Genomic DNA, 72,089 nt, shown 5'->3' with positions numbered 1-72,089 from the left:
CTATGTGACTTCAAGAGTGGTATTCACCTCTAGAGGGTGGACATTTTAAGTCATAGCTTTTGTCTAGGTTTCTAAGTGTCATTATAGTCAGCGGAGATTTATTTAGTATAACAGATACATTCTAAAGACTTGAATGAGTCCCCTCAACACAGGCATTTAGTGCTATTTCAGATGACCTGTGGTATCCTATCCAGTGTCCAGCTGATGCTCAGGGACTTAAGTCTTCTATATGTGCTGTGTCAACTCTGACAGCTATTATGACATGTCCTGTCTGTGACAGCCTAGGGTAGTCGAATAGCAGTAGTCAACCAACACTAGACAATTCAATTGATCTGTAGGTGTCTATTGAACTGAATCTCACTCTAAGACTTCAGGTTTCAAGAAAAGTACTAAACATCAGGACAATACTGACAAATAGTATAGCAACATGCACATGTGTAGTATATATAGGTCTCATAATATAGATATGCCACCCCTCTGAGCTGTGGGGGGGACATGCACCCTTTAAGTGTGCTACATACGATAAATATGTGAAAAAATGCTGCTTAAAAAAAGTCCATCTATTTCATTTTCACTCATCTACCATTCTGAAAATATTTGTAGCAGATCTACAAATTTCATACAGATGTGCAAATACAAAACTATAGCCCTATACACACAGACGTATTTTATTTATTCTCCTGTGCTTCCTCACCTCATCCCCACATTCACAATAGAATAACAGTTTATTAATAAAACCAAAGACTAATAGAAACCTAGCAGCTAAATTCCCATTTCTCAGTATTTTTGCAATCAGTAATATGTTTAACTTATGCTTTAGTACCTGTGGGGAAGGCAATCCAATGGTTGGAATTCTTATTTTTTCCTCAGCTGGAAAATTACAACATATGCTGCATAATCCCTTTGCAAAACAGGATTCCAGTTAATATCCAGAAAAAATGTAACAATAAATAAATTATTAAATTGTCCACCACTAGGTGTGCTCAACTAATGATGCCAGAGAAGATGTCATAGTAAATTGCCAGTGGGTGGTAAATACTACAAGACATCTGTCTCCCAGTGAGTCCTGGGAAGAAAATCATACTTGGACTGATGAATGATACAGGGAGAAATGTGTGAAAAAGTTTCTAAAGGGCAAGGTAAACTAACATTCTGTTATTTGAATAGTTTTTATGCCACATTTGCAACCAACTAGAGAGGTAAAATTTCACATTATTAGGAACTGGGGAAGTCTTTGAAATAGTCTATAAGAGAAAGATAAATTCCATCTAAAGCAAGTAAAACTGAAACTTAGAAAAGTTTATGGGGAAGTTTTAAACTGAAGACTGAGGAAAATCCAACAGGTATACAAGGGTGAAGTAATAAAATCTCTGCAGTATTACAAAAGCTGACAGCACAGACGTCAATAACATTCAGGAAGGTAATATATAGGAGAAATCTCTACAAATAAGATTCTATTGAAGCAGAGCACATTAAAAACTGACAGCCATAACAGGGCCAAATATATAAGTGTTTCCATACAAATTACAGAAATGTAAAGAATTAACTGGCCAAGATGAAAGTCCTGATTTTGAATAAGAGTATTGTCATACTAGGGATTGAAGAAATATGGTGGAAGGCTGATAACCAGTGCAGCACCGTAGTTTGGATGCTAGTATACAATTTACATTAGGAATGACAGAATAAGTTGTATGTGTGGCAGAGTGGCACTGTATGTTAAAAGAAAGATTAGATTGAAGTATGGAAATACACAGAGCAAATTAACTACTGACAAGGCAGATAAAATTTTCTTGTATTGAAATCCTGTGCCCAAATAGAATAGTGTAAGAGCAGGGCTGTACGATCAACACATTGGAACACTTAGATATGAAATACTGGGGAAAAACATTTTTGCAGGTGTAATGACTGTTAAATCTATTAAATTTTATTGATGGAGTCAAATAACATCTGGTTTTGTGTTATCAGGTTATTTGCTGTATATGGAATTTCAGAGAGCTTTCTGGAAAGATTCTTGAAAGAGTCACTACTGTGTTTCATAGTAACAAAAGGACGTTGTACAGATGGATTAATAACTGAATAAAAGAGACAACAAAGGACTAGCATATATCATCTGCTGAATCCAAGTGTAGGAGAATTAACAATGAAATTTGAGAGTCATTTCTGCTAAGACTTGTGCTGGTCAATATATTCAGAAGATGAATAGTTAGGTGCTAAAGCTTACTGATGATGTGATATTACTGAGAGCTATAAAAAAATGTCTCTCTACAAAGAGTTGCAGAAGAATCTTACACTGCTAAGTGTCTGCAAAATAAAAATGGAAGACAAAATTCTTTGTCGACAGATGAAAAAAAGTACACATGAGGAAGAACAACAGAAACTGCCTGTACACAATTATTTGCTCTAAATTAGCCATTACCAGTTATGAAAGAGATCTTGCAGTCTTTGCAAATCATTTTATTAACAAAAAAATCAACCCAGAACATAACAGCTTGAAGCTGAGCAGTGGCCAAAAATACAATTAGAATGTTATGAATCATTAAGAAAGGAACAAACCAGAAATCATAGTTACTTCACTGCATAAATCTAAGGTGGATTCACATTTTGTCTACCAATTATAATAAAGATTTTCGTGCCTCAAAGAAGGAAATGGTAGAACAAAAATAGTGCAGGGAGAAAACACAAGATGTCCATAATTATAGAAGAGCTTACATGTGAAGAGAAATTGAGTAAACTAGGATTTTCCAATATGGAAAAAAAAAAAAAAAAAAAAGACAGATGGGATTATTATACGTATCTGTTAAAAAATGAAAGCCCTAGAGAACCAAAGAGGTATTGTTTAAAAAAAATATAAAAATCTTTGAAATTTTGGAGAAAGAATAATCAACCACAGAATGAGAAAGAAGTTTTGTTTTGGGTTTTTTGTTTTGTTTTGAAAAGGGGAAATTTGTATTCACTTTTCATCCCTTGAGGACACAAACAGACTGCAACCTCTTCCCCCCTCCTAGGGTTTTGGCTCCCTGTGCTCCAGCCCAACTCTGATGTGGTGCCGCTGTAACCTTAGGTCAGACTGCTGGGAAAAGAGCTGTGTGAAAAGGAGCTGTGAGAAGCATTAATTGCATCCCCTTATCCTTTGCTTCAGAACTGCATTTAAGCTTACAGCTTTGCCCTTGCCTGATCTACATTGCAAGTGTACATGTGCCTGGTCACGTGCCTTGCTAATGTTGACCCACTGGCTTGATTTTGGCGCTGCTTTAACCAGGTTTGGGTTTGCTTGCCAGTCATGGCTGAAACTTGTCATTGCCACCTTCTCTGCTCAGCCTGTTTAGATACAGTGTGACGTCCCCCTTCATGAGGCCACTGCCTCTGCTTGACTTGCTGTCTTCCTCAGCTCTTGGCTCACACACAGGAAAATATCACAGGGGTTCCATGGAGGGCAGAAAAAGATCATGCCTAAGCATAGTGTTGTGTCAATATGAACATTTCCTCTGCTTCTGACAGAGGATTAATTTTAATACTACTTTGTATAAGCATTGGACTATCTGTAGAGGACTAGGACCAAACCATTTTCCTAGCTGAGGTCTACTAATCCTTGCCTAATTGGTAAATACTGTCTATTTATATTTTCTGTTGATATATTTGGTTTTGGTAAAACGTGATTATTATCTGGACATTAGGAAAAAAATTTTCACAGGAAGAGTGGTCAGACAGTGGAATAAGCTGCCCAGGGAGGTGGTGGAGGTGGTGGAGTCACCATGGAGCCACCATCACCATGTGGATGTGTTTAAGGGTCGTTTAGATGAGATGCTGGGGGATATGGTGTAGGGGAGAACTTTGTAGAGTAGGGCTGATGGTTGGACTCGATGATCCCAAGGGTCTTTTCCAACCTGAATGATTCTGTGATTCTGTGATTCTATGATCTATCTATCTGTCTACCTACCTATGTACCTATCTACATATATATGTATATATATATATACATACATAAATATTATTCTCCATTGCGGTGCAGTATTTCTTGATGCCATTGAGTGAAGTTTTACAATTTTAATGTATTTTTCATATGGTTTCACAGAGACTCCAAAAGCTTCCTCTAGTTATTCTGCAGTTGTCCGTTGACAACTCTTCTATGTTCAAATGCAGTTTCATAAAACGCAGTCTTGTTCTGATCAGGAAGATAAATATAACAACCTGTCATGTGTACTTTTTTTTTTTTTTTTTTTAATAGTTCTTCAGTAACAAAGAAATAGTGAAAAACAGAAGAAAGAAAGTACTATGGATGATCATTTTGTTGGGGAAAAGAAAAGGTTAGGGAAAAACATGCACACACACTTTGCTAACTGTAACTACAATTTTGTTAACAGAAAATTCACATACTGTGGCACTCAATGCCTTATAGGGATTTGAACCCAGTTCTTTTGGATCTTATCTGAAATCTTTAAATTCTACATTATAGGAGATTCTGGAAAATAAGTGTGTCTTTCAGCAAGTGGAGGCTTACACCTGAAAAACTTTTTTTATTAAATTGTTGCAATGCAAAAATATTTTTAAATGTTACATTTTTCTTAATTCAGTCTTTTCCAAAACAAGAAGACAAGCACTACTTGATTGAATTATTTTTGGCTAGTTATAGTTATTTTTTATATTTATTTTTATATATTTTATTTTTATATAAATACACTTTGCATAAATTAGAGATCAAGCAATAAACATTATAATCATATACAGAAGTCACACAGCACTGCACTTGCCATTAAGAATATTTTCCAACATATGACTGTTAATGACAGTAATTGTTAAAGAGCATCTTTTTTAAAGTTAGATTTTTGAAAAATACAAGTGACATCAAATCTTATATCACTATCAAGCAGTAGGCCTTGCATATTAAAAGATGCCTATTCACTTGTTTCTAAAAAAACACCTGTTCAGAAGAACAGGTTAACAGTAGTAGGATAACGATATCTTTGTGGACAGTATAGCTTAGTGAGCCTTAGCAAAATATTAAAGCTTCTCATATAAAGTGTTTCTGAGAGACAGAATTGTTTAGTTGTTTAAAAAAGTCTACTTGTTCTAAGTTAGAACGACTGATTCACATTACTGTTGATAGACTAACACAGAGGTTAATATCGAGAACTGCCTGTATACATGGCCTTAATTAACACCATATAATTATACCGAAATTTCTTGAGCTTGACTTGTCAGATAAGATCTTATCTAGATGAATGGTTTTTCTTGCTTTGAATGCTTGAATGAATCTGAGAGTCATTTGGCACTTGGCAGCCTACATTATGACATGTTATCAGCCAAGTAGTGCAAAGAAAAAATTAATTATTTCAAAGAAGAAATACATGATAGAAATATTTTAAAATGTAACAATAGCTGTGTTGGCTCTAAGGAGAGAAAAAAAAATTACAAAGCGGAGACAAGTCCAGTGAAGAAGAACATCTTTCTTCAGAAACTTACAACAAGGTTACCTATCAGTGAACACAGCTGTCAACCATCAATCCCCTACTGAAACACTACTTGGAGAAAGAAAGTTAAAGTAATTCATGAAATGTTTCATTGTCCTCCTCCCCATAAATTAATGCAACCACTTTTGCTGTTATTGTCATTGTCTTGAGGCTATTTCTTGACATACTTCCTCTCAAGGGAAGTCAGGAGACAAATTGCATGTTGAGATAAAATGCTGGAATGCCTTATTTTTTCCCTATTCCACCTTAATTTCACCCTCATTCTGTGGCTATCTCATTCACCAGGTTACCTGGTGTTGAGCAGCCTCAGCATAGTACAGAAATGCAGTTGTTTTCTAAGAATGTTCAAAGACTTACAGGAGTTTGACCAGAACTCAAACCTGTGCTTCAGTTCTATGCAGCCTTGTAACCCTGCTCTTCTGGAATATGCTCTTTATTTACTCTCTTCTGGGCAGTCCCAGTGATCACTTTTAGGGTCCTGAATAGGGATCCTTCTCCTGAACTTATTATGCTGGTAACAGTGCTTTGTTTGCCTACCCTACAAACCTTGCCTCCTAACTGCTGGGATCCTGTTTGTGGTCATGATCCCTAATTTTGGAACCTCTGGGCTAAACAAAATCAGAGGAAGCTCTTCTCAAAAGAAAACAAAAACTATATTCATTTGCACAATAAATTGACAGGGAGCGATTCTATAATGCCAGAAACTGTTTCTTTAGATACCAGGATCACAGTAAGCTAAAATAAATATTTCTACCATCTGATACTGGTGCTTGCTGTAACTCTTTAGAGACAGTTAAAGCAGCAAAACTTAAGTATAGACAATCCTAATTTTCCCATTTCTTCAATGTAAAAAGAATGTAATAATATACCTTTCTCCATATCGTCTCTCAGTCTTCACTGAATGTCAGTTTTTTAGGACAGGGACTAAGTCATACCCTGTCTTACTCAGGAGTCTAGCTCAACAGGGGAAACAAGCATCCACTGAGAATTCAAAGTACTACAACAGTATATAATATAGAAATATTTTAAGGCATTAAAACCACAAATAGTGGACAGATATATTTTTCAATGCTAGCATGCTGCAGTGTGTGTCCAATAAGGACCTGCCCACATACAACAATCTTAACTCTAAACTTATAACTACAGTTAAAATAATTACAAATGCAATTTTATAATTTGTCATCATGTGTTTACTTCAAAATTGAAAATAACTCATATGCTTCTTACTATTATTATTTAGCCTTTAGGTTAATTCTTTATGAACGATAGACTGTTCCACTAGAACCTATCCTCTTGAGAGGGTACTAATACCCTTTTGTCCTTTAATTTAATGCAGTGTTTCTTTTGGTTTTCAAGAAACAAATACCACAACAAAAAATAATCTATTAATTTGTGTGTACCTTAAAATTTTGTTAATTCCACAACTCTGTGGAAAGTCTAACTAATCATCAAAAAGAAAAAATGAAGATGCTGGTTGAATCTTTCCTCTATCTTGAATTTTCCTTATCCATAAAAAGAAATTATCATCCACTGTAATGATTTTTCTGTCTCTCTTTGCATTTCCTCAGACCTTCCAACCTAGACGAAATGATTAGATTCTTGGTTTTGCCTTATTTTGGGGCATTTTTCAAAGTGACTTTAAAATACTATTGAAAAAGAATTCAGACTTTATAAAGTGTGCTCAGACTACAGCAAATGATCTAGATCATAACCCAAACTATTGAAGGAGATAAAAGCTATTTTGAGTCCTAAATCGCATTTTATAGCAGTCCTGTGTGAGACTTGAAACAGAAACTGTGGACCTGTAGCAAAACTACTGCAAGCAATTAAGATTTTCCATATGCACCTGATAAATACTGTTAGCATACTGTTAAAAATGTTTCCAAGTCATTGATGTCTCTTGTTTTAACTGATTGTTGTACTCGCAGACTGGTGACTGACAGTGAATGACTTCAGTCAGCATTGGTAACTAGCAAACATCTTTATAGTGGGGTAATATTCAATGTGGGGAAAAACTAGAATAAAATGACTGAAACAGGACCTTGCACCAGCAAGTAGATTCTTTCCAACTCTAATCCATTTGGGGGATTTAATCAGATTTATTTCTATATTTATAGCTAGATTACCTAAATCTGGATAGATAGACTTTTGAAGATTTTGCCAACTTCCTGGAGTTAAATACAAATGTCCTTAATTTCTCAAGATGATAAAAAGTCTATTCTGTTTGAGAATCTACTCTCCAAACACACTCTTTGATGCATGGTTAGGACAGTTTTGTGTTTCAGTAACACTAAACCAGGCAAATTAATAGGACCTTAACAGATTTGTTAATTAAACTTACAAATTGTGGATAGTTGATAGTCCTTAGCAATACTTGACATTTAGAGTGTATAGCACTTTATAAACATTGAATAATTACTGTCTCAACATCTTTAGGTGCTAGGAAAATCATTTTATCATTAATGTGCAGACAAGGAAACTGAGGCGAAGACAGCTGTGCACTTTTGGAATATCCTACTCATTGGAAAGAGATAATCTCACTGTGCATGGCGCACTGACCTGGACATTTACAAAAATAGTAAGGAGACATTGGCAAGGTGATATTATTCCACTATATTGCAGAGTATGTAATGTAATGCTGCAATGTCTTTTAATGAAACTTCTATATATTAGTTGTAAGAATGAAATGCTCACTAGCAATTACTGCTACTAGTGAAGAGATGCAGACTCAAAGGTAAATCCCATTCATCTCCTTTGGGTGGGAAAGTTAAAGAGAGATTTTTGAGTATACATTGTAAAACTAGAAAGTAAGAATTAAAAGAAAGAAAGAAAGAAAAAAGCAACAAGAACTGTAGACATTGTTATAAATGGTAAAGAACTAATAGCTGTGGTAGTCAATATCATTGCCAGGGAAAATTTTGTTGGTTTTTTTGTTGGTTTTCTTTAGGAGTTTTTTGAAAAGGGAAAGTAATGCGTACACATTATTGGCTACAGCCAACATTTAGAGAACTGTTACAGTAAAGGTCTGTGAACATAAGAATAGTTTCACTGATATCAAATAGATCACTCACATAAGTAATGATTGTTTAAATATGTAAACTTTCAGATTAGCATGTGGGTTTATGCCAACATGAAGTTTATAGGAAAAATATTTTGTCGAGTACATCAGGCTCTGTTTTCAGTTTATTTTTCTTTAATATTTGTTTCCTTAGTGTTCCATTATTTTGTTTTGGATGTAAATTATTGAACTGGAAAGAAATTGCCAGGAAATAGTTATGAAATGACAACAAATAAGATTTTACAATAATTAATTTTTGCACTGACATAAGCCTAAACTACTCTCTCTGATTGAGCTGATAAGACGAAATAATAAAATTGAAGTAATGTGAAGTCAGCTAAAGAAACATTAATGACATTATAAATATGAGCTTCAGCTATAATTCAGAATCAAATATGACACTTGCTTTATATTGAACTGTATCTATTTTAATAGTTACTGAATATAAGTTCTGATTTTATGTTGTCATTTTTAATATATTCTGAGGGGTTTTTATATATTTTTTACTTCTTGAAAAAACTAAATGCATTCAAAAAGAGAGACAAAGATATACTACCTGAGATCTGAAAAAAATATTTCTTTAGGATAATTCATACTCCCCTTTCTTTTTCCAGTTTCACAAGATTTTTCCTATAACTAAGCAGGATTTAATCTCTCAAGGTCAAATTGAATCCTTCAAAAACCAAGACAGATAAGACTAATGAATTTTCCTGGTGGAGAAGACTTTGAGATTTCAATTTTTTGTCGAATTTAGCTAAAAAATGTCACCATCGTCAACTCTTAATAGTAGTGAAAATTTTATTTAGATTATTCTTATATACTTTGGCTAATTTGAGTAAACTATTCATAGTAAATAATTTACTGAGAGAATTTCAGTTTGTTTTTTTCACTCATTTAGCGAGTATTTTAATTTTTTTCCTTATTTTGGAATTACTTGACTATCTACCTTTTATTACACTGCTGCATAGCATTCAAAAACAGTTAGGGAAACAGTATATTCTTTCCAGTCATAACCAGAACTATGAAAATTATTTTAAAATGTCACTTAATTTACTGGAAAAATGGGCACTTGGCAAATGAAAATAAAGTAGTATTTTTACATGAAGAAACAGTCAGTGTGTTTCATCATATACTTTTGAGGAAGAGTCCAGGGTAATAGAAATGGCATTCTGTTCATAATTTTGGGTGAACACAATGGCGTATACAGATTCATAGAGAAAAACATCAGAAGATCTAATTTGACCATATAGTACAAACTCTTGAACTGAGTTCAAGGCTGCAATATTTGCTTTTGTTTTCTTCTTTGCTTTTACATACATGATTTTCAGAGATTTTTACTATTTTATACACAGTTTTATATTAGGAGAATTTCCTCATGGTAGAAAATGAACTGAAAGTAAAACATATAAATTCATCCAAATTGCACTTTTTTGGGTTCAGCTTTTCCTGCTCTTTTTTTCCATTCATGACTGTGTCCACTCTTTCTTGATTCACCAAGTGTAACAGCATATTTTGCATTCTAATTCTTCTAGATAACATGATATGCTACTTGTAAGAACCATTATTTAAAAAAAAAAAAACACGTTTTGCTTTCTTGCACTATCCAGTGGAAAGCCAATTTCTAGATCTAGGGATGAATACCTAAAGATCAGTTTCTTCATTCAATACTTGATTTATTTTTCTCTGCTGAAAATTTCAGGTGACAGTTTATTATAATACCTGTAATAATAAATTGTTGTATAACATAATAGTGTTTTATCTGATTGTTTAACAGCTAATTGGATGCTGTCCTACACTTAAAGAATAGCGTCCCCACATATTTCCATAGTGCACTGGAGATACACTCCACATCTCCCAAATCTGGTCATAATTCAAAACCAGAATTACTACCTACATCAAGAAACTTTAAAAATGCATATTTCTTAAATCAGTGAGAAAACATGGTTTAGTTTTGACTACAGCTAACTCTAAAATGTCATTCATTTCAAAATATCCCTGCTTCTTGTTAAGTTTAACATGTACTTTATGACTGTTTCTAGCTTCTACAAGGCTGACTGACTGATACATGGAGAGTGACTATGATCTTTCATATTTATAAAGTGTTTCAAACAGGAGAGAGATATTGAACAATTAACATGGTTATAAGTCCAATTATTACCATTCAAACCAACAGTTCAAACTAAAACCACAATTATTAATGAATTATTAATTAATATCTATATAATATGCAGGCTAACAATAAATTTAAAATAACATCGAAACCTAAGCTATTATTGTAAATGTCTTGAAATCCCATATCCCTCATGCAGAAGTCAGAAGAACCAAATTCTCAGTTAGTAAAGGCTTAACAACAGATGGAAAGCTGACATTAAAGTTAAAAATGTCATGAGTTATCAACCATTGCCCTGCTCTACTTCTTGAAAAACAAAAATTAAACCAAATAAAAACCCCACACCACCACAACAACAAAAGCCACCCCAAAACCCAAAAGAAAAATCAATTAATCTGGAAATCAAGTTAATAAAAAATGCCATTTGAAGGTAGAAAATCCACTGCAGATAGTTTAGTCAAGTCAGTGGTAGTAACAGGGAAGGGGGCAACTGGACACATTTAGATTATAGGCAGGGTCAATGTCTTGATCCTGGTCAGAAAAGACTGAGGCATACTAGAACTACAGGCAAGCCTATAACTTCTATTGGTTGGGCTACTACACCTGACTTAAATACTACTTTATATTCCATTTAAACATTAAAAAAAATATTCTTTATGCTGAGGATGATCAAGCATAGGAAAAGGTTTCTTATAAAAGTTGTGGGATTTCCATCCTTGGAGGTATTCAAATGACAACTTGACACAGCCCTGAGCAACCAACTAGTATCATGACTAAAAGAGTCCCGTATCTACTGTGCCCTTTATAGGACAGATTACTTTGAAAGATCTCTAAACAGACCAAAACTCTTATTTAAAGAATATCCATTCTTAGAATGTCTTTAAATGTGTCTCCAGTATACTCTATGGACCACAATAAAATGAATGTGTCACTATTATGTGAAATATGACATAATATTGAAAGACACTTTTCTTGGTATTCTTCATGACAAAAAGTAGATATAAAAAAAATAAAATATATAAAATCAGTACTTTTACTTGTGAATAACAAATGTCACTTAGAAGACACCTTCTCATCTAGCTGTAGTAGTCCGCTCTGTAATAAGTCAGTCAGCTCTATAACAAGTGATCCAAAGAACATCCCCTGTTTGGAAATCAGAGATGTTGAAATGCAGGATAAGATATAAAGAAAAAAAAAAAATTTAAAATAATTTTTTAACAAGTCTTCCTCTATAAATCTGTATTAAAATATAAAATATAAACACAAATATAAATTATAAATCATAAATTGTAAAATATATATCCAGAAACACTTTTAAGTATTTTTCAATTCATTAAGTTATAACTAGATAGCACACTGATTTCTAGACAAAAATCCCATTGTTATGTAACAGTTAAATGATGAAAACTATAGATAACAGTTAAACTGTATGTCTGTGCATAGCCGACATATAATATTTGGCCACACTATTAATATGGAAGAAATATACTACTACTACTCTGTTCTTTTTCTAACAACATAAAAATAACCTAAATTGCATAAAACAACAAACATTATAAAATGAAACAGGCAATGTCTTTTTAACATTTGCAGGAAATAAATTATTCTGCTCTAATACTGATATTTACATGGAGAATAATTAATACCTTCAGTGAACTAACAAGGAGTCTTATGGAAACTTAATTCATAACTGTATTAAAGTATTTAATTGGGTGCTTCATTGTTAAAATGAATAGATATTAATTAGACAGGAAAGATCTGAAACTAGACAAGAGACTTGTTTGGATTCCCAGAATAGCTAATGAGATTTTTGGTGTCAGAAAAGGGAAAGAGTTTACAAAGGGTTATGCAGAAAATTAAGAATTACTAAGTGGTTTTGCACAAAAAATGCTGCAATTTCTCAGCAGCATCGGCAAGAAGACAACAGGACACATATAATTTAGGCCTTGGCAAAACAAACTTTATTTAAAAAATTTTAGTTAAAAATTTATTAGATTATATACCTGTGTCAATTAAACTCTAAAGTTTGTTTAATTGTTGTTATAACTATTAAAGGATGGAAATCATAAGAGGCTTGGGTTTTACAGACAGGGCACTGAGACATTAGGTTGAAATAGCTGTGGAATTTGTAACTTGAATTTATGGGATCAGTACACTGTGAAAAAGGTAAGAAAGACTGGAACTAAGGTAGTCAACAGAAAATGCTAAGAAGGTGCAAATGATTAAATCCTACTCTAGAGGAAATTTCTCTCTTCTCTTTCATGAGCACTCACCTAACCTGAGCATGTAAAGCAGACCATTTCATTCATGTAGGACTAGCTGGAGGGCTTACTTCTAATATCCAGTAGCCAAGCGATTAAAGCACTCAGTGGTGATGTGGAGTGTGTACATGCAAATTAAGTATTTAATGGGCTAAACAGACACATCGTAATGGCCTTCACTGGCTGATCATCAGCACACTCTCATGCAGTATGTGACAGGTTTCTGTCAAAGCCTTTTCTAAAGAAAACTGAACATCTTTCAAAGGATAAGCACAGATAAATCTATATTAAATCACAAACTATCTGGTGACCTAAATGACCCCTAAGAAAGAGCAGATGTGGAGAGAGATCACAGCTTGCTAAGAGAAATGAAAGGGACTGGAAGTGGAAAGTCTTCTTCACAAATAAGTAGGTATTTGTAGAAATCCTTTAAAACTAGCTCTGAAGATGCAAACGTTGTAAAATGAAAACTGGTAATATCTTTGGAGCATATAAAATTATTATATTTTTTATAATAGGTTATGAAATTGATGCTTTATTCAGAGTATATAATGAGCACCTAGAAATAATAGATGTTATTTTTTTCACAACCATTTGTTATGACGACATACTTTGTCATGAGTAACTTTTCCCTCACACCGTAAAACAGGTCAATATTTTTTTGTTGTCCTTGTGTATTTGAGCTCCACAAGAGCTCACTTAGCAAGCAGTTTAAAATTATCTGTCTGAATAGTCTGTTTTAGTCTCCATTATCTCAGTTTTGAGCAAATTAAAAAAAAATAAGAGAAATAGATTTATTTCATTTCTTTTGAGTCTTCTTATGGTGTTTATATATCCTGATATTGCAGGGTGACTCCTGCAGCGTGTGCAGGAATTAACTGTGGGCACATCTAACAGCAAACGTTCCTGGTCACCAGAGTTTGCATATTAATCCTACTGTATTGGGAAGAAACTAACTGGAAGAAATTTGAGGGTTTGGGGTTTTTTTGCCACAATTCTGAAAACATCAGTGTTTTTACACTTGTGCTGCAGGAATTACCTTCGTGGGCAGCATTTCACTGCTACAGCATTCAGTTCCATGGGATAGTATTATTTTTCTGCTACAAGTTAGCCCATAAAGAGTCAACAAAGTACAAGACAGCCTTGGCTTTATCCCAGGGATGTATGAGTTAGTATTGATATGTTTGACATATATTTCAACCCCTGCAGAATTGAAAAACTGAAGAATGAGAACTGATTATTGGATATACATATGATGTTTATATCTGCTTTTGGATCTGTAGAGTACACTGTAAGGTACACTGTACCTTAATGTGAGTTAATTACTATGTCATGCTCTAGATGTGAGTTTTCTCTGCCCTAATAAATTGAGAAGGATATGTATGTCTTGCATGTCCTGTGAATATATGTCAAGGTTTTTCCTCACTGTTCAGTTTTGCAACTTATTAGTGTTGAAAAGAACTGTCTCCAGTATGACAAAAGAATTGTAAGAAGATTTATACATAAGATTTTGATAACTCCCTGCCCTCCAACTAAATGCTAAAAATTACCAGTGAAGCTAAATTATTTGCTTGTGAAGTTCTGACTTTGTGTAATACATATAGTTGAAATTCAATGTTATTGGGATGCCACACCTGAGGAGCAGTACATAAATCTGCATATTTTGGACAAACTAAAACTTTTCCTGATCTGATTCCATGGGCTATCTGAATAGGCCAATGGACTCAGAGCAATCCTACCTCTATCAAGAATATGGATATTTTGTTCTTCTTCTTTTTCTCCCCTCCAATCTTGAACCACAAGTTGATATACTGGGATAATTAAAAGAAGTCCTAAAACAGGAATGTCTTCAGCTGGAGTTGCTATGAGAGAAATTGTACTGTGAGGCCATATCTGAACTTTTTAATGTTAAATATTTTTTGAGACTAATAAAAAGAATCTGAAGGAGCATAAAGAGTTCTGAATTGCATTTCTAAGTATAGTTTTTACTTTTTTTAAAGAGAGAGGGAATGAGGAGTCTAATCTGAATTAAATGGTTAGTCTTCTTATAGAAAATATCTGTTGACTGGGTCATAATAATTCTTTTCAAGATATATTCAATTATGTGTTAAAAAGAGCTTGTACATGGCATGTGTAACATGGTATTCTGATGATCACAGACCTAAAAAGACTATGCAAAATGGACCTCTTAAAGGACAATACATGCTTTTTTTTCAGAAAATAAATAAATGGTAGAGTCATTCCCCAGCAAGATCTACTCATGTTTGCAGGCAACAAATTGCAATTCTCATATGAATGATTCTGTTCCTTGTTGGTATTATGACCTAGCTACAACCACTTGAAATGTCATAAATGACACACAAAGATCAGAAATATTTAGTCAGATGATAAAGAACTTAAACTGGTTGTAAGAATATTTTGGATTTATAAAGGTTTACTTTGAGTATAGATTTAAATGTCAACTATGTTTTTTACAAGCAAAATCAGAAAGTGTTATCCTTGAACAGCTTTTTACACTGTGGAATATCTGAAAACTTCAAAATATCTTGGACAAAGGAGGAGAGACACTCATACTCCAAAATAAGGACATCATTCTCACCTAAGATGCAGAAGACAGGATTTCGTATTGGACCATGTATATAAAGCCATATGTCCACACAGATAAATAGACTTATTTTTACTTATCATCTGGGGGTGCAGGCTTCTCTTATTTCATCAGAAATGACTAGAGAGGTCTGAAGTTTGTTCCACCAAAAATCAAACTGCAGTGTCTTCTAGGGGAGGTGCAGGTGATGGTAAAATACAGTTCAAGAATGTTTTCTTTTTCATTCATTGACAGCTTGGATCATCATCAGGAGTCAGTGATACTAACAAGTAGGTGAAAAACAAGCAAATATTCAATTTTTGTAAGATGAAAGAACACTGGTAATAGGAAAGATTGTAGCACAAATAGAGAATTATAATTACATATTTTTTTGAATCGACATATTAAAATAGCAAATGCAAAGGCAGAAATAATGCACAGATTAATGCACAGATTGTGGTTAAACACCAGAATACATTCAGATATATTCTGTAAATTTCCTATAGTGGATACATATCTCTCTGGAGGAGCAAGAGGTACCTACAGAAAAAGACCTATAATGATACTTCGAGAGACTGAAAAGTTCAGTGTCCACAAACAGATAAAATAGAAGGTAGGGAGCAGAAATTAACATCAACCAGAAAAAAAAAAAAGGCCTTAGGAAAGCCATTAGTAGACTAGCATATACCACACACCAGCAACTTAAAAATTACCTAAACAACTGGAAGTAGAACTGAAATCTGATCATGAGCATTTTATCACAGCTGTAAAAGTAAATTCTACTTTTTCTATTTGTTTTCCATTTTACTTATGTTGAAGAGGCAGAAAGGAAATATGCTAAGGACCACTCCCATACAACTGTCTGTTCTGAATAAAACATACAATATGTTGTGAATAAAGATCTCAGGTGCTGGGATCCTTACCCACACGACTTTTAAGAGTAAACTATTACTATTTCCAAGTAAAATTTCCATCTTTAGAGTTATTAGAGTCTATCCATGTATGTATGGGTATTTTGGGATTGTGTGGTCCACGTGATATGATATGTTCAATACTTAAATGTGAAAAAGTATTATCTTTTGGAAATGAACCCCTCTCTGGGGCTTCTCATTTTGGATAAGTGAAAAATTTCTGCCACATGCAGGTACAGTAGTTGCCCTCCTCTTGTTTTCAACAAAATAGTAAGCTGGTGAACAAGAGGAAAGGGGTACTAATATTCAGAGAGTTATATATGTATGCTGTCTCATCCCACACAGCGGGTTACAAGGAGGGTGAATCTTTCGAATTCCCCAAGAGCCTGCATGCTGGTGGAAGAGCCAGTCTCTGCTCGGCAGAGCTGCAGGGTGGGCCCAGTCACAACAATGACTCAGAGGAAGAATTGTGCTGGTGACTTTATTAACTGACCACTTTAGTAAGTGATTGGAGACAATTTGGCAACAATCAACTGATAACCATCCGGGGAATGAATAAAAGTACTTTGGCAGTGAGACTATTTTCCTAATAACCCATCATTGAACAACCAATCCCAATTCAACTCCTATAAAACTTATACACATGAATATATGTGAGAGAGAGAGAGTAGAAAGAGGAAAGAGAAAAGAGAGGAGGAGGGGATAGGAAAAGGAGAATCACCACCCTTGGATCCAAGTTGTTGTAGAGTAACCAGCATGATCTGTGGGTGGTGGGTTGACAAAGACACGCGTGGAGTGTTGCCTTTATATAGTCCTTTTTACATATGCGCAGTAAATTGTTTCAGAAGCTTATCATTTTCTCTGGCTTGTACCTGCACACTTAGGCAAGTTCTGTCTCTGGGCAACAACAGGAGGGAGAGGGAGACAAATGGCCCACTGCCCCACCTCTGCAGAGCTTGCTCTGCTTCCCCCCCACAGGGTGTCCCACTTGAGTTGAGACATCCTCTTTACAAACAGTTTCTTGTTTATGAGCAGTTTGTGACATATGCGCATGTCATCTACATCTATAGAATGAATATTGTGACTGTCCCCTGTTGAGAATATCATCTGCCTTAAAAAGCAGAGAGGTAAAGAATTCTTCCTGAGTGTAAGCACAACAGAAATTTCCTAGAAAGACAAAGCTTATTGCTGAAAAAGGCAATGTTAAAGTATATAAAGGTCTCCCAGTTATAACTGGTGGAAGATCATCCTTCCTAATGAACTATTTGAATCTTTAAGGAGCATTTGATACCACCAATCATAATGCTATTTCAGTCTGATTACTGTCTGCTGTGGGCATGATGTTCAAGGATGGCTGAGGATGGTCAGTCTCCTATTTCTCTTGTATAAACCATACCACTCTTGGGTGACTTCTCATTTAGATTCAGGTGTGATGAGAAATATCTGTATATTGTATAATAACGCCTTACTTTTTTTCTAGCATGTTTTATTACCTTCACAGGGAGATGAAATGTACGTTTCTTGTTTGGGTTTTTTTTTGGTTTTTTTTTTTTTTTTTTCCATGTTAACAAGCTGTGTAAGTTAATGGTAGCCAAAATGGGCAGGAGAATGTGGTAGTCTAGATGCTATGATTTGTCTGCTCTTTTGTCTACAGCCCCTGCCTTGTAGCAGACTTTGTTCTTCCTGGGAGTCTGTGTATGAGAGAACACGTGTTAAGGCTGCCTACAGGGTGGCTATGATTGTAAGCTGTGACTGCTAATAAAATGTTCACTCTACTTTGAATAAGTTTTTTGGTAGCAAAGATAAGTGGATTACAGTAGCCCTATATAGGAAGTTATTATTATTTTTAATGGAAAAAGATGAAATCTGTTGTTTCAGTTGAAACAGAATGAAAGTAGTCTTTCTGAATAGTGTCTTATTAGCAAGCAAATGAAAGATTTTGGGAGGGAAAAAAAAAAATCACAGTATTTTCTAGCAATTCAAAACCAGAGAATAAAAATCTGAAAGTGTGACATGGAAAATATCAGTCTTAATGTATGCAAGTAATTAGGCTGACCCTACTACTTTAAAGAAAATTATGAATAGTAGGATTTTTAAGTGATGAAAAAATGAATAGAATATAAATATTAGCAGATTTAAAAATTTTTTTAGTCATCACATCTCATAGGTCCTTCTTCTCATATTTTTTAAAATTAGACTTTTGTGATCAATGCCAAGGTCTCCAGAGAAGTAACCTTACAAAAAGCTGAAGGGCTTCTGTGTCACTGGAAATATATAGGCAATATCTTTGTGCTTGAGGTATTCCAGAGATGGCTCAATCCCAATAAATCTGAAAAATCTCATGCCACAATTGTTATAGTAGGAAGGACTTCATTTTAGCATTTCTGAGGTTGTTTCCCTGGTTTTATTTCCCCATGTGCCTCTTTCCATTCCTTGTTTTTTACCTCTTCTCCATTCCCTTTCTCTCTTGGCTTCTGACTTAAGACTGAAATCAATTGTATCTTGCAGCATATGGCACTAACACATTGAAATGAGACAGCTCATCCACCCCTGACCAAACTAAAGAGAACCAGGAAGAGAAAGACACCTGCCAAACTCATCCAGATGGTATCCCAGACCAGGGAAGCAGTCCAGGGCCCAGAGCTGCACCTGTTATGCCAACCCGTCTACTCAAGGCTTGCAGATAAACCTGACCTACACTGACCCCAGTGGAGAGTAAATAGAAAGTGCATTTTCTGAATCTTTCTCATTCTGTTTTTCTATTGTTTCCTTTTAAAAATAAAAATAACTCTCAAAATAACATGTCCATATTCAGTGGAGGAATTTTATCCTTTTAGTGATAAAAGAAAAGAGTGTAATAAAACAAGAGAAAATGAGGTCCATTCTCTGAAACAAACATGGTATTTCTTACAAACCTTGTGTCTGTTCAATATCTACTCTAGTTTAAATACTTTTATTAATTTAATTTAATTTAATTTCATTTAATTTAATTTTATTTTATTTTATTTTATTTTGTTTTGTTTTGTTTTATTTTATTTTGTTTTATTTTATTTTATTTTAATTGAATTTTGTGCAAAGACAGAATGAGTTAATGCTTTTGTATTGTTGGGTCCACTCAGCCTATCAAATAGCCATATATTCAGCAACTACCTCGTCTGCTTTTTTTTTCCTAGTAGAGAGGAGTAGGAGGTGAAGGTGGTAAAAACCAAGTGTCATTTTTCAGTGTACATGTTAGGAAATGATTTGAAAGTTAATGGATCTGGAGAGCTTGAGGGTTTACATTTGACCTGCTTATAGCTATTGGTTCAGGCCTCTCACAGTCGTGCAGCTGTTGAAATTCAACAGTTATTCTCAGTTTCTGGTAGAGTCAGCATCTATTTTTCTACCTACCAGTTTAATCATAGGTTTTCGGGAGTCTGGATCCATAAAGAGACTTAAGTGTCACAATGCTGACTATTGCAGAAAACATAACTTTTAGCCTTCCTGCTAAACAGTGGAATCCACAGCCCCAAGTTAGATTTACAGGTTCTCTGTCCATTACATAGAGAGAATGTCACATAAAAACTGGCTTTACAGAAAATAGTATTCTCAGTAAGAGACTGCCTAATCCACCTTTTGCAAAATATGAAAGCCGACACATTATATATATGTGTTCTTACTCCTTTCAGAATTAGATATCTTCATTACCTCGGACATTTATATGTGAATTTTATTTTAGATTAGTACATGCATAGTTGGTCTTAGTTTTCTTCATTTGAGATCAAATCTGAGGAAGAGGAAAAGGTGGATTGGTGGATAAGTGGATCTTTTTGGGTGCCCAAAGAAATTTAGTGGCTAGAGACCTGGTGGTGAGATATATAGTCTAAATCAACTTATTTTCTCCAGTCAGCTCTCATACCAGGACTCATCTCTTAAAGGACAAGTTATGAAAATAGTATGTGATGACATTCTACCATGCTGAAGTTTTGCTAATACATAAAAAAGTTTGTCACTGGGAGAGCAGCAAGACTCATCTGGAGACCAAGACACTCTCTTCTGAATCCTGAGTTCTATTACCTGCTCCAATAAACAGTTGCTAATTTTATACACTATAGCATGACTTCAAAAGGACATGTCCAAAAGGGCTGAAGTTCAAATAAATTTAGTTCTTCCAAGGAAGCAAAAATCCTAGGATACCCAAGAAAAATCAAGTGCAAGGTGAGAGGTGGACTCTTGAGTGAACTATGAACTGTAAACTACATGAACTATGGAAATTTCAATGAAATGTTACAGTAAACAGTTTTTTAAAAGACATACTGGGTTTTGCACATGGATATGTAAGATGAAGAATTCAGAGTATTGAAGTACCTTTTACAGAACAGACACTGAGGGAGATAATTGCACTGGAAGCTGAAGACAGACATAATTGTTACTAGAGATGTGTGTCTTATTAATGAGAAAGTGTACAGAGAAACATGGCACAGAGCATGTGCCTCATTCAATCATTACAAGACAACAGGCAGCTATTGATGAGCCCTTAAGTAAGTACAACCAATTTGATAAGAGATTAATTAAAGTAACTGAACAGTCAAGAATTAAATAATTCTCCCATTTCAGTGTTTTAAGGGCTCTTAGGAGAGAAAGAAAGGGATGTTCTAAAAAAAACTTGAGGAAAACTTTGGTATTTCACGCAGGAAAGCATTGCTATACCCATTCCATTCCTTTCTCATTAGTCACCTGAATAAGAGGCAATGTCTAGTATCAAACACAAAGGAACCAGTTTGTGACTCAGAGGTCTACAACTTGCTTTATGGTGTATTGTTTCTATCAAAAGAATTGTCATTTTAGAGCTTAAGATGTGTAGGAAAGAGGATGAAGGTAGTAAATTCTGTCTGCCAGAGTCTCCTTAGCATTACTGCAACAAGGGATTCAAGTGTAGTCCCAAAAAGGACCACTTAAAATAATGATCTTCTAAAACCAGCCATCATTAAAGGCCACAGTGAGAGCACTCATGATCACAGCTTGTGGCATCTGTAAAGCAAAGTGGACTTGTATTGTTAGGCTGCGAATGCATAACCATGGTAATTCAAATGCAGGACATTCTTCTTCAGTTGACCCAAGATATATGTGTCCTTTACTAGGGTGAATGTCTAAGACAGCTTAGCCTAGGTCTTCCTCTTGCCTTGGGCAAAGTACTTACCTTCTGTAATTATGTCTCTACTTAGGAACATGAGCAGAGACACAGCTTGTGTCTAAAATAGAAATCTTACTTTTTGCTGAAAAAAAGGACTACCTCTAGTTAACTCTTCTCAAAGAGGTCCCTCAGTTTTAATAAGATAGAAGATGGACAGAATAGGCAATATCTATCAGCCTTTTAGTGTGAGATTACCTACAGAGATTTTCTAGTTTTGTAACAGATTTTCTCCATCCTGCTGAAGAAGGCTGGCAGCTACACTGGAGGCCTGCTATTCAAACTTAGCTGACAGTTAATGAGGCACCTCCATTTTTCTCATTTAAAACAATTGTATGATATTTTCTGTCTGCTAAGACAACCCAGCCTATCCTCAGTCTTAAACTTGCTGCTATACTTTCTTAGATTTTCCACATCTCTTAATGTTTTTCCATTATCAGTATATTCCCCTTCAAAAATCAGGCATATGCCATCCAGTTTCTCTATTTCTTTCTTGTGTTCTAGAAGGATGATTAAAATAAGCAAGAAAACAGAAACAAGCTTATCCATTTTTTTTCTGCTAGAGGTTAACCATATTGCTTCTTTTCCATGTAGTATACAAGATGTGAGAAGAGATGGGACCTTTCTTAATGAAGGCACATCTGCTTCACCCTTAATTGAATGACCCAATGAGATTACTGCTGAAGCCTTTTCCATCCTTAAAAGTTAGTTCACCCAGACTGATAGAAGTATAGACCAGCTTTACAATGCTGTGATCTATTGTAGATGTCTCAATCTTCCCTATAGACAAAACACAAACACAAATCTGTGTAGTGTTATCGTGATTCAGTGTCATGCAGGTAATAATGTTCTAAGAGAACATCTACAGCTACATGTACATGTACACGCCTATACATCTAATGTATATTTCATACATTTTCTTTAGAGTTTAAGTTACCTCTACTGAAGTGATGCCAGTAAACTGGTAAGCATATAATTCACCATGTTAACTCTATATTAATACTTGCAGATCTTTAGGTTTTTTTATCTGAAACCAAGCAGGAATACTTTTTAAACCATAAAGGAATGATTTTAGACAATTATATAATGTCTATGGCTTGCATCCAGTTCTAAAAAAAATTAAAATAACAAAGCTATTAATATGGATGTTGCAGCTGCCAGAGTCCTTATAGAACAAAATATTTGTAAGTTGTCTGAATGGTTATTTAATAAATTTCAGTTTCTGTTGTCTGGGGCATCTACATGGCCACACTATTTTTTTCTTAAAAAAAAGGGTTTGCAAGAACTTCAGCTTTCCTCAAGACAAAAATAAACAGTTTGTCAATGTTGCTCTAAAGCTGTTAAGATCATTAAAATCAGTAGTGGATTCTGATGCCAGAAAGGACCTTATCCTCTTATATGATTCTTCACCATATGACGCTGGTGCAGTACTATCACACACTACAAAAACTGATGAACATATGATTGGTTTTATGTCCAGAACTATCTCCAGCAGAGATGGCGTATGTTTGACTTCCTAACGAAAGTTGGATGAAGTTGTCTGCAGAGCAAAATAGTTCATTATTGCTTATTTAACTGCCACTACAGTGTACATACAAGGCAGAAAGCACTCCAGAATCTTTATACAATGGGTGTAAAAAGATCGATCTTATGTCAAGACAGGTCATTATGATCTTGTTTGACTGTTACTTTTACAAATAGACACACACCAATGCATAAAAGAACATTTTATTGTAACAATGAAGTTACAAGTGAAGAACTGTCAGAATGAAGATTTCTTGGTTATATGTAGAATCTCTAAGTGATGCTTTGGCCAATAAGCTATACCTCCTAGGCTAATCACTTACTGGAAGGTTTGAGGGGCAAATATGGACCAGCTATCATACCACCTCACTGGTGAATTTAGGTCTAACTGATAATGACTGAAGTTCAGACCTTGTGTGTCTGACAGAGAAAATGCAGGGGTATGTTACTAGGTAGCAGAAAACAGAATGGGACTCCTTTTAGTGGTCCTGTGAATCTTATTCCTGAGAACAGAGTTGTCCTAAATTAAATATATTTCAGGAGTGCCTCTTTGCTTCAATTTAGTCAGAAGGGAAGATGATGCCTGAGTTTCACTGGGATGGTGCACTGAGACTTTTCAGCTTTAAAGCTGTCATGCTGTGAGAGCCTGCAGAGGCTCTATGGATAAAGCTATGTAAGTCTGACATTTGCTGAATACAGTCCTTAATGATCACACTAGATCTCTCTGAAGTCATTTGTGATCTGAAAGCTGAAAAAACCTTGTTAAGGAAAAAGTAAAAAAGCTGTAATGAAGAAAAGAGGCACCCAACAATTCACATTCTGCATTTCTTGCAAGAAAGCTGTTCTCTGTGATCCTAAAGAACTGAGTTTTATGTCAGTTTATCTGAATAATTTTACAAACAAAATAACAGAGTTAGGTTTGCCAATTTAAATTCCATCTCACATTCCATTATCTTCTCTATATATAGACAAACACCAGAAGAAAGGCCAGTTATCTTGTGAATCTTATTTTGCTGAATACACTGCTTGGACTACAGCTTCTTCTCTACCTGGAAAACAGTACAGGAGAAATGGAAGAATAATGCTTGCATCTCATTTCTAAAGCATTTCCAGAAGACAGAATTAGGGCAAAGACATATGAAAAGTATTTATGCTAACTGGAGCCATGGTACAAGAGAATAGTTCCTTAGATGTCCAAATGAAATGAAAAAGAATTTGAGAAAGGAATTTGGGAGGCAGGGAGGGCTGTGTTTTTTAAAAGGCTGGAAAAAGAATACGGGAATAGCAGGTCTTAACTAAATGTTTCGTAGTGAACATTAAACTCTTGATGTAGCCTTTATCAGCTGGTGAATCATTTGTGGCAGATTTTTGCAGAGACATTGTTTCTTTAAAAAATTGAAAGTATTGTGTCAGGAAAAGCATCTGAATAGTATTACTCATGATTTTATTTTCTTCTCTTCAGTTTATATATTTGTTATTGTTTTCTCACCCTATGCCTTCTCAGAGTACTGTGTTGAGACAAATGGGTACTCTTTCCTTTTAAGTATGTTTTTCCTCCTCAAAGACTTGTTTTGTTTTGTTTTGTCTGCCTGAGAGCAGCAAAAGAAACAAGTTACATTTGAGCACAGAGCAATAATAGCACCATTGTACTGTTAGATGTGGTATTCTTCGAGGAGAGGAGGCTACTGCATGTTTGTGATATTTGTGACCCTCCTCTAGAAAAATGCTGATATTTTAGTTCATAATAAGAATTACGTAGCAAAAATTAAAATCGAAAAGAGGGGATCATCCGAGACAAAGATATATTAAAAGTATGCATGCCATAGGTCTTAAAGACACTAAAAGGACAATGTTTCAAAGAAATATTGATATAACAATATACTTTTCAATGCCATATCACCATCTCAGCATCAGCAGCAGTGAGACTTATTTCATATCATCTCTTTTTAGGTGTCAGATTTAGCCTCACCGTTCAGTAAAGAGGAGAAGTAACTTTTCCATCCCACCTCTCCATACATACCTGCAACCCTCTGTAAGCTTCCTTCTATATTGTTACCACCGAAAATGCCTCTTCACTAACTGCTGATTTCTATACAGGCTATGTGGAGGATTCAAACAAAACATCAACATTTTGATTCAGAGCAGTAGAACAATTCTGAAGTGAGTTCTTTGGTCATGCCACAAAAAGTGTATTTGATACACACAAAGAGTATTTTTAATGAGTACAACCAAAATTCCTCTGGAGGATAATAAACTAGGATCTCCATTCCAGTTGCTTACCAAATATGCACCACAAATTCATAAGGGTCTGAACCAACTACTCCACACTACCATGGGTTTCTTCAACACACATGTCCCATTAGAATTACATGTTCTTATAGATATGCTATTGCCCACTACCTCTTAGCTCTTTGACCTTCCCTTGACTCAAATTCATTTTGTTATCTTCTTCCAGCTGCAGTTCATTATTAATGAATCTTGTATATTGTGTCTCTCTCTTTCTTATTGTTGCCCCTTTATTATTGCTGTCTTTTGCAAAGGCAAAGATTCAATAATATCCCAGCTGGGTTCACAAGGAAATGACAGAGTTTATTCCTAAGGAAATGACAGCGTCCCAAAGTTTATGTGTCAGCAGGAAAGCCTTGTGGGAATATTTAACTGCTGATGGGTACCGAGAAGGTAGGCAAACAGTGCCTCAATTTGTATCAGAAGATGAACACTCTGTTTATGAAGACTCAGGACAACAACTGCAGTTTGGGTGCAATGCAGAAGATGGTCACCCATTACAGCACTCTTGAACTGATCTTTAGGTGAGAAGGTACCACCAGGACTGCTGTTTGATGCATACTCACACCTGAGGTCCAGGGATCACCACATAGGAAAGTTTTAGGAGTCTATCTAGCACTGCTTTATCATTCCTGTTTCTCACTGAGGACAAGAGCACATCTACATCTAACTTTTCAGCTTGCTCCCTGTCACAGATTGTATTGGAAACTCCCTCTGTGAGCACTCTAGTTTGCAACCTGAAAAAAATTGTGAAGTTCTTCTCTACCTGTCATTATTACATGTGCAGAGGGAGGGAGGAATGACAGCCCTGGTCTCAGAGTTGCTGAGAGATGACACAGCACTGAATCATAACGGTTGTTTTGTCTTTAAAAGCTGACCTGAGGCTCTGAGCTGTGAGACAATCTTCTGCCTGGCATTTAGGTATGTCAGAAAATGCCTGCCCAGCGTGTGCCCTATGTGAGTCTAATTCAGCCCCAGTACTAACCAAGCCATAGTAATGCAGCCACCACAGGCTCCTTTAAAGACCTAAGCACATGGTTCCTTCCCTTTTTTAAAAGTAGTGGGTTATGAACTGATGGTATGATCAAACCACACATAGGATGGTTTTGTGTCATATAGCCTTTCGATCTCTGCCTACAAACTAGAATGACAATCAGGTGAGAGGGTCTTTTTATTCAGGATACAAAGTAGTTAATGATAATGTTTCTCCTTCCCCCTCCCTCCCTCCTTTTTCATCATTCACAAAGTCTCACAGGACACTCCAGCCCTTAGTGGGCTACTGAGAGTAAGAAGTGGCAAAAGAAACCTGCTCCTGGGATTTCACTGGGTCATGGATTTTTCTTCATGTGGTTTTGAGTGGCCACTTCAGGCTTAGATGGCTAACAGTTTGCAGGGATGACATCGGGTACAGGTCTTCATCTCTAGTTTTAGCAGACAGTCTGAAGGTAGAGGCTCAACTGTGGGTTGTGAACTTCTTTGCGATCAGGCGAAGAGGAAGGCATGTTTTATCATATTTCCAGACACACTATCACTTCTAATGGAACACAGTCTCACTGCATGCTCTTTTGTTACTTGGTTTGAAATGAGAAACAGCAAACTTTGTCAGTAAGAACTCCAGGCTGCTGATTCTGAAAAGGGAAACATTATGGTGTTTTGCACAGTCTTTATGGCACACATCCCAGACTTGGATGGGCAGTTACATGGTATAGAGCACAGTCACAGAAAACATAGGCTAGGTAACGTGCTACCTTCTAAGACTTCAACAACTGTACTTGGGAGCCCTCAGTGCAAGAAATTATTTGGGTGGTTTTTTTACTTTTTTTTGTGTGTGTACTCTTCTTATAGAGCAAGCTACACAAAAAATGTTAAAAAGTTACCATTACTGTGGGCATTATTTTTTTTAATAGAAAGCATTATATTTTTGAAGACACTTGGAGAATCCTGCTCCACTTCCCAGTGTGTAACGCAGTCCCAACTACCTTGGATTTAGTCAACCAAACGTACAGTCTATTTCCACTCTATTAAGGTTTATACCTTCCTTGTCCAGGTACAACCTTATGATCTGTTAATGAGAGGAATAAGTAACATTTCCCAGTGAACCAGCAGGAACCAAATACGGTGAATTATTATTTCCATCCTTTCAAAGAAAGTAGTAAATAGCCAAATAAATTGAAATAGGAATGTGTAATTAACCACACTGAAATAATCCAGAAATTTACTAGTGGATAATTCAATAGACAGTTCCCACACAGTTTAAAAACACATGGTAACCAAAGCCTGGAAATTTTTCTTGATGTTTTCCATCTTATTCTAACAAGAAGGTTTGGAGAATGACATCTAAAGTCTTGACCATTATTTTGCCCACAGTAGTGGGTATGTTGACCTTAAACTGCTCAGGCCACTGATCAGTAGAGGTTGTGTTGCGGGGCTTCACAAGAAGGAGGGATTTAATATAGGTATGATTTTCTGAAATGCTAAGACAACATAAATAGTAGTAGCTCACAGTGTTGTCAACTCACAGAAGAAAGCCTACACTGCCTCTGCAAAAAGAATTGTACATTCATTGCTAGTCATCCCATATCCCCAAGACAACTAAATGTTGGTGTGTTAGTTGGACACAAGCAGGAATAGAAACAGGCAAGAACACAGGCAGGAACAGAAACTAGGTTTGTTTCCATTTGTGAGGTTTGATTTGAGACATGTTGGAGTGGGCTGTGATATGCTACTATCATTTGCCTGACAGAAAAAAAGGCCACTTGGTAATGTGGTAAGGTTTTGTGGAATTTCTTTATTTTTTATAACTTTGTATAACATTTAAGATGGAAATATTCAGTCTAAGAGACAGAACTAATCTGTCTTGAAGTAAAACCCCAGACCACATATAGTGTGCTGTAAGGACAGAGCTTCAGTTTATTCACTCTGCCTATTGTACCATTAGTAAGTAATTACCTGCTAATGTAGACCTAGCCAATGAAGCCTGGAGGCTGTGTTAAATTTTCTCTTTGGAAATCCTCTCCATAGCCCTGTCTTCAAACCATCCAACTTCATATGGTTCTTTGGAGATGAAGAATGATCCCTGTCACGCTAGAAAGAGATAGCAGTGATAATACAAAAAAGACATGTCAGATCAGTTATATTCATGGAGAGGGCCAATATCTGGAGGACAGTGAGAGTAACCAGCAGGGAAAAAGATAACTAAAGAAATTCTTTTGTAGTCCCCTTTGATTTTCTCTTTAGTCAATGAGATGGGAATGGGAAATATATAACATTTCTATTCTTAGCCATACCACCAGAGTAATCCCTGCCATTAATAAAAATTATTTACCTGTGCCTAACTCTAGCTTTGTTTTTCTGGCCATCATCATAGTGCTCAAATGTTATGCAGTTTAATCAGAGCTTTGTAATAAAGACCATAACAGAACTTTAGAGAAAAGCTGTGTCTTTCCTATTATCTCTTCATAGGTAACAAAAAACAAAACCAATAAAAAAAGTCCAAAAATGTTAGGGGACAAATTGCGTTCTCCAGTAAGCTTGCAGATCTATGTCTCACTGAAGAGTCACAGGTGCACGTAGGAGGGTAAAGAGATGAGATCCAATCTATATATAACCCTTCCTGAATAAAACTGCTGTCAGGTATTCAAGATGTCCTCTTTCCAATGTTTTTTCAGAATGTATTTTTGGTGTAGCTGGGAATATTATACTAACAAATAAGCAAGCCTGAGTAATGAGAATGTAGCACAGCTGATATTCTTAAAGGTAAATATGAGAATTTGTATCACTTCTAGTATAAATGCAGATATAGCCCCCAACACTGATGTGTGATGAGTGACTAATGTCAGCTCATCATGAAAGACTACAAAGGCAAAAGAAGTTCTCTGATCATGAATCCTCCCAAGATACCATATAATCATTTAAAAGCCTTGGAGTTTCTGAGTAGAAGAGAAGTAGCTAAAGCTTAGTTATAGATTTATTTATTTATTAACAAATTTTCTGATGATTTCTAAGCAAATCTATATTAAATATTTTTCTAATATTCTAATTTTCTCTCCAGCAAGTTATGATTTCATAGCTGTTTTTTTCATGAACAGAAATGTATAGCTACCAATAGGAGTGGGAAAGGTCCACACATAATCAAAGTATGAAGTAAATTTGTTCAGACTATGAAACACTAATGTAAGTGGTCAAACAACACACAGAAAATAGGGTCAAATTATTTCAATTGTTTTGATTTGAATCTGGAACATTTTCAATTATTCTGATTAAAGTATTCTGGAATTAAACATAAAAGGAGAGACAAAAAGGAGTTATATCTGACCACTGGTCCATGGAGGAAGGAGACCAGATCTGATATCAGATTGATATTGATATAAATCTGGGGATTATTCCAGTGAAGTTCAAGAGAAAAATTTGCATCTGAGTATATCAACACATCAGAGGTCTAAAGCTCTGATCTCTAGTCTAAATTAGTTTTTGACTTGGACTGCAGAAATGCACTGGGAATAAAAATGCAGTAGAAACCCTCTTTAAATATCCCAAAAGGCAACAGTTCTTGGTCAGAATATGCAGATTTAAATGAATGATATTCATCCTATTAGCTCATCTTCAGCACACAGAGAAAGAGTCGAGGAATAAGAGACCAGGCTCTACAGTTTCCCCATAATCCTGTATGCTGGAGTCAATAAAGAAATAATAGTAACCATCAGGTAGTCTAGAACAGAAGTAATTTGTTTCCTTAGAGGAAGAGGAGAGCAGAAAAAAATTTTCTTCATCATCATTTTAGGCAGGACTGAATGTAGACAATCTGCACATCCAGAAAAATAAAAAGCTTTCAACATGTTAATGAGCTTGTTGCTCTCTGTCTTTTCCTAGACTGTGTTCTTGTCCCTGTTTCCATTTTTATTAATGTTAAAATTTTCATTTGCTTTAGGAGTATGGTTATTTTACATCTCTATGTCCTCTTATGTTGTTTTGTTTGTTTGTTTGTTTTTTGAATGTTGGTCTTCCTTTCACACTGAAATGCTATAGTTACTTAAACTTGTTATGTATGCATATTCTTAAATTACAAGAAATTTGCTCATCAAGGCAGATTTATAGAAATTTGCAGAGCTTTGGAATATTCCTAAATACCCAAATGGATTTTGTGGTTTTGACAACAAAACTATTTGAGTATAGAGCTATGAGTAAAACTGAATTTTTAATGATACATAAGAAATCAATGAAGAACTACTTTTATATGGGACCATGACATGTTGCTCAATTTACAATTCATTATACCATGAAACTGAAGTTTTATGATGTCATTAAAATGCATATAAAGTAACAAGAAATCAACATTTATCAGAAAAATAATGATCTTAATACAGCCTCGTAATAAGGCAGATAAATAAACCTATCATTTTTATATCAGTACAGTAACAATAAAGGGCAATGTCTGAGATAAACACAACAAAACAATGAAAATAAAAAGGCCCTATAATCATGCCCTTAATTATAAAAGAATTGTAACAGCTCCAATTTTTCTAAACTATTTTTAAAACCTACATTTAGGTTTTAATTCATACAAAGTTATTTGGTACTTGAAGTGTATGTAGTATATATTGGCATTTGCTTGTCATTCAGTGTTGCATTAAATACCGTTCTCTAAAAAAACAAACAGGATAAATTCAAACTGTTCGTTTAGTGCCTGTCAGGTTTTGTGAATATTATCTATCTAAACATTTTGAATGGAGTACTGACAATACAATACACAATTCTGCCATCCTTCCTCGCACATGGAAACAACTTGATCCATTAAAAGTTCCACTAGTTCCAGGTGGACTTCTCACAGAATAAAATGATCCTTAATATATTTAAGATTGGGAGAAAAAAAAATAAAAATCAGAGCTACTGTACAGATTAAAAGGTGCAGTTCTGAAGATTAAAGAACAAAACAAATGTGTATGCTCTGTATAACTATTCAGAGAAATTTTGGAAAACTGAAGTTTAGCATATTTTTACTTTTTTTTTACTTCTTCCCCCAATAAGACCATATCAGGGACTCATGTCATTTAACTAAGCATATGGTGTTGATATGACTTTCAAATTAAACTGGAAGGCTCATTAACCATTGATACCAAATAACTTCCCCCCCCCCCCCCCCCCCGCCCCCCATTAAATCTTAAAAGAAATATTAACAAAAGGTTTAATTTCCAGAACTACGTAACAAAATTTAAGGGTGTCACACAGGTACCTGTATGAAAGGTACGTATCTAATACTTTAAGCATTACAATCATTGATGTCTGGAGAGAGATTTATATAATCAGCTGCCTATTTCAGGGAGATGTAAAACTTCTTAGACTCCATTCATTGTATTGACTAGATATTTAAGGCGGGATTCAGTTTCTCAAACACAGGCATTTTGGATGTAATCCCATCTTACTCCAACCCCTTACATTTTGTTGTATAAATAGTGATCTTTTAACAAAGAAACTAAAATTTTGAAATAAGAGTATCAGTAACACAAACCATTGTTTTCTTCCTTTTTTTTTTCCCTACATCTAGATCTGTCAAATCTTGCTAGTGACAGCCCTGAACTAGGATGCTGCCACTCAGCATCAATAACAGGATCATTTCCTGTGACTTTCATTTAATACTGTTCTCAGGGGACTGATATACATACAATAAAAAAGTTGCCAGTTACTGTATTCTATTATTATGAGTCATTAATCAGATATTTCTGACAGTTAAAAGTATTGGTCTTCATATCTAAGCAAATATTTCTGTAGCTTCTTGCTGGAATTCTATCTCAGTATGTGAATTAGAGGATTTTAGGCTGCATATTGGGGTTAGTAAAGACAAATATTGCATTGAAGAGAGTGATGGAGAAACCTAAGCCATGTATCAGGATGAGTAACCCCCTAGATACCATAATTAATGTTTTATTATACTGCGATAAGCGTGAATAAATGATAAGCTTTACTTAACATACTGAGCTGAGAGAAGGGTCAGGAGTTTGAGGGAAAGTATCAGGACTCTAAGTGGAGTAGGAGGAGAATTGATGAATAATCAAATTAATCTCTGAGTAGTGATGTTATATAAAGTGAGTAATCTCATATTTCATTTTTTTCTGCTGTGTTAAGATATTAGGGCTGTCTTTCAGGCCCAGGAAAATTGCCCCCAATGGTAGTGGAAAAGATAATGTAAAAATATATAAATATTACAGCAATAATGTAAAACTATACAATTTTATGGCCATTTCAAGGTCACAGAATGGACCAAGGAGGAAGCTAATATTTTACTGCCTCTTTCTTCTCTCTAATGCACAGACAGTCATGTGCAAATTACTCTAAGCACACTACTTCAAACTCTGCTTTATAGATGGCAGGGCAGAGAATAGTATCAAAATATATCACTGCATCATGGAGTGATACCCCAGTGAAATGACAAGAAGTTATGCATTAATTACAGTTCCGGTGGGATGGGAAACTCAAACAATTAAGATATGAGCTCAGTTTTAATATATATTTTACATTCAGAAAGAAAAAGGTACCAAAAAACCCACAGTAAAATGTCTCTCAGCTAAGTAATACGAAGCTTTGAGGCAAGGCAAATTCTGTGTTCCATTATACAAAGGTAGGGGAAAGCTTTTCCATACTACTATTTATTTGCACATCAACAAATATAATGTGTGGCTAATAAAACATTCAGGAACAATCATACTAAAAAAACAATGCAATAGTACATCTTTATCTTCAGGGACATCAGCCATAGAAATGGATGTGCACTGTGCATCCATTCAAGCAACTTGGTTTTCTTTTCTGATTAAGTTTACATGCTGAAATCTGTTACCCAAACAAGTTATTAATGTCAAGCAAGGAGCCTGAAATTACTTCCCCCCCCCCCCCCCCCCATTTTTTCTCACATTTTTTCTACAATGCTCACAAAGTTTGTTCTATAGCATTGTTTTATCTGCAACATTATAAAGAATTTAGATTTTATGTAGTTTTAAGCCCCTTGTAATAATCAAATTTCTTTCAAATATCACTTATTTGTGTTCTCCAAGTTATAAATGAAATATCTGTATGCTAGTGTAAATAAAAAGATATCTCAGGATATTCCAAAATATCACAAGATGATTATTTTTACTGACAGTGATTATGTGAAAGCAATTCCTGAAGTCTAGATAATCACACACTACTTCTGTGACGTTTTCACAGCATATGGTTCCAAAGCTTTAGTTAAAGCTGGTCTGATAACTCGCCCCTTAGCAGGTGGCACTACCAAGAAGATTTGCAGAATCACAGAATCACAGAAGTATCTAGGTTGGAAAAGACCTAGAAGATCACCTAGTCCAACCATTAACCTAACATTGACAGTTCCCAACTACACCATATCACTCAGCGCTGTCGACCCTACTCTTAAACACCTCCAGGGATGGGGACTCCACCACCTCCCTGGGCAGCCCATTCCAACGCCTAACAACCCATTCTGTAAAGAAATGCTTCCTAATACCCAGTCTAAACCTTCCCTGGCAAAACTTGAGACCATTCCCTCTTGTCTTATCACTTGTTACTTCATTAAAGAGACTCATCCCCAGTTCTCTGAAACCTCCTTTCAGGTAACTGTAGAGGGCGATGAGGTCTCCTGTCAGCCTCCTCTTCTCCAGACTAAACAACCCCAGTTCCCTCAGCCGCTCCTCATAAAACATGTGCTCCAGACCCTTCACCATCTTCGTTGCCCTTCTCTGGACATGCTCAAGTAATTCAATGTCTCTTTTGTAGTGAGGGGCCCAAAAATGAACACAGTAATCGAGGTGCGGCCTCACCAGTGTCGAGTACAGGGGTAAGATCCCTTCCCTGTCCCTGCTGGCCACGCTATTTCTAATGCAAGCCAGGATACCATTGGCCTTCTTGACCACCTGGGCACACTGCTGGCTCATGTTCAGCCGGCTGTCAATCAACACCCCCAGGTCCCTCTCTGACTGGCAGCTCTCCAGCCACTCCTCCCCAAGCCTGTAGCGCTGTTGGGGGTTGTTGTGGCCCAGGTGCAGCACCTGGCATTTGGCCTTATTGAAACTCCTACAGTTGGCCTTAGCCCATTGCTCCAGCCTGTCCAGATCTCTCTGCAGAGCCTCCCTACCCTCGAGTAGATCAACACTCCCACCCAACTTGGTGTCATCTGCAAACTTACTGAGGGTGCACTCGATCCCCTCATCTAGATCATCAATAAAGATGTTAAACAGGAGTGGCCCCAAAACCGAGCCCTGGGGGACACCACTCGTGACCGCCTTTCTGAGCAGGGACCTGTTTCCAGTCTCTCCTATCTCTTAGGTCCCCTCCTTCTGCCTGGTAGTTAAGTTAATACCTCAGGCTTATTAGCACAATCAAAGAGCTGAACTTAAGTGACAGTGGGATTGTACCATTAGTGTGACTTACTTAAAAAAGAGTGAAGACAAGTGACATTGTAAGGGAAGTTTTGTCCCAAAATGAAGGGCTCACCAGAAATTCAACAGTCCCTGAAATCTATGTTTTTTAATTTCCAGCAAATTTAGGCTTTTACTGGTGTACTGCAAAACACAAAATTGTTCCAAGGCTTCTCAGCAAAATAATTTAATTTTGTCACCCTGACTTTCCAGGGTGAGGGCTGGCCAAAACTGGAATGATTCTCTGCAGAGAAAAGGGAGGGAGAAAAGAAAAGGTAGAAGATGTGGAACAAATGGCGAAGAAGGAGGAGGGACAGGAAGGAGTGCCAAAAGCCTGTCATACTTTTCCCACTATTGCCATGGAAGGATAAAGACAACAAATGATGTTTAAACTACTGAGCATCTGCCACCTTCTGTTTCCCTACCACATCTTTGATAGAAGAAACCAACTTGACTTCCTAGGTCTCTGGCACAGGCAGAGGAGGGAAATGACTTGTTTGTCCATCTCCACCAATGTGATCCCCTGAGCAGCTGATGACTCCAGTAGTGCCTAAAGGTGTCACAAGTAAGTAAGTGTAATAATAGCTACCACAACACAGACGCATGGATAACTTTTTTATCATGTGTGTCTGACTATCTTTTGTCATGTTCCAAGGAAGTTTTTTGGAGCCAGCAGTACAAACAACATGCTTCTTATTGGACAGGTCAATACTTACTGCAGTAAAGCTGATTGATATGAAAGATGCTTCTGCAGGATACACCTAGGGAAACCTGCAGCTGTAAAATAGGATCTGTACACATGGATGGGAACAAACAGATCCAAACACACTCACTGGTCTTCCATGATATGCAGACATAAGCTCACTTTTGTCCAGAAGCCTTTTAACAGCTGTGTTAGTGTGATACTGTCCTTTGCTCTGGGCATAGCTTTATGCTGAGGCTTGCTTGTGGCCAGCTCAGATCTGTATGCTCTCACCCACACACTTTGACTCCTAAGAAGGTGGGTATCACACAGATATTTTTACATTTATGTGATTTTTTTCCTTGTGTTTATAAAACAAGATACAGCATGAAATAATAAAATACAAGAAGAGGAAGTAGAATGAACCAAAACAAAATAAAGTAAAGCAGAATTAAATTAATAGTAAGGCCTCATTTTCAGAAATTCATCTATCCCTTTAGGAAACAATGCTTGATACAACTTTATAATATAGTCCTTACTGGAATCATTCAGTGTTTCTGAAAATATAACTCAAAAGCACTTTAGTCAGGTGTCAGTTTTGTCTTTCTCTTTTCTTCCTTATCCTTTGTAATTACTCTTTGGGAGTAATACAAACCTTTAGGAGTAAAGCAAAAATAAAAATAAAAAAGAAATATATTATGAAAGCAGCTGCTTACTTTCATCCATAATTTAATTAGAAAAGTTACTTAAATATCTAAGGGATCCACTAGGGTATTAGAAGTTCTAAGGCAACTGACCTTGGAGAATTCTTTAGTTTTCCTTATTTTTTTTTTTTGATTTTCCAGACAAAGTTCTTTGCCCTCTTTTGCCTTCATACTTAATTAGCTGTCAGAATGCTACATCTCTATCATGTTAACAATAAATTGTTATGGTCTTTTTATGTACCACAATCTCTTCATTCACATTTCTATTTAATTTCTAAAATGCTTTGAGATACTAAATTGTCATATTGAGATTTTTGAGGGGCTTTGATTATTTGTTTATATCTCTATTTTAAAGAAATACTCTTAAGAACATCTCACTCAGTGAAATCAATGACTCTCAATGAGCTGTTTAAAGCCTACCCAGTTCTGATGATAATGTGGCATAGACCCCTGAAGGGCTGAAATAGTCAGCTTCCCATATTACTTGAAATGCTGTCTGAGAATCTTGGTAAGTTGATACATCCATGGATGAAGGCCTTGTTGTTTAGAGGTAAGTAAATAATGTTGAATCTTCTGTAGCAGTTAAATATTTTTTGTGGATTATTTTTCTGTTGCTTTTAGTTCTGATTTCCGTTCAGAGAAGTAGATCTTAAAATTAAGCCATTTTGAATTAAATTCCAAAGTAAGAATTTATAAAAGATTGTTTTCATAAAATCCAGATAAGGCACTTATCCTTCCTACACTAATTTTGTCAATTCCCTGATATGAAAGCTGGTGTTTTCAAATGTATATGACAGTGAGAGTTGACAGTGAAAGGAAGAAGTCAACCCATTGGGAGGATATAATTCGGAAGAAGTGTCTACAAAAGTTCACAGGAGAAAAGTAGACAGAAACTGATGAACAAATTGTTTAAGTCAAAGATAGCAAGACTTCCAAACTAGTCTGAACAGAAAAAAAAAAATGTACAAGTGTAACAGGGAGATGAATAAAGACAAACAGGACTTTTTGGCAAGGAGTATTTCATGTATGTATTAACCGAATCTAGTCTCATGGTCTTGAACTTCTTTCTTAAGCTTTCATGACAGCTTTTGTTTAAGCTACTCATAGGTTACTCATAGTCACAATGAATTAATTACAATAACATTTACTTTTCAGGAAACAGCTTTTATTTGCCTTTGGAAATTGAAAAATAAGCATTCTCTACAGAGGTAAAGGCACATAAGTAACTTCTTACATGGTTTGGATATTATAAATTAACCATTGCATTTTACATATGTATGCTTTTAATACCCATAATGTCCTGAGCCCATTCATTCATAATTTCTTTCTTTCTTTACTTCCAAGAAGTGGTGGGAGGCAGGGAACAGAATTAGTATTATTTGTTTCATTGGCATAGTCATGTTATCAATCTTTGTCCCAATTTTCCTTTGACATAACTTGGATAAGTATACGTTTATTTTTGAAAAAAAAAAAAAAAAATCTGTATCTACTTAATTTCTTTGTCCAAGAACTATAAAAGGCTGTTTTCTGAAAATGGACTCTTCAGACACCAGTTTGCAACCTTTTTTCAATTGGAATGCCTTTGGCCAGAAATTTGTAGTAATTTGGCTTCTTGCATATAAGCATATTACTCTAAATATTTGGCTGGGATCTGGCATTTCATCATTCTGGAGAACTGTGACATTATGGTGTGTTAGATGATATAATGACCTTATGGTCTGACATGATGAATTGTTCATTCCCCATAGAAAAAATAACAGGTTTTAGTTTGTACTGATTATAAACCAGCCATTGCTCTGTACGTAGGTATTGTGCTGCTGTTACTCAGAAAATTCATTAAGCAACTTCATGCATTTGGCCTGTCCTGCTTCTGAGCTTTAACAGCAACTTTATAAATCAAGCATTACGAACTCATGTGCAGTTTGAAGCAAGTTTACCTTCTGTCATAAGTCTACAGGATCTTCCCTTTAAGCCACTGCTTCTGTTGGCTAGTTCTGTTAAAGAGTACAGAAATACCCATATTTTTAAGGAATTTTAATTTAGCATGTTAATTCCCCAACAGTCATTCAAAAATAAATAAATTAAAAGGAGTTAATTTATATTTAAGCATGTATTTCTTAAAATTCCCTTTATCAGATTATGGAAAACTAATATGATTTTAATCTGTGACCTTCATACAAACAGCTAGTTCCAAAAGTGAGCTAGGATTTCAACCTCAGGCTAAAAGAAAAAAAAGAAAGATATTAAGCATGAAGTCCTTGATCTAAACTCATAGAAGGCAACAGGATTTCTCAGCTGGATTTGGATCAAGTTCATGGTTTTGTTAGTGTAGGATACTCAGCTAATGTTTTTTACATTACTGGTAATAGAGTAAACTTAGCGATGACATACAGTAATTACGTAAAACCGTTAGTGTGGCCTCTGCTAGTCCTCACTATGTTCTCTGCAGTAGTGACCACACAAAGAAAGCCACAGTGTGTGTAAGTGCATCTAAGCCTTTGAATGGGAATATTTTTATGTATCTCTGCGCCTAACTATTACTATTGTTCAAAGAGCATAAGATAAGATAGTAAGCCTAAACAATTAATTATTTTTGATTTTTGTCTTTTGTTTCTTAACCCAAGGAAAGTTTTTACTGTCGTTCTGTATGCTTCCTAGCACACAGATTCATATTGCAGTTTCCTCGCTCTTCTCTTTTACTAGACTGTTGATCAATATTGATTTCAAATCTATGCTCTGTGAGAAAATTATTATACTTTTAAAAACGTGTAAATAATCTTCAGAACAGCCACATGCTAAAGGAAAAAAGAAGAACGCTATAATTTATTTTTCATATGTAAAGATAGAAACTTATTGGGAGAGCACAGCTTTTCCATAACTAAAACTAATTTTTACTGTTAGGCAAATTTTAGATCTCATCAAAATCCCCAAGAAAAGGGGCTTATTGGTGGTCTCCAAAAAGAAGTTTCCCCACCCCATTAATTTAAATTGATTCAAATAAAATTTTTTAAAACATTAAACATATCTAGAATAATTTTGCATTTTTTTTGCCACACATTACCTGGAAAAAAATCAAACTGAATTAAAAGTCTGCTCGTTTTAGAAAACAATTAATGTATTGTCTTTCCTTACTTTTTTTGCTGTTTTATTAAAAAAAATGTGTTCTGTGTAAAAAAAGAAAAAACTCATCTAGGTTTCTACATCCAGGTCAAGGAGTCACACACCATAGTGTTTATTGCATTAGCCACTATAATGCGTTGACTGGTCTTCATAACTTCGGAGAGAGATGATATCGGTTCTGATTTTTAACATTTCTCTGCTACTGATTCTGTCACTGGTTAAACATATATTATACTGTCTTGATCTTCTTTTCTTTAGAGCAGTAAAAACTATAGTGCTGTACAGGTGATGGGCATCCCCCTTGCTGAGGGCTGCTGTGCAGGCAAAGGTGCATCTTCCTTCCTGTCCCCACGTACCTGTCTGGTGCTTGGTTTTGTGCTTTCATGTGCACTGTGCATAGCACTGGAGGGAAGAAAGCTCACAAAGATTTTTACCAAGGGTTATAAAGTTCTGGTGGGAATGGATCCTAACACCCCCAAGACAAGAGCTGCCCTTGCTTTTGAGTAAGAATTATAAATGTCTTCCAGCAGGGATAAAGTCTGCCTGTCACTGGCAATCAAATAGTAGTTCTTTGAGGCATTTGGAAATATGTAAAGTGTTGTGCATCCTTCTCTCTTGTCTGAATCAGTGGAAACTTTCCTGCCAGTTTCTAAAGCACAAAAATATGGGTGATTGGTGCTATTTATAAAGCCATACTAATTAATGCTTATGTTTAGACAGTATCAAGCCTTTGAGGATTTTTTTCCCCCTTAGTATTTATTTCATGATTTATGTATTTTTCTCCCCAAGGCAATGAGAATCACGGGTTTTTTGGTAGGAATTTCTAGGATTATTTTATTTGTCATTTTAAAAAGACTAGTGTCATACCTGGATTTTTTCCAGCCTTTTTTTTTTTTTTTAATCCTCTGATACATGCCCCCATGTCCGTGACTTTTCAGAATAATTATTAACAGTGGCTCAGTGAGCTAATTAGCTAATTCCCTTTGGGAAGACTGAAGAAGGCCAAAAGATTCAAATGTTGGTTACCTAGAAACAAGAAAAAATGTATTAAAGTAAGTTTTATAATTCTGTATGAGTTTTCTGAAGATAGAATTTGTGTGCTTTTGTAAAAATAAATAATTCAGTCTTACTTTTTAATTATGATCAACTTTGTGCATATCTCTATACTCCATACAGAGATCATTTTGACAAGCATAAACATACACTTTCTTGATGAAAATAATTTTCTTTTCATGATTACACTTGCTGAATCCTCATTACTTAAACTGCTAGAAAGGGATCTCAAGGGAGGGGCTTAGACTATTCCCTTAAGGTCAAGAGCTTCACAAGTGGATGTAAGTAATTGAGTTATAGGGCAAAGATGAGTAAAGCTTTCAGGAAGTTAGGAAAAAAAATCCTCTTGATAAAGAAATGAATCTAATTTACAGAGTGTTATTTTAGTACATAAATTGTCTAATTATATTGTATCTCACAGGCAAATTTCCTATTAATTACTAAAAATGAGGGACCAATTCTGAGCCAGTTCCAGGAATCCTTTTATCACAGAGAGGAGGAGTTAGTAGTTCAATAAAACTCAGTGTAACCTGAAAATTAATTTTGAATCCTCTACAGGCTTGCTTACTAATGTTTTGTCACATAAGTAGTTGTGATGGCAGAGAGCTGTTGTTTTCTAGGGAGAGTTCTTCTAGTGTTCTGGGTGGCAATTTTTCTGAACAGGTGAAGAAATGTGTTTACATCTAAATCTTAACTAGTCATGGGGAAATCAGTATAGGAAAATTGGCACTTTTAGGTCACCACTCATCCCACCATAAAGTACTTGTGTAAAATAGATCAAACTAACCCTGGCTTACAGCTTCTTCTGATTATAAAGGAAGCTCAAAACAACTAGCCTCATGTAGCCGTATATGTGTGGGACCTTCACACTGAGGATTTAATTTAGTCATGTTAAACAGGGGTACAGAATCACAGAATCATCTAGGTTGGAAAAGACCTTGAAGATCATTGAGTCCAACCATTAACCTAACACTGACAGTTCCCAACTACACCATATCCCTCAGCACATTATCAACCCGACTCTTAAACACCTCCAGGGATGGGGACTCCACCACCTCCCTGGGCAGCCCATTCCAACGCCTAACAACCCGTTCTGTAAAGAAATGCTTCCTAATATCTAGTCTAAACCTTCCCTGGTGCAACTTGAGGCCATTCCCTCTTGTCCTATCGCTTATTACTTCATTAAAGAGGCTCATCCCCATCTCTCTGCAGCCTCCTTTCAGGTAGCTGTAGAGGGCGATGAGGTCTCCCCTCAGCCTCCCCTTCTCCAGACTAAACAACCCCAGTTCCCTCAGCCGCTCCTCATAAGACCTGTGGTCCAGACCCTTCACCAGCTTCGTTGCCCTTCTTTGGACACACTCGAGTAATTCAATGTCCTTTTTGTAGTGAGGGGCCCAAAACTGAACACAATAATCAAGGTACATAATGCCATGCAGGTTCATCAAGGGAATTCTCCATGGGAAAGGCAATTATGAGCCTATACTATATCTGTCCTTCTCTGGACAATCAGCTGGATGTCAACTAGTATACCTAAGGTATCTCTAACAAGATGTCTGGGTGACTATATTGATCTGATAACATTAAGTGAAATTCAAACATACTCTCCTCACACTGAGTTATTAGACTTCTTCCTGGCACATTTACACCACATTTTTTACTGTCTTTGAGTCTTCTTGTTCAAACCTCTTGGAAATCCTTATGGTCTGTAATTCTGCCCAACCAGTTATCATGATGTTTGAGATGGGAAGAAGGTTTTTGCTTTTTCTCCCAGCTCACAATATAACCACCTGAACATCATTGCATGCAACAGTGAAGATAGACTGAAAAGAGACTACATATGAAGGAAAGAATTTTTGTGGAAATTGACAAAGACAATAGCACCTTTAAAAAAGTCAGCTCCTTGGGAATTAATCTCTATGCCTGATGATGTTATCATTGTAGTTGTCTAGTGTGCCAGTCACTACAGAAGTAAAGAGCCTGCCCAGGATTAGGTAGGCTAATCTTGAAGCTAACCCTTTGACACTAAAGCCTGGGTCTTTCCTCTCAGCTTTCTCCAATTCAAGAGTGGAAGCCAACTGATATTGTAAGTATGTTATTACTATAAATTACAGTGTTAAGGAGCCCTCATTTTGAAAAAAGTTTTCCACAGAGATAGATGATAAAAAATACACAATGAAAGATCAATCCTTATTTCAGAAAACAGTTTTTCCTTGTTGCTTCCACTGCTTCCACTGAACATTTAAAACATATGAATTCTCAGACAATATTTACCAAAATACGAATTTTTACCACTGGAGACAGTCTAGGTGTATTTATCCAGTTAAAGATCCTGTTGCTAGCCACAAGTTGTATCTGAGTTACCGTTTCAGGTTTTGACCCTTATGAAGATTTTTGTTTGTTTTCTTAAAATGTGTTGGTTTCCATCAAATGCAAAATTTCTAAAAAAATAGTAAGAAAGAAAAAATGATTACACTTACAAAAAAATAATGAGAGTTATGTGCTAAGGAACAGAAAACAAATACTTAGGAAAATGTTTAGTTTTACTCACAGAAGTCAGGAATATTACCCAAAAGATAGATCTACTCAGTTTCATAGTCAATATCACCTCATAAGTGGGATAGTTTCAGAATAGTAACAAATGTTTTAACTGCAGATGTGAAAAGGAGATACACTATTATGGAGGTGTGGTAGATAAGTAATAAACCATATACATTCATTATACAGGAATGGTAAGAAACAATAAAGAATTTAAAAAGTCAAGGCTTATTGGTTTAGAACAAAAGAGGATTTTGCAGTTTTTTACCATGACAAAGAAAAAAAACAAAGGAAGGGAATATAGGTGTTAAGGAGACTGAGAAATTAATTTTTAATAAGTTCTTGCTGATCCTTTCTCTTTCATCATGGATCTAGACAAGAGGTATGTGATGCGTTGACCTTAGCTGGACACCGGGTGCCCACCAAGCCACTCTATCCCCTCCTCAGCAAGGCAGAGGGGGAGAAAATATGATGGAAAAAAACCCCTCATGGGTCAAGATAAAGATAGTTTAACAAAACAAAACCAAAGGTTACATGCAAGAAGTGAAGGAAAACAGAATATTTTATACTCTACTTCCCATCAGCAGGTGATGTGCTACCTCTTCCTGGGAAACAGGGCTTAAGCATGCATAGCAGTTGCTCCAAAAGACAAATGTCATAAATAATGAATGCCCCCCTTTCTTCCTCCTTTCTCTTAGCTATTATTGCTGAGCAGACGTCACATGGCATGGAATATCCCTTTGGTCAGTTTGGGTCAGCTGACCTGGCTATGTTCCCTCCCAAGATCTTGACCACCCCAGGCTACTGGTGAGGGGACACTGTTGGAGAGACAGCCTTGATGCTCTGCCAACACTGCTTAGCAGTGGCCAAAACTCTGGTGTGTTTTCAACATCTTTCTAGCTACCAATACAAAACACAGTACTGTGAGGGCTGCTATGGAGAAAATCAACTCCATCTCAGTCAGACCAAATACAAGGTAGTAAATAGTTTTAGTTTGTTGGCTATCCAACTTGACTTAAATATGTAAAATTCATTGTACATTATTCAGAGACTCGGAAATGCAGGGCCAGAAGAGATCATCAAATCTTCTTGTCTGACCTGTGTTATAACCCCACAGATTTTTACCCAGTTGAGATCTATAATTTATGCTTGAATAATACATACAATAGCATTTCTCCTACAGCTTTTTCCCAAATCCTCTGAGAAACAGCTAGCCTCATCAAAGAATTTTCTGAACTCCTGAGAGAACTGGAACAGCCAAACTGCCAAAATCTTAAGACAGAATGGTACCTTACCATCAATCCTGAATATCTATGGCTAAATCAAGGTGAAAATTATTTGAATATAATTATTCATGTGTGCAGCATTCAGAGGATTATCTCTTTGCTTAGGGAAATGTGATCCAGCCTTGTAGTGAGACAGTGCAGCAGACTGTAATGGGAAGACAGTGATTTCAAGCACAATTTAGGTATAGATTTTGGTTATAGAGACCCATATGTTAACATGAGTGACCCCTGTTTTACCTGAGCACATACCATGGCTGCCTTTAACAATTCAACCTCTTTGTATCACTTGTGAAAGCTCATTTCTATGGACATGGGTAAGAGCACATTGTTCCCACTGAATCTCTGTGTGTCATCTAAAAATTTCAGCATTGTATGGGTAAAAGATTGGTAACTTTGTTCATTTAAAATAATATTCTAGAAATATGGAGAACAGTGAGGTCGTGGATCTTCACCATGGATGATGACTTTGCACAACATTCCATGGTCAATGAGGAGGAACTTGACAGATGCCACAGGAGCATCAGAAGAGACTTAAGATTTCTATAACTTTCCTGCCAGTTCTGTTTTTTATAAAATAAATCATTAACTAGCCTTTCATGTCTGTGCCTTTTTTACTGAGATCCAAAAGGAATCAGCACCACTTTACTTACTTGGTGTAAAAAAAAGACCTTCGTTAACACACACATACTGTTCTTTAAAGTTTATCCAAAATTATATTAAAAAATTCACATAGCCATTATGCTCACATTTATCCCTCTTCCAAAAACTATCTCTCAACTTTACTACATTTTCTTTGGTGTCAGTCCTTTGCTCATCTTCCACACTTCATCCTGCTCTGTCCTTGTTTTACTAGTCATATCATTATTCCTTTCTCATGTATATAGTTTTGGTTTGTTCTTCTGTGAATTCTTTATCTTCCTCTAGTTTCCTGTCAAACAATTTTTCTCCTTCTTCAAACCTTTATTGTTGGTCTTTTCTTCTCAAAGTAGCAACATGAACTACAACAACACTGGCAATTTTAAAGAAATTAAAAGCAGTAATACTTTTAAACATCATTGCATATAAATCTGAAAACATATAAATCAGGGAAAAAAAAAAAAAAGAAAAATGTTTGGTTTTGTACCAACTTTCAAACTTTTTATTTTAAAATTTCTATACTGTACATTTACCTATTTGATGATGGTTAATAGATTGGAACTGAGAAAGAATGTTCTCATTCACATATATTTTAAAATTGTCTGGTTTTCTCAGATTATAAAAGTAGTACTCTTTATGGAAACTGAGCAAGCAAACAAAGAAAGGTTTTGATCTAATTAATTCATCTCTTTGAATGATCCACAGATATTTTATATGGAATGATAACAATGATAACAATATATATTACAAAGCATTTCAGACTGGGGAAAAACTGAAAAAGAAAACCTCCTTTTTACTTTTTAACTTAAGAAGCTTATTGAATTAAGCCTTTTTCTTAAAGGAAACCACATTGCCTAATTATTTTTTTAATGTCCAAAATTTAATGGTTAAGTATTAGTGAACAACTTGCTTGGTAAATCTTACTATACAACAGAACACCTCTATTGTCTTCTATATACATTACATTTTAAGAGAAGTTAGTTATGCATGATAGTATCCTACAAATTTTGAGATGAAACAAAGCCAGAATTCCATTCATATTATTCATGCATGACTTGTGGTGCACAGAACTGTAACAATGCAAGCCATTTCACAAAGTCTTTTAATGTTGAACTGGCAGGACCACATTCTCAAGAGCTTTTCTATGCCAGCTCAATCCTTGATCTCCTTTGTGTAGAAAAGCCAAGAATATGAATATTGTTTATGAGTTCTAATAGATATTATTTTCCATTGGAGAGCAAAGCTGAAAAGAGCGTGTCCCCTCAAATTCTTTTTCTCTTGTAGCTCTTAGCATGATACTGAAACATCAAAAGTAATTAAACAAAATTATATTATAAATCCCAAGATAAAAGTGTGACTAATGATTAATTCTCTGGTATTTTGTCAAAGCCCTCCTCATAATTTCAAAGCTCTAGTCAATATTCATGTAGCTAATTCTGCCTAAGTTGATTTTTCTTTCCACTACTAAAATGTTTGTGTGCTGATTAATAAATAATTTCTTAAGTTTCTAAGGATATGGTATCAATAGGTTTTTTTTTTTTAATATTTTGATCAGAGATTTGGTTTTCAAAAGTATGTTTATTTTAAGATTCACACTAATGAATTAAATTTTTACATATGTATGTATTTCATTCTTGCATCAAGAAGATGAATAAGACTTACTTTCCATAAAGTTATAAAAATCCAGTGCTGCATTTTATATCACCCTGAGTAACACTTCACTTAAAAAACAGGTTTTGTTCAAAAAAAAAGCTTTCAGAGCTCTTTCTTAAATGATATGTGCACAAAGATACAGCAAATGTAAATTTTAAATTTGCTTTTCTAATGTATTATTATACATGAAATATTACTTTGCTGACTTTTCAATCCTCAGCAATTCTTCTTTTTCTGTTGCACATGATTTTTCTGTTGCTCTATACAAAGCTTTGAATTGATACTACAAATATAAGCAGTCTAATTCAACCTATTTATTTGGCTATAATACTTCCACCTAAGCAGGGCTTTCAGTGTTCCATATAGTAACAATATCCACTCGGCATTTTTATGGAAATTTTTTATCTATCTTGAATTTTCTTCCCTCTGTTAGTTTTAAGTGATTGTATTTGATGGTCAAGCTCCTTTTTCATTCTTAATGTTGATTAAAATTTTCAATATGTATGAGGTGTCAAAGACACTGAAATTATTCAGCCTTTCAACAACAACTATCGAAAATTAAATTTAACATTTAATTCTTTGCAATGCAATATGAAATCAGGTAATTTAAATTAATTCCTTTGGGTAGGTATTTATTTAATTTGCCCCTAATTTGTTACTGTAGAAATGCACTTATTTTCTAGACATGTCAATAAAAATGTAAAACAACGCACACTACTCAGTGACCACTGTGAACAACCAAACAAGATGAACTGAAACATGGTATTGTGCATGCACTTCAAGATGTTAAAATGTTTTGTTATAGATCTGCTGAGATTGAGGCAGAGATAAGTAAGACAACAAAAATAGCTAGATAATAATGCAATTTCTTGCCTATTTGCTTAGAAAACCAATCCAACATTTATAAGTAAGAAAACATATTTTATGGGACAAGGAAGTTTTACGTTTTAAAGAAGAGCACATGTGAAATGAAATGTGTTATGACAACATAGGGTTTTGAATGAGTTCACATGAGAAACCTGTGAACTGCCTGCATCTTGAAGTCACAGTGCTGAAGAAGAATGTGAATTTCTACCTTTAAGAGGTGAAACCTGGTGTAGGTTTCTTCTCATTCATCCTTAGAGACGCACCATACAGGTATCTTCAACTGAATTGCTCCCCATAAGATACTTTCCTAATTAGAAAGGGAGAGGAATAGACACTTCTAGGCAATGAAAGTTGGATTTTATTTCAGACATCGACATTAAGATAAAATAAACTGTGCCTTTGAAGTTCCTGTTTTTCTTTGTTGATTCTAACAGAAGTTTAGGGTGAAAGCTCAAATTCAGATACCCTAACAAAAGACATCTCTCTTACAAGGCTCAGAGACCTTAGAGAGTACCTTTCAGAAAGTTGTAATTGATTGGGTGCATAACAAATTTTTCCTTTAACACATTTACTCATTTAGAATTTTTCTCTAATCTTAATCTGACTGAGATTGCTTTTGATTAATTCCATAGATATCCGCCTGGTGAGCTATGACACAGCCCACTTTATCTCAGGAATGTCAAATAGGAAAAAACAAACAAACAAACAAAAAAAAACCAACAAAACCCCGCCTAAATAATGATTAATTTTTAGAAACATGGGGATGTAGAAAATAGCTGGAGCATGTCCTGTGTATTGTATGTATGGTCAATTTAGAAGGGATTAACCCTACACACAAGCCATTCTGTATCTGGAGACCAGGACTGATCCTGGTATTAATGCCTTAGGCAGTGTAGAGGTCTCCGGATTAGTACATAAGTATTAGGGATAAATGGGTACCTAGAGAGAAATTTAGTCTGCCTATGTTTGGACACCTGTCAGGACAACAGATTTGTACATCTCAGCAGCAAACTATCTCTATTTATGGACTTCATAGAGAGTTTCAGGAAAAATGATTCAGATACAGATTTAGATGTATGTTATGAAAGTATACATCTATATACTTACATAGCTCTGCTACATATCTTCTAGTATCTACTAAGAGAGCTTTCATCACTTACAACACTGTTAGTGTGTAAATTTAGGTCAAAGAAAAGTAAGCTTTCTTTATTTTGATTACTGAGAATTTCTAAACTATTTGTTCTTCTTCAAACCTCATATCTGTTTACCATGACTAGCTGTCATTTATCATATTTGTCACAGTATTCCAAAATCTCTAGTATTTAATTTTACAGACAGATGTCTAGAGGTACTTTCAGAAATGCTAGGACATTTATTTTGTATTTAATTCATTGAGAATTAGGTAATTTGAAAATCCTGTCAAGCATCCTCCCAAAACCTTAATAAGGATAACAGAATCGGTTCATGATCATCCATGTTGGTCTTTAGCTAGACAACATCCTCCTGCAAAAAATGCATTTTTTTCAAACTCTTCACAAATGTCCACAGGACTAAGTCCCTGAAGGTGAACCTGCACTTCACACCAGAGAACAACCTCTTCAGAGAAACTCTTTCTTCCCAAATATAGTTCCAATCCTGAAACCAGTATTCACAGTATGCATAAATAGCCACCTGGGAATATCCTAGAATAGAATTATGACAGTCACAAAGAGACTCCAAGAGCTATCTAAGTGTCAAATCCAAAAGATTTTCGTTTCTTCACTTTTCTTCCTAAGAAATCTGGTTTGCAAGTGGAAAATTTATCATAAGAAATAAGTAATTTTGGGACATTTTCTGAGGACCAATCTTGCAGCATTTGCACAAACAACAGTTTCACTTCCTTTACTGGCGTTTGTTCAGTTACACATCACTATCTTTGGCAAGCATGTTCTTGCAGATCATTACTATTACTATTGCTATTACTATTACCATTAGCGCTACTATTACTGGCAGGAATTCAGGTTTCATTATGAAGTTATTTGAAATAAAACCCCAAATTCAAGGGACTCTAATCTTTGGTGAAGCCTACATCGAAACCCATCGTTACATTACACATATATTTTGTGTGCTTTTTATGTGAAAAAAATTACATAATTCACCTCCATTTTTATCCTTTTCATTAAAAATAGTATATGCTTATATATACTATGATAAAACACGACAGAACAGAGATTTTTTTCTTTCTGTAGCACCTGTTTAGCCCATAGAAACTATGGAACTTCAGGACTTCCAGGAACTATCCTGAGGTTCTTCATCCCCTCTACTTTCCCATAGAAAGATAAAAAAAAAAATGATTATACTTTCTATGGTATATTTATGTCTATCCTCATTTCCAATGAATATTTCAAGCAGTAAACTCCTTATAATTATTAATATTGAACATTTATGTTTAAAGTCAACACATTGTAACAGATTCTCTTTTACAGAAAAACTTTTAAAAATTTCTTTTCACTTTCAAACTCAGGTTTTTTTTAAAAAACTCTGCAGTTTTATCATTTTTTCACCCTTTCTTCTTGAGCTTTTAAATTTGTAGAATCACAGGAGAGAAAAGATCATGGGATTTTATTGACACCAAATGTCTCTCACAATTCAAAAAGCATAATCTGTTCCCCAGTAAAAGGAAATATATGGTAATGATTCTGTGTTTATAACCAGCTCTTGTTTTATAATTCAATTCCTCAAGAATGAGCACAGAAATATTTGAGGGATTAGTTATAAAATATATTCTGTTTCTTATGAAAACTGTTCAGTTTTGTAGGTATGAAAAGAGACATCAGACATAAATAAAACAAGGAATGAACAGCTTTGCAAATTCTGCATATAAGAGCAATATTGTATTTGTGCCCAACTGCAAGGCTACCTGATAAGAAACATTGATAGAAGCAAGAGAAAACAGGCATTTGGTGGTTCCTAGAAACAGCAGCACTGCATTTCCTCTATTTACCTCCTAAACAGAGAAATCACCATGCTAACACATCACCAGGCAGAAAACTAGAAACATGGCACCTGTCTTTAGGCACTCTGAAATTAGGAATTATACTTTAGACTAGAAAGTTAGGTCCATGTATAGTTAAAAGGAAAGCAGAGTTCTCTAGCTAATTATTAACACTACACAAAATCTCAATCATAATCTTAAGGTGTCAGACTTACAGTCACAGATGATGTTTGTGTTCCTAAAGTAGGCATGCCATTTACATTGTTAGGTTGGTAGTAAAAGAATTGTCCTACAAAGAATTCCTTGTTAGTAGTTAAGGATGAAATCTGAAGAGATAATGTGGCTGATATGCTGCGCAGGAAAATACCTAAGTCAACCAAGAAGAAATGGCAGAGAAGATGTGCCCCATGAGTTCATTCATCACTGAGCTACAATTTTTTTTTTTTTTTTTAATTCATTCAAGATCAAATAAGGTATATAGAATTCTGCTTATGCAAGTTCACAAGCACAAGAAAATGCTTAGATGTTCAGATTCTCAGGATTTTAGCAAGTTTATAAATGTAATGTTCTAAGTAGGTTCTGTGGTGACAACAGATTGACATACAAACTTGCAGACTTCTAAGCCATTAAGTGAGTGTTCACTAGATTGCTCAGCTTGGATTTCAGATCTCAGCTGAGTTATACCCTGCTAGAAAATCGGCTCATAGGGCCTCTTTACAGGAGAGATCCAAGAGTGTTTTTTTCCTACATAATACCATAGGATACAGTTACTCTCCGTGCTGCTCCAAAAGTAGAATTCTAGTCATGTGACAGGGCAATAAGGTACAGAGATGTTACTTCATTATTCAAAATATACAGGTTCATGAACTTTACTTGGCATGGATTATTAGTTTGAATATTTCACTGAAGTCTTGACTCCTGTTCTAGAATTTATCTGGGCAACAGTAGATTAGAACTGCTTGTCCATATTTCGCTGCATGATTCAGAAAGGCATTGACATGTGGAATCTGGGAATGCAGTTTCACTCTCAAAGCCCTGGAATTCAATCTAACTTTCTTTTTAGGCTCTGGCTTTTATTATTTAGCAAGCTGAACAGTTAGCAGTCTTCTATCTTTTAGCACACAAACCATGAGAAGAAATGATACATTAATACAGGGAAAAGCCACACAAGTCAGTATGAAATTCATTAGAAAGTAAAGGATAGCAGGCTAAAACACTAGTACTCTGTTGGAGAGCATACAGTGTGCTGTCTAATATTCAATACTTAAAGATAACACCTAGTTGAGATGGATGCCTTAAAGTAGGCTGAACAATAAGCATTTTTTCTTCTCTCTTTTTTAGGTAATTAAGCAAACAATATATACCACCTCTTGACTATAAAAGTTCTGCAATTTAAGTATTAAGTAGTCTTTTGCATGTTAATAAAATATCACCTGGTATTAGAAAGTTATTTTATTATCAGGTACCAAACTTATATGTCAAGATACAATTTTTAAAAACAGAAAAAATCTAATACAATTCATGCAATGTATTGCCAATTCACATCCAGACTGAAACAAGTCTTCAGAGACACATTCCATTTGCTACTCACTAGCCAGCTATTTTTTTTTGTTTTAACAATATATGTAATGAAAGAGAAAAGCTAAATATCTCCTTGTAGGTGGTCTAAGTACTGTGTGTGATGTGAGACTATTACTGATTGTATATTAAAGTGTCTATCTCTGTAAAAATACATTGAGGAAGATGAAGCTATCACTTATGGAAATAGTATGTTACCAATTAAAAACAAGTTTAAGTTCCTCCAGATAATTTTTTAAAATGCAGCATTATTTCTTTTGGGGTGTGTTTTTTTTTGTTCTGAAATATGAGAAAATCATACCTCTTCTTTTAAAATTTACTCTTTTATTTGAGCAAGCTCTCAAGTTACATTTTGTGGCTGTTGTGTATCTTAGTTTGGAAAGAGAACATATCTTAGGGGATGAATTGTGTGAATTCCTTCTTTGAAATAATGTCAGAAGAGTATTTAGTAGAGTTCTAACAAATTTTATATCCATAAGCCAACTGGAGTCAGTAAGATTACTGAAGTACCTTGAGGGGATAACCTGAAGACCTCTTCTGACATTGCAGCCTTTTGCTGTGACAGAATGTAAAGTCTACAGTGGATCTGTAGATCTATGTGTATTTGGAAATGATCCCATGTATTTTTAAAATCAGCTTTCAGATAACAGGCTTAATTTCATCCATTTAATTAATGGAATTTAGAACACTGTTGAACCTGTTTTCCTGAATAATTATTACCTGACAGTTCATGCAAATTCTGGTCTTGTCCAGTATTTTTTATCCAACTTCTGTTACTCTCAGAGTGCCTACATAAGCTTCAGGAACTAAACTTCTGAATGCAGTGCAGCATTTTTCCTTTGCCTTGCTATCTAGGAAGCAAGTTACCCAACAGCTTAATTGTTTAAAATAAACTATAATTCTTTGCTTAGAAAAGAACCAGGAACTGAATAGATCCAAGCTACAGAACAGTCTGGGAACTTCCAGTGTTTTCTTCACAACCACCTGACATACTTTGCTGTAGATAAATACTCCCTCGCATTTTAGGAAAACAGTAAATGAGCAAATGTTCAGATACATGTGTAATAAATCACCTGTAAGTTGCTTGTATTTTCCATCTTTACTAAGAAGGAACTTAAAATGAAAGCCTTTTCAAAGGGACAGATCACAGGCAAATGCAATTTGATTTTGAATGGATGTCACTCCCACCTGAAAGCCTGGGACTAATGCCACGTATTAGGAACTCAAATATCACTCACTTTATAAGGAGCTAGAATCAAAGCACATGACCCACCCTAACAGAGTTTAGGTACTATTAAAAAGGATGCTTTCAGCAGTCAGTAGCTTCAGTTCTTTCAGCAGTTTGCACAGCTTCTAAAAATTCTGCAAGCCAGCAACCATCAAAACTTATAGCTTTTCTCCCACAAAAAGACAATATTTTCTTCATCTCTTTGCTCCATGGCAATTTAAATGAACATCGTCTTCTTACTTATTACCTTTCTCTAATTTTCTTATAAATGGTATTAGTGTGTCTTAAAGATTTATTTTCAGTGACACCTAAAACTATCTCCCCACATAATAGATCTGAATTTATTAGGCAAAGCTGTGCATACACATCAATAATTTTTTTATTTGTGCTTATTATATTTGAATACTTTTAATGAAAACCATACATTTTTTATATTTCTTCCCAAATGAATTACTAAATATTTATTCAACATTGTTTTGTGAAGTGAGAAGGTCAAAAAATCTCCAATCTATTAAATATTTCTTTATATAAATTATTTTTGAAATAATTCTTAAATTTTCCCATGTGTTACAATGTAGCAGTTTGTTTTCTTTTTAATTCTCTTCTACATCACAACAAAGCAAACTGAGGTGCATTCCTGACTGACAGTGGTAAGCATCTTATTTGAAATGACAAGAGCTTTACCGAAATCCACAAATTAAACACTTGGACTTTCAGGAGCATGCAAAACTGAGCGGGTCTCCTGTCTATCTCTTGTAAGCATAAACATCTTTTTACTTGCAATCAAATACAATCTCAAAAACCAACAGAATCTAGTGAAATTGTTTGAAAGACTTGTAAAGGAAGTGTGAGCCTTGCTCTGTCATACAGCATGAGTTGTTTTCAGCTAAGTAGCATGCTTCCTTGTGCTACAGACTCCTTGAACGTATCATTTAAATGTGGGATGATTTTCTCGTATTATAGAATCAATATAATAGTTCCTGTGCAACTTTGACTGAAAGTGAGCATGTAGCACATGGCTACAGCTCCACTAAATCCAGTAGTCATCAAGTTGATATACTGAGTTTTTGAAAAAGACAATGAGAAGGAAATGCATTTTCCTTTCACTCAAGAGAACAGAAAGGACTAGGGAAGCTCAGCACTCCAACTTCCTATTTGTGCTGTGCGCTCAGTGTAGTAAAGCATCTTCAATGCTCTTTGAAAGTATGCTTGAAATGACTTTTTTAATAGGCACAACACAAATAATTGAAAATTTTAACAGAGAGAAAGTCGTTAGCTGAAACATTGCTTTAATATATACTGTCTCAGTTAGCTAAAGCCCTATAGGTTCACAAAAGGATATCAAGAATTTTGAATTATTCAGATCTCTGAGTACTCTTAACTGCTTCCAGAGTCCTGCGGTTAGTGAAATATTCACTATTGTAAACTATCTGTGGATAATAGAAGTGGCTCATATTCAGCAGAGATATAAGCCCTTGAAAATTATGCTAGCACTTTGTATTTCTCCAGTTCTGACAGAATTAACAGCCATCCAACATCCAAGAAAGACGAGTAAATGTCTTTATAATTCTGATTATATACAGAGCGATGGATCAAAAGTGAATAGACCGTGGGATTTTTCAGTTTTCTTTTGTTTTTCAGACTAGATACCTTTATTCAAGTGGAAGGCAAGATAAGATTTTGAAATAAATGCTGTGGATTGCAACATGGTGATTGAAATATTGATTTCTTTACTACACTGTCTGTAAACTGAAGATTTAGAGTAACCTGGAGTAAACTTTTGTCATAAATGTAAGATTTTATTTTGTTTCTTACAACATCAAGTCTGCGGCTGAAAAGACATGATCAGAATTATTTGGAAAAAATCCATCTATTTCAAGAAAAGAAAAAAAAAAGAAAAACAGTGACTTGAACCAAGTGAGGTCATGCCATGTCAAATGGCATGACAAGCATAGGGAAGACAAAAGGGACCTCATAATCACCACTGCAGGGCTGACAGAGGCCCACCCCAAGAGTATACATGTAAATAAGGAAGCGCCTACAGGACAACATTATAGGGGAAGCTTTCTGAGAAATCAGCAAAACTGGGTGCCTCTCTAAAGTGCCTGTACACAGCATGGGGAACAAAAAGAAAGAATTAGAGGTCTGCATGCAGTTGAAGTGCTATGATCTCAGTGAGATCATGGAGATGTGGTGGGGTAGCTAATATAAGTGAGTGATAACATGGGTGGATACAGCATCTTTAGGAAGAACAGAGCAGGACAGTGAGGAGACACAGCTCACCTTTTGTGAGAAAACAGTTTGAATACATGAACCTCTGCCTAGGAACAGGTGATGAACAACCTGAGAGGTTATGGGTCAGGATTAAAAACCAGAACAATGTAGGTGTCATCACTGTGGGTGTCTTCCAACTAATGGAGGAAACTTCGCATTTGCAGAATCTGGTCCTCATGGTACCCTTTAACCGTCTTCATATTCACTGGAGGGGAAGCACTGTAGAGCAGAAGCAATCAGGGAGTTTTCTGGGAGTGCATTGATGTCAACTTCTTGACAGAGGTAATTGAAGAAGCAAAAAGGGGACATGTTTTGCTGAACCTGATACTTACAAATAAAGAGGGACTGGTCAGGAACAGGAAGGTCAAGGGCAGCCTTGAGTGTAGTAATCACAAGATCATGGAGTTCAGGAACCTGAGAGAAGGAAACCAGGCAGAAAGAAGGATCACAACACTGGACTTCAGGAAAGCAGACTTTGACCTGTTCAGAGATATGCTTGGAAGAGTCCCATGTGATACAGTTCTGGGGAGAAGATGGGTCCAGGAGAGCTGGTTGTTTTTCAAAGAATTCCCTCCTCCAAGCTCAAGAACAGTCAGTCCTGAGAAGGACATCAAGTAAAGGCAGATGGAGGCTTGCATGGATGAACAAGGAGCTCCAGAATAAGCTTACATATAAAGAGGAACCTACAAGATATGAAAGCAGGTTCATGTAGCCCAGGAGGAATTTAGAGACACTGTCAGTGCAATGCAGGGATGAGGTTAGGAAAGCCAAAGCCAATCTGGAGTTGAAACTTGTGAGAGATATGAAGGGCAAAAGAAAGGTTTTGTACAAGTTTAGCAGCAGCAAAAGGAACATAGGGAAAATGTGGGTCTGCTACTGAATGGGGACGGTACCTTGGTGATGAAGGAAACAGAGGAGACAGAGGTACTCAACGTCTTCTTTGCCTTGGTCTTTATGGAGAAGATGGGCTTCAGGAATCCTAGGCCTCTGTGACCAATGGGAAAGTCTGGAGCAATGAAGACTTCCCTTTTGTGAAGGAGGCTCAGATTAGGGAACATTTATACAAATTGGACGTACATAAATCTACGGCGTCTGATAAGACACACCCATGAATATAGAGGGAGCTGGTTGATGTAATTTGGTACATCAGATGGTTGTGCTGCCATTAAGAGGGACCTACACAGGCTGGAAAATTAGGCTGAGAGGAATCTCTTCAAGTTCCACAAGGAGAAATACAAGGTTCTGTGCTTGGGGAGGAATTTCCTCAGGCACCAGTACCAGCTGGGGGCTGACTGGAAAGCAGCTCAGCAGAGATAGACCTTGGGGTCCTGGTGGACAACAAGCTGGCCATGAGACAGCAACATGCCTTTGCAGCAAAGAAGGGTAATGGGCTCCATTAGGAAGAGAGTTGTCAGTAGGTCGAGAGATCTTCCACTCTGCTCAGCACTGGTGAGACACAATTGGAGTGCTGGGTCTAGTTCTGGGCTCTGAAGTGTCTCACCACTCTCATTGTAAATAATTTATTCCTACCAAGAAGAAGTAATTTCTTTCTTAGAAAAGTAGTGTCTTACATTTTCATCTAATATACAGAAAAACTTGTTTGTATAGTCAATCTTTTTACTTTGCTCTCCCAGTTTGACCCCCAATCCATTGTTAAGAGCTTCATGAGCAGAGCCACATAACCAGGAGCAACCCCATTGACTTCTGTTAGTACCTATAGTTATTGAGGTTCATGTTTTTTAGAATTTTATGCAATATTACATCATTAGTATTAATTATAAGAAAAAACTATTTGGTTTTAATAACAAACTTGTTTAGAGAGAGGACATTATGAAAGTCCACTTATTTCCACTTATTAAACTATTTTTCAAAGTTCAGTGCAAGATAGGTGCTTCATGGTAGTAAAAATAGATTTAATAGAAATTTCAAATGTATTATTTTTAATTAATAACAGAGACCTCAATAGACATACAACATAAGCAAACCAGTCTTACAGAAATAATCAAAGTAAAATGTAAAATGATCTTCATATCCATTGACAAGTAAATCTCTGATCTGTAAACCACATGAAAACTTTTTATTACAACACTGTTAGCAATTTCCTCATATGGCTATCAGCATAACAGCAAAATAAGCAATCTTGGGAACCCTTTTGCAAATATTTATGAGTGATCGTGTTAGTTTTGTCTGTGGATAAATTCATCTGACTTTCTGTTCACCTTTTCACAAAGATGCCTCCTGGCTGGAAGAAAGGTAATGTCACCTTAATTATGTTCTTGCCTTGGTAGCATAAATTATTTATGCTTTAACATATTTATATTTAGCCTTCTTAAGCTTTCATTTCTGTCCTCTGGTGTATGAGCTCTGGGTAACTATTAAAGGAAGCAAGGTGTTAAAGTGTATGACCTGGCAATGTTTACTGTTTTTTTTTCCCCTGTCATATCTGTTTGTAACATAGATCATTGACTCTGAGCAGCTCTGTTAGCCAGCCCAAGAAGATGTAAAGGGGAAAGTGTTCTTACTTGCTTAAAGTGGATTAAGATTTTATGCATATTAAGAAGGTCATTCCAGCTGTTGCATCTACTTTACCATAACTGTACAGCTCTGGAGATTGTCAACAGGCAATACGTAGCTTGTTATAGCTAGATCATTAAAGCAAAAGTTGTCATCATGGTACTAAGTGTCTTAGGAATACCAGAAGTCATAATGCGCATCTTCCCATCAGCCGTCAGAACTGGAAGCAGACAGTGTTTCAGTGAATGACAAGACTGGATTCCAAACTCGTGATCCTGTACCTCAAAAAACAATTTCTTCTACTGTGTGCTTTTCCACGAGTCAATATTAACAGCATCAGCCTCTCAATTAACTGTAATTCCCTGTGTCAGGATTCAGAAAGTTTCAGAATTCGTATACTTCTGGAATCATGGAAAACATGCACCACTGCCAGCAGCAGGTCTAGTTTACTTTCTGGACTGATACTGTTGAAGTTTAAGAGTCATCAGTTACTGAAATTTGCTTCCATCCAGTGGACAGTAGGTCCTGCAAAACAGTTGATAGCTATACTCCTGCTTCAACTTTCTGGACAGTACTTTCAACACCAGAAACTTAAACTTGGACCTATCAGTTCATTCTGAGAGAAGTTGTACCACTTTAGAGAAAACACAGACCACATACACTACACAGACATAACCACTCCCCCAGACACATGCACTCACACAGAGGTCCTCTCCTGCTGCTGTCCAAAAGCTACACTTCTGATTTTCAACTTCCCTGCTTCCCCTCCTTGCCCTCTAGTTACAACACTGTCAGTGGTGAGGAACAGCCATCTTCAGAAGGAAAGTCATCCTGTCTTAAATGCCACTTTAGGATGACTAGACATAATGTCTCAGGATTATATTACTCCTCTCATGTCGGTGGCCAACTCAGACACCTAATTTTCTGAAAGTCCTCACTTACTGCAGATGAAGTCCATCCATGGCCACCTTGCTGCAAAAAGACATCTTCTCCAGACTTCTCAGTGGAAACTTTTTCAACATGCAGCACTAACAACTCATGCTTTTGTCAGTAGTGTGCCTTTATGAACAATTTACAAAGAAGGACAAGTTACAGAACATGCAGCTGAATGGTTAGCTGCAGTCAACAGGGGTGGGGACAGATAGCTAATATGCATTTTTTCAAGATGTAATTTAATAGCGAATTTTATGAAGTTAGTAAAATGGTTGCATTTCTTAAAAATATTAAATTTTCTTAGAAATAAAGTGGGTGTACCATTAAATTATATATCTACTACAAGTCTAGAAATGCTCACTGTTCCTTCCATTGTCTGTATGCTTTCAAATAGAGTTCTCTATGTTCTCAACAGAGCTTCACATTGTACATTGTTATTTTTCCTGAAGAAGAAACTATCCTAATTTAATTTATCTTAATCTAGCCATTTAAAATTGATGCGTTTGTATGGGAAAAATAAAAATAAATGTTCTATGGAAAATAAATAGGGGAATTATTTTATTTACATTTTATATAAAAACTTGATCAAAAATGTTGAATATTGATTGTAACTGCAATTGTTTTGGAGCACTTCTGGCTTTTTGTCTGTTAGTTGTTTTTTTTTTTTTAACTTTTGAATGTGGAAAAAGAACAGTTTTGTAGTAAAATCTTATGAACAGGTGAAAGATGAATAAATAAAACCCACAACTGGATAGAAAATAAACCCAAAAACCTCCATCTGTATATGTAAATATGATTTTAAGCTCAAAGAAGGGAGAGAAATTAAAGTGTCAGCTATATCCTAGTTTTGAAGGAATCAGTATTTTGATTGTCATTGTTTCTCATGGAATTGAATTAACAGTTTTCCTATACTGACTTCAGTTGCAGTGTCATGCAAAATTGCTCACCAAAAGTCCATGCCAAGGAAATTATCTTTGTTATGACGACATGATATTATTCCTCATTTTTCTTGAAAGCATCCTTTTGAAGTATACACTTGATCAGAAAAGTGAGTACAATAAATATAGCACGGCCTCATAGATAAAATCAAAATCATAAAAACATCCACACACACATTGTTACAGTAATAACACCTACAAAATTATTAACTGGCTTTACAACTGTTGCATTTAGGGTGAGAATAAATTTGGTAAGAGATAAATCCCCTTACATTCTAGCCGGTCCTCAGAGATTAGAGGGGCTAGGGGCGGCTGGACTTATCTTGTAATAGGTATGCCAATTAGGCCCGTAATTATAGGTCTGACCCAGACACACAAACAGCTCAGGTGCTGTAAGTCTGGTTGCATTCAAGTGAAGCCGTCAGATTCACGAATAGTACGGGGTCATAACTATAGGTCTGACCCAGCCCAAGCAGCCCATGCGCTGTAGGTCTGGTTGCATTCAAAAGAAGCAGTCAGATTCATGAATAATGTGGTTTATTTTTATGCAACATTACAGATTCTTTAAGCTTGCCTACAATAAATGCACAAACTGCAGGCTGGCTATATAGCACTACACAAAAGAAAAATGATTGCAATCACACACACTAAATTCCCGGGTATACACTTGGCGTAGCCGAGGAAATTTTACCAAAAGGCGTCCCTTCTTGGGGGGGGTGAGAGCACAAACCCATCGATCTGTCCCTCCAATTTGGTGTCAGATTATTGTCCCTCCAAGTCAGGTACAAACTCGGGGTACTATTTATCTTGTGTGAGTGGGTGGGACTGTAGTGAAGCCATTATCTTTTGAGTAACGACACAGTACATTCCTTGGTGCAAGGGGAAAAGCTGTTTTTTGTGGGAAAAAGAGGGATGATGAGAAACTAGGCCAGCTTGGTGCGAGAGGTGCAGCTGAATTTTGTGAGAAAAAAGGGAGGATGAGGAACAAGGCCGGCAGGTTACTGCAAAAATCATCCCTTGAGCGAAAAGGATAGAGCAGGAGATAAATTTGTCCTTGAGAAGAGTGAAAGAATGGGACCGTGCAGCCTCCACCTCACTTCGCATTCCTCCTTGGTGCCACAACAAACCACAAATCACTGGACCTCCATCCCATCCTGTGCTTGCTCTGGGCACCCTGTGTCAAGCAAACACGTGTGCTTTACAGATTTCTCACTGTTTTGCTTTTCTCATGCTTCCAACACCTAACAACACCTAATAACAATACCTGAATATTTCTCAAAAATTGCATGATTTCTTTTAATAAAAAATCTTGAGATTCCAAAACAATTCAATTGCTTTGGTTAATTGCTTTCTAGGTATGTCTTTGATCAAACATCACAGCAAGCCATTTCTAGAGATGCATCAAATTCTCAGGTATACAAGTCATCTGTGGAGGTTTTCCTGCCCTGAGGCAACGCATTTTTAGACCATAAATTTAAAAAACGATAGTAAACTCAGTATGCTATGCACATAATGAACGCATTTTTATCTCTCTTTCAATACGAGTTTTAAAGATATCACATAGCATCATTTCTCAGTTTCAAGAACTTTCTTGTATCTCCCCCTCCTTGTTTTCTTAAGCACTGTAACTCACAAACTTCTCCACTGCACTGATCTTGCAGTGTATTTCTGTCATGACATCTATAAGAAAACAGTCATTTATGACTTCTAATTCAACAGGGAGTTGTCCTTACTCTATTTAATCTTTAAATATAGCAACTTTAAAGTTAAATGTGCATTTTTCTGTGGGTTTTGTTTTTTTTTTTAACATTCATTTTCATTGATCCATTTGGAGGTTGTCAAAGAATGAAAGGGGCTGTGTATTCTTAGGTATAGGTTTAGTCTAGAAAATTACTTATACATCACAAACAAAGAGTTACATTGAACACTGGTTCCTAAGTCTAAGATTAAAATCTTGCTCTAGCATCCACTGCACTGTCAGCTACCTCTCCAAGTACCGCTGCCCCTAAAAGACTTTTGGTTCTTTTTTTTTTTTTTTAATTTAAAATCTCACAAGCAAACTGAATTTTGACATCCAACACAATTTCATACTTTCCTCAGTCTTGCTTAACTTGCTATTTCATTCATTTTTCTTTTGTAGGCTAAGGTCTTCTAAAAATCAGTCCAGCTGAGCATACTCATTTCTAACATTGACCAGATTAGCTCAATAGCAAGTGTGGTTGTCACTTCTTTTTCCAAAGACAGATGAAAGAAAACATGTTAGGAGTTATCACAAATTAGTCCTTGGTGTAAAGCATAAAACCAGTCTGTGGGTAGAAGGACTCCCTAATAACTGGTATAGATGCTATGCTATATTTTCTCTTTCCTTTTACCCCAATTATTTTTCCAGATATGACTTGAGTTTAGCATGATATATGGAGAGAAAGACTGTTACAAGGGTTGAGATGAAAGGAAGCCATACTCTGACTATCTGAACTGGTCACCTAATTCAGTCCTAAAAAATGGGCATAAACTGTATAATGATTTTGAATTGTCATTCATCTGTGTTCTCAAAAAACCCCCAAGAGCTAACTTTTCTTACCTTCTTTGTTGCTGAAGGGGGTATGGGGGACAAGAGGAGACAAAACACTAGAATAACACAATATCCTGTGTTTTAAATGTCTTCTTAATAATGGATGGTTAGGACACACTGTGGATAGAAAAATTATATAGCCTGAAATACCCTTGGAAAAACCATGACATGTTCTGGAAACAGGTCTCTTATTTTCTGGGCAAAATTTCTGACAGCTGTGTAAAACCACAACATATATAATAAAATATAATGTCAGAATGGAGAACATCCACTGAATTTCCTCTTCTGGATATGTTTTCAAACATAATATCTTCATTTACTTCGTGAAATGAAGACTGATTGAAAGTGCTTTTGGACTTGCATAAATGCAAGTGCTTCTGAGCAGTCTGGAGTAAAGATACTTCAGTAAAAATATTTACAAACAAAGCAAAATAAATTATTTCTCCTGAGTTGTTGCTACAGTTTTTTTCCAATCAACTACAACCTGGAAAGTCTGATTTTAGGTTTCTCCCTTTTTCCCTATACTTCTGTTCTTATTCCAAAACATTAACTATCCCCACACATGAAGAAGTCACCCATGCCACCTAAGCCTTTGCCTGAATCTGGTTTACAGGCATTGAACTAATAACAGCAATGAGGACAATGGTGTCTTAGATATGACAACCAACAGCCTAATTAGACTGAAAAATGTATTTAAATTTTTGGATAGAAATGAAGCATCACATTGATTTATTTTGCATTAGGACTAGACACTTAGGTATTTTCTCTTAATATATTTCATTAATTGACTGTGGGATATTTTAATATTAAAATGTGATACAACTGAATCAAACAATCATAGAATCACAGAATGGTTTGGATTGGAAGGACCTTAAAGTTCACCTAGTTTCAACTCCCCTGCGTGGGCAGGGACACCTTTGAGTAGATCAGGTTGCTCAAAACCCCGTCCAACCTGGCCTTGAACACTTCCAGGAAGGGGGCATCCACAACTTCTCTGGGCAACCTGTTCCAGTGTTTCACCACCCTCACAGTAAACAATTTCTTCCTTCTACCTAACCTAAATCTACCCTCTATCAGTTTAAAACCATTACCCCTTATCCTATCACTACACTCCCTGACAGAGAGTCCCTTCCCATCTTTCCTGTAGGTGCCCTTTAAGTACTGGAAGGCTGCTATAAGGTGTCTCCGGATCCTTCTCCAGGTTCAACAACTCATCTCTCTTAATCTGCTTTATAAGAAAGGTGTTCCAGCACCCTGATCATCTTCGTGGCCCTCCTCTGGACCTAGTCAAGCAGGTCCGTGTCCTTCTTATGCTGGGGGCCCCAGAGCCAAAAGCAGTACTCCAGGTGGGGTCTCACCAGAGCAGACTAGAGGAGGAGAATCACCTCCCTTGACCTGATGGCCACACTTCTCTGGATGCAGCCCAGGATATAGTTGGCTTTCTGGGCTGTTAGCTCATGCTGTTGGCTCAGTCAGTTTTCCATACCTCCAAGCCCTTCTCCACAGGGCTACTCTCAATCCATTCATCACCCAGCCTGTATTTGTGCTCGGGATTGCCCCGACCCATGTGCAGGACCTTGTACTTGGTCCTGTTGAACTTCATGAGGTTTGCACAGGCCCACCTCTTAAGCCTATTGATGTCCCTCTGGATGGCACCTCCTTTCCCTTCAGCATATCAACCACACCACACAGCTTGGTGTCATCAGCGAACTTGCTGAGGGTGCACTCAATCCCACTGTCCATGTCACTGACAAAGATGTTAAACAACACTGGCCCCAATGCTGACCCCTTAAGAATGCCACTTGGCACCACTTTATGCTTGGACATCAAGCCATTGATCACAACTCATTGAGTGTGACCATCCAGCCAATTCCTTGTCCACCAAGTGGCATATTCATCACACCCATGCTTCTCCAATTTAGAGACAAGGATATCATTGTGAGACAGGTTCATAAGCTTTGCACAAGTTGTTACAACCCGAACTGGGAGTCCAGAGAGTTGCAATGCTTCTGTGATCCCCTTGGAAAAATTAAGGTGAAACGACACCAAATGACTGGTTATAATGTTTTACTTGCTGTAGAAAACAATTCAAACTTGGAAAAGGATAATAACCAATATGATCTCTTATAAATCTATAAGGAAGGGAAGGGAAGGGAAGGGAAGGGAAGGGAAGGGAAGGGAAGGGAAGGGAAGGGAAGGGAAGGGAAGGGAAGGGAAGGGAAGGGAAGGGAAGGGAAGGGAAGGGAAGGGAAGGGAAGGGAAGGGAAGGGAAGGGAAGGGAAGGGAAGGGAAGGGAAGGGAAGGGAAGGGAAGGGAAGGGAAGGGAAGGGAAGGGAAGGGAAGGGAAGGGAAGGGAAGGGAAGGGAAGGGAAGGGAAGGGAAGGGAAGGGAAGGGAAGGGAAGGGAAGGGAAGGGAAGGGAAGGGAAGGGAAGGGAAGGGAAGGGAAGGGAAGAAGGGACAGTAAAAGAAATCTGGTCACCATCCCTGGATCCAGTGTTTTCTCAGCTCCGGTAATCTTGTGTGGTGGGTGCACTCACAACAAAGTTTCCTGTTGCCTTTTAAGTTCATCTTATCAGCTGATTAGCATACTAGACAAAGAGAGGCAGGTATCACACAAAATCATTTCCATAAGAGACAAGGTTAAAGGGGGAGCGTGGGTTCTGTGCATGCATTGAGTGGGAATAGTGTGCACTGTCCAATTGAGTCAGTGGTCGTGCTCATCCTGTTCACCTTTGTTTTTTCCTCAGTTCCCATATTTTTGCTGTCTTCATGCTTCTTAAGCAATCATCTGGCTTCTGGGGCAGAAATGACCACCTCTTATCAGTTCTTATCACCTTTTCAATGGTGAAGTCACAAAGTTGTTAGCAAGGTATACATGGTGTCTGGCTTACACAATGGAGCCAGTGATTAACAGTCCTTGTGCTTGATAAGAAACATTTGGTTTCAGTCAGTCCATGTTTCCTCCCTTGGAAGCTTACCTAAGGAGTTTGTCAATTCAACTGCAAGGGAGTGAGGGGGTACATCCTTCAATACACTCCCACTTCCTTGGATTACATTCCTTAGACTAATCACAAAGGCCACAGTTTGTCCTTGAGGCATTATTTCCCTCAGTTCCTTACACAAATCCAGGTAGACGATGTCAGTTATCTCATAAATGTAACAGGTTCTGCTCACAAATTTATTCTACTGAAATTATTTTAGCTTTTTCAACTCTTTGTCAGAAAGAACAAGATGAACAGAATTTGATTGAAGTGCCATTTCAACCCTTCCTCAGTGAAAGCCTTCCTGTAGTAAAACTCATATTTTCAGTTTGTCTTGCTGCAGATTTTGAACCTTCTGTTAGTTTTTGTTCAAATTCTGATTTATATGCTCAGATACCCATCTGAAGCTTAGCTGGTTTACATATTTACTCCTGTTCAAATAAAACTTGGCACTCCTCAAATTTCCTTCTTGTGGTGTGAATTATTATTACAAAACAATTAATTCTTAAAACCCTGATTAAGATTTTTTTTTGCCTGAACATGTCTTTTCCCCTTCCCCTTCCCCTTCCCCTTCCTTTCTCAAAGATGCTTTTACTTCAATCTGGAATAACTGAGTCCCAGAGCTTTAAGACACCTGACTCTGAAGGTAATTGTACATAAGTCCTCAATTCCTCAGGTGGCCTGAAAACAAATGTATTTTCAGTTTAGAAATCTTCACAGCAGTTTATGAGGAAAGCTGAGAAACATGATAAATCTGCCAGAGACAACTCGTAGAGGCGGAGGTTGATCTGCATGGAGTAGCCACCTCTGTACGATAAACTTACGCAGGACTCCTCCAAGAATGTCTGTTGGGAACAGTCTTCAGGTTGTGCCAACTCACAAACAGTGACTGACAATTTTCTGAGGAGTACTAGTCAGCACATCTTAAACCATAACTGAGACAGTTTTAGAAATTTAATATCACAGACAACAAAGTTCCTCTGTTCAGGAGCACTCCCTGACACCATTTTATTTAGTAGGATACATATGGCTTTTGAGTTCAGTGCAACAGTGTCACAGGAAACCCCTAGCCCTTGTCTGAAAGGTACCTGAGCATTCTGGTGTCTATCCCTGAACAGTTAAAATACATTATCTCTGGGTTTACTTAATAATCACTTTAAGAATACAGAAAACAAATAGAATTTGCTACACAATCTACACTTCAGAAAATCAGGATAAATCAGGCTATAATTTCTATGTGGGTATCCAGGATGTAGGCAGATTTCTGAAGTATTTGAAAGTAACAGAAAAACAAACTATAATGTAAATACATTTTTTTGAGGAACTCTGTCTTTATATACACTGTCAGCATTTTCTCAGTCATCTGACTTCTCTTTTATTAATAAACAGTTCTGTTCACCTTTAACTGTATAGTAAATTTGTCAAACGTTTCAGCAAAATTTTTTATTTCTCCTTTGTAGGCTTTAATTAATGTGTGAGTTGATATTAATACCCTGTTTGAGTGTCCGTGTTCTCCAAAGTATAATTGAGAAATTTGTTTAGAGCACATATAACGTAATTTTGACCAATCTGGTGGAGAATACATAGCAAGCTATTGAATTAAAAGTATACATTGCCTTGTATACAGTTATTATATATTGTTTCTTTTGAAAATGAACCTAGGAGGCAAGAGTAACTCTCTAAAAAATATCCCCAAACCAAACCTACATTGATAGTCTTGTTTTCTATCTTTTCAATGCATATTGTGTTTAATAATAGTAGATAATAGTAAAGGTACAGACAGTGGCAATTACTACCCCACTCATATTCTGATTCCTAACAGGAATCAGTTGGGAAATCAGTGATTCCAATAGTTTTTCAGGTCGATGGATGAAGTTAGGGAATGAGGCTTAGGCTCATCATTATTCATGATAATTTCAGCCTCATTTTACACAGAGTTCCTAAACAGTGTTTGCAGTTCAGGAAAGCTACCCCCACTAGTCAATAAGAATTCTGCAGATTGTTTTGACTATCACATCCAATCATGACTTTCCTGGAAACAGTTTCAGCTTCAAACATTCTTTATGTTTCAATCTAAAATGATTATAAAATACAAAGTTTTTTTACTGTGAAATCTATTTTTAATCTTTTAACAGGCATAATTTGGATTCACCTATAAAAATATTCTGTCTTCCATTTGTCAAAGGAGAAATGATATGTAGTTGAGAAGAGAAGAAAAGGTGGGGAAAAGTGTGTACATAGCATTTACGCTGAGATGGTGCCTGAGTGGGACATACTAACATGACATTTAGCTTGAACATCTTGAAGAATCAAACAATCAATCTTAGCTTGAACAGTAAGATTCTATGAATTTTTTAATCCAGGTGTAGATCTAATTTTCTGTCTTTTGTCATTGTAGCTTTGCCTTCACCACAAAAAAAAAAAACAATGCTATAATATCATCCTCCAAAGATATAATGAAAAATTCTGGACTTAAGCTTGATGACAATAATGTCTGAAGTTATTCCATTATGGGAGAAACATTCACAGCTATGGACCATTTCCTGAAATGATTCTTCCTACACTTCTGAGTCACACTGTTACAGCTGACATTTGCATTATTTCTCTAAGAATAAATCTATGGCAGAAACAAGAGATAAGCAGAGCTATTTCTGCTGATTAAAACAAGTTTGAGTAAATAAGGGTCAAAAGTGAGATTCTGCAGAACTTGGAGATTACAGTTATAAGACTCATTCACAAACAATTTCTGTTTTTTTGTGGATGCATCCTAAGTTTCATATACACAGAATGTTAAAGACAAGCTATTTTCTCATCACAGAGTTAATAGCGTGTCAGATATTATATTTGGAATTTGAGCAGTAAAATGATTTTCCTGATCATGTGATTATCTTTCTGATTACTGACTGATGGCTGAAACTTCAAAAGAAGAGGAAGACCTCTAAGAACAGGAATAAAAATATATTCTAACTAGAAACGAGAATCCATGTAATAATAGTCATGGATAATTTCATTCTGATACGAATTATTCAGACTTTCAGTATTTGTGGATAGTTCGTGAATATACTAGTCATTGCTCAATTATTCTTAAACAGTCACAAATTCTAGAGAATAAAATTCAAGTTCATTAGTGTCTGGAAATGTCTTATTGCCTGAAAAATTCTCGTGAAGCTTTAGCCTGGGCTGTGGTTTAACTCATTGTGAGGTGGGGAACCAATCACTGAAGAAATGTGCTGATAATTTATACTACTTTGATTCTCAAAGTACCTCTCATGTCTTTCACTCAAACAAAAAAAACCCCATAAGTTACTTAAAAGCTGCTTTAAAAAAAGAAAAAAAAAGTTAAAAGGACTTAAAGGCTAGACCTAAATAAAAATGTAGGTCTGAAAATAAACAGACAAACAAAGTGTCTAAGCACATGTATGATCCAAAAGTTCTCAAAGACTGAGGCTCAGGGTGTATAAATTCAGTAGTGGTCTTTATTCCCTTTTAGAATGGGTACCATTGCACTCAGTGAGAAGTCAGGAGGTGAAACAAAGAGCTTCACTCAACAGCCAGAATTGAGTATGACTGTTAAGCAGGTATTCTTTTTCACAGTGCTGGGCAGCACTGGGGATCACTCCACCACAAGTGCCGTACTTACTAGCAAAACAGTCTGACTAATATACACAGAAATCATATATATGCATTAGATTTCTTAGAAAAGGCAGTCTTATTCTAATGAGTTCTTAAAATTCATTTACATAGTTTGAGCATGTGTAGTAAAAATAGAGTGAGGGTCTTCTCCCCTCCTTAGGGGTCCACACAGCCTTTCTCACACTCTCCATTAGTGAACTTTAGGTTTCTAGTGTCCATATATGGTCATAGAGTTACTTCATCCATCCTTCAGCTTCTGTTTGTTCCAATTTTCAGTCACTTATCTTGACACTGACGTCTTCTTAGGCACTTGTTTTCTTTAGGTTCCCGCTATTAGGGATGTACTCAGGGAGTTTTTCAGACTGTCCAAGGTCTGTCTTATCTTTACTAGGCAAGAAGTTAAAGGTTTTAAAACATCTTATAAGTGGGTAACTGGGTAACGACTAGAGAGGGTAGTTAGGAAAAAGTATAAATGAAATTACATACATTACAGTAAAATACAGGAAACAATACAGGAAAAAAATAAAAGCTAGTAAAACATAAGTGATGTCTAACATTAAAACTAAATGTCTTATTTTACAGGTCCCTGTACATTAACAATTTCAAGTATACTTGTAGCAGCTTCCCTTCAGAGACTCAGTAAGTCTTTGGAGGTGACATACTTTTCAGTGTGGGTCTCTGCTCCTGACAGGGCCTGTGCAGGGTACAGAAAATAAGTAGGGTGACGTTCTGGCTCCCTGACAGGTCCAGACCAATATGCTGTTATAAGAACATGGCATATTCACTGAATCAGGCCTCCTTCAAAAAAATGGTGAGCTAATTTTTTTAATACAGCTAACAGCGGAAGTTCTACTTACATTTTATGTAATGGTCTCTTACACAACAGGAGTCTAGAGCACTTTCACCATTTGTTGATTCAGCACAACTGTTTTATTGTGATTTTCCCTTTTACTGAACATAATCTAACAATCACATTTGACAAAAATATTAAACATTCAAACTGTGCATCAACTACTTAGGTCTTTGTGGAGAAGTTTAATAGCAAGTAACCACTTCAACAAGACAATAATTTGGAAGTAACTGACCTTGACACTTGTTCTATGTGTAGTCTAACAGTGAAAGGTTATGGGTATGTGTAACATAGCAGAACAGTTATGGGTTTGTGTAACATTAGATTTATTCTCAAGCTGCTTCAAAGTGAGACAGAGAAATATGATTCATCCTCTTAGTTCTGTCCTGGAGGAGACAGGATATACAAGTACATAAATGTTTGCTTCAAAATCATTAGCCTTATAGGCCAATAGTGGTATGTTGGTTATACAGTGGTTATGCAGTGTGGATACACACAGAAGCCTGTAGGCTATAACTGCACAGTGCTCCAGTGTACTCTAGATCCATACCCAAGTTAGCTCTCACTGAGAGGTTTTCCTGGAATCAGCTATACCTATTCAAGATGGTCAACAACTTAGTGCTAACCAACAGTGACTATAACAGCTAGCTCCTGAGAGAAGGTCACTATTTTCCTGTCAAGATAAATTGTAAATTTTGCCTACTAACCTGAGGAAAGTGCTAAAGCCATTTGCATTATAATATATTGTAATAAAACATGGTGCTGCAAAAACAGATGGTGCTACCCTTATAAGTCTCTTAACCCTTATAAAATAAAATGTCTTGGAAGGTATACTGCTGAGGTGTCTTCCCCTGAGCAAGGTAGTGTGGGAACAGAGCTACATGTATAAGAGCTAAGAAGCAGGAACACAGCCAGAAATGTGTGCACAACTGACTCATTTCTATGATGAAAAGTCTAATAATCTGGTGTCTCTTAAAAAAAGTCCCTGGGTGTACTGCCCATCTGTTTTACTTGTGTGCACTTAATGATGAGAGAATTGTCCTATTCAGTCTCACTATTGCTGTTGGGGTGATATTCAGACTCTTTTGAAACCCATTGGTTTACTCAGTAAGGGGAGAACTTCAACAGCGACTTGATGCAAGGGAAGCCCACTAGTGATCAGAGCCTGAATGCTCATTGCCTCAGAGACCACTGAAAACAATGGGACTTTTAGGGTCTAGCTGTCCAGGTTGAAAATAACAGCCAGATGCCATTGTGCAAAAAATCTGATGAATCAGCTTTATCATACATGCACAGGGAACTCTGCATAGCATAGGCTTGGGCTCATTGTGCATAGAGGCATAAAGCCACTTTACTTGCTTCCCAGGGAAAGTCAGTACTGCAGGCAGAGTTATTTCCTAACTGTATAGTGTAACTGTATACCCTGTAATATCATATTTCCATTGCTAGTAACAGACCATAAGCTCTGTACTGAGTTTGCATGGCCTCAGGGCTTACATTTGTCAGGTTTGCTCTGCCTAAACTTGTCTTGGCCTGTCTGCAGCTTTGTTTCATTTGGTTTATCTGAAACACCAATTTCTCTCATAGACCAGATATCTATGGTTAATTTATTTTACTTTTGTTGTCTTTGAATATATATATGCTTTATATATATATATATAGCTGTTATTAGTTCTTCTATGCAGAATGAGAGGCTTATGACTAACATAATAATGTAGAGCAGAGGAATAGAGGCTTGGTACAATACTGTCCTTGAGAGGTGGGAACTCAGGATGAGTTAGTTGGAGGGGAGTACAGGAATGGGACTGTAAGGGATGAGGCACAGGCTGGAGTTGGAGACTCCACAACTACAAACAGCTCAGTAATAGTTACAGAAAAACAGACTGGAGCAAAACTGATGTTGGCAGCAAAAAGAGAACAAAGACACGCTTTTTTATATGACATACTAAAAGGATCATATATAATAATTTTTGATACAACATGGAACTGTAAACCATTGAAGAAACAGAAAAAGTGTAAAAGTGAGTCAGCAAACACATAAAAAGGACCACAACAGGGCTTTAGAGTGAGGAAGAAGAAACCATCAACATGTGCATCACATTCCTCACAACAAAGGACTCCGGCTGCTGATGACTCACCATAGCATCCCCACCATCACTATCATTATGAAACCACCAAGGAGCAGGGAGAGGGTGAGCATGACACCAGGAAAAAAAGTAGAAAGTAAAGAGGGTATGAACAATAATTTTAACTACCTTACTGTTCACTTTTTCTTTTCTCTGTAATAATGAGGTCTAGACTAAT

The sequence above is a fragment of the Strix aluco genome, chromosome 2, assembly GCF_031877795.1.
Source record: "Strix aluco isolate bStrAlu1 chromosome 2, bStrAlu1.hap1, whole genome shotgun sequence".
Lineage (NCBI taxonomy): Eukaryota > Metazoa > Chordata > Aves > Strigiformes > Strigidae > Strix > Strix aluco.
The sequence above is the reverse complement of the archived record's forward strand: the minus strand, read 5'-3'. Positions refer to the sequence as shown.